Consider the following 54,647-nt stretch of genomic DNA (forward strand, 5'->3'; position numbering starts at 1 on the left):
GCAAAGCAACGAAAAACACAAAACATAACAGTATTAACAATGTGGTAAGTTATGCATAAGTATATTCATGAAAACCGAAGTCTGAGACCATGACAATTCCCACTCTCTCTTCACCTGACTCTATGCCTCCAGGATACTTTTCTGCTGGAGTCCACAAAAATAAAAGCCCTAAAGAAGCTTCCTCATGCTTTCGCCCAGTCTTCCCCTTTCGGCCCCAGGTTCTGAGAGGTGTTCCCAAGCCATGTAATTTTAACGTTTTTATTGCCACTTAATAGGCACATCACCTGATAGGCAAGTGCGCATCCCTAATCAACGTTGCATCCTCTTGAGGTAACTCACCACTGTATATGCTTTCACATTAATGCCTTCAACACGTTGTTTAGAGTACAATTACCCTAACATCTATCCACTTTCATATGATGCATTAACCAATAAAGCAAGTAGCTCCTAGACTTAACCCGTCTGCATGTATGTCTACAGTGGAATCTAGTCTCTCTCTCTTTAGCTCCGCTTCCTCCGTCTTGGTGTTTTCAAGCTCACCCAATACATGGTGTTTTCAAGCTCATCCATTATGCAGCTGGACCTTACTTCTAGTGAGAATTATGCACCCACCGAAGAGAAACATGACGATCTTTACCACTGCAGGTGCTGTAAGGAGTACCGTATGTGTGGACCAGACCAAATCTATCCCAACACCCCCTCCTGGTGTATCTGGATATTCACTCAATCTCTGGAATTCAGCCCATGCCTTTGGTTATCTCTGTTGTCACCTGAGGATATACACACTGTAACACATGGGTTCTTTCCTGACAACATCATTTGTGACATTTGACTAACCGCATCCCCTGTACTCCCGTTAGTCTCCCAGTTACCAGTTACCAATCCAAGTGGCATGAGTCCTCATAAACTGATATCCCAACAATGCTACTAAAGTGACCCCTGCTACTACGAACATGGCCCATGCCTATAATCTCCTTCAATTGCGATCCCTTCGGCAACTGCCATGAGAATAACTACTGCCTGTAATCTATCAAGTGTTTGCCGGCTGTTAGAAATTGGGAAAGAGATGAATGAGTTGGAAGAATACATATCCATACATAATACAGAACCTACATATCATTCCATCTAACCCATAACATGTTAGTCACTACTCCTAATGCACTACTACAGTTATAAACATACTAATACATTCTCAAATCATTAAGTCAATATACATCAATCCCTCCTCTGGAACAATGATCACTCTCATGTTCCACAAAACCTTAAAACACATTGACTTGAAAAGAAAAGAGAAAAAAATGTAAATAAATATTTGTTTAATAACTTCCCACTACTCTTACTGCAACTAAAACTGGGGGAAAAACGTCCATCCGTTACGTTCTATGTCCATGTTATGTTGGTCTTCATGCCGTCTCCTTCATCTCCATCATTGGGTGTTATTACGAAACACAGACTATAAATCTTATATGCAATTACTTGTATTCTATCACCCAGACATCTCTATTTATCAATAGATTGTAACATTCAAATTATAATGACATAATAAAACAAAAGAAACAAACCTTTATGTTAACCCAAGCTATCATCCAGTAAGTTCTAACAATTTAGAGATAAAGTTTCCAGAGCTTCCCAAGGCCTAATACATTTAAACAGTGCCAATAACCCTCACCTGTTCAAAAGCAACTTTCTCTTGCTTTATCCAAATCATAACGAAAACATTTTATAAATGATCCAGCCCAAATTCAGAATAACAGTCCTTAGTGCTTACTTTAACTCAAATTCAAACTTCTATATTTAGCACACATCATCCCCATTAAAATGTACATTTATAAAATAAAAAATACAACTTTTAGTACAAGTAATAACTATTCTCATTACAGCCCCCTTTGTCCCTGTTTTCCTGTCATGAGTGGCCTGGTAATGAAAGATCAGTAACTCAATGCATACTTTAGTCCAAACTGTTGGCAGTGTGTAGACTCAGAAGTGCTAAAAGTCATTGTCGTATTGCACGCCCTTGTCGCTCTTTCTCCAGCCGGTTAGGGAGGGCTTTGAGGTGTACACACACTGTTTGTGGTCAAATTATTCCTACCATGCATTAAGACACAATCTGACGGCACCTTCCATGATAACTCCTTTATTCTACTGGCCACCTCTCAGAAGAGTTACCAGATCATGAAGTTATCGCCCTAACCCCTCCTAGAATCCCATACTCCATAAATCCCAATCTGGTGAAATTTGTATCGAAACAAAATCAAAAAATGAAATCATCAATACATATATCACAATCCATTTGGAGTAACTGTCACCCCTTGTTAACATATATTCTCCTTTCTATATGCAGACTGAACAGAGTACATTTGTATATTTACCCAAAGACCATGACCCCAGGGAACTGGTAATTTTCCCTCTGAACACGTGATTCAGTAACAACACGTTAAAAAATAAACATATTCGAATAACTAATCAGCTTATTTATTTATTTATTTTATTTTATTTTACCGTTATTTTACCAGGTAAGTTGACTGAGAACACGTTCTCATTTGCAGCAACGACCTGGGGAATATTTACAGGGGAGAGGAGGGGGATGAATGAGCCAATTGTAAACTGGGGATTATTAGGTGACCATGATGGTTTGAGTGCCAGATTGGGAATTTAGCCAGGACACCGGGGTTAACACCCCTACTCTTACGACAAGTGCCATGGGATCTTTAATGACCTCAGAGAGTCAGGACACCCGTTTAACGTCCCATCCGAAAGACGGCACCCTATACAGGACAGTGTCCCCAATCACTGCCCTGGGGCATTGGGATATTTTTTAGACCAGAGGAAAGAGTGCCTCCTACTGGCCCTCCAACACCACTTCCAGCAGCATCTGGTCTCCCATCCAGGGACTGACCAGGACCAACCCTGCTTAGCTTCAGAAGCAAGCCAGCAGTACAACTCTTTATAATTTCCTAACAAAATAATAGAATTTCAAAGTAATGGTACGATTTGAATAGAGACTGGTGTTTTTTATTAATTTTATAATTGAATCCCACCTGTTTCGATCATTTCTAATGAGATTGATCAGGTCTCGTAGGAAAGTAATCGACACCATTAAAATATTTCCTTTCCCTTTTCTTTCCCCGACCCTCCTGAAACCATTTAAAAACCTTTCAAAAACATTCCCATCCTTCTGCATACACAATTTGAAACTGAATTGAAAAGACCCCATGCAAAATAAATCCCACAGTGTCAACACCACTAACCCATATTCATAACCAGTAAATGGTATGTATGTGCTGGTGTATGTGTGTGTTAAACCATATGTCCAGAATCAACAGAAATGGCCAGGCCTTCCCATGCTTTATTTAGCATGCACTACCCTTAGTCACAATACACACCCATATGATATTATATGATTGGTCTCTGGGTGGCGCATTCCGTGTGGCGCAGTGGTCTAGGGCTCTGCATCGCAGTGCTAGCTGCGCCACCAGAGTCTCTGGGTTCGCGCCCAGGCTCTGTCGCAGCCGGCCGCAACCGGGAGGTCCGTGGGGCGACGCACAATTGGCATAGCGTCGTCCGGGTTAGGGAGGGTTTGGCCGGTAGGGATATCCTTGTCTCAGTATTTAAAAATGTAATAAAAATGAATGCACTCTACTGTAAGTCGCTCTTATCCAGAGCGTCTGCTAAATGACTAAAATGTAAAAAAAAAATGTAAATGTTATGTCTCTCACTATCATAATCATGTACAAATATTCTGGTATTGTTAATAGACCAATTTCCAATCAACACATTTAATATCTGTTTCATCTTAGATTGTTCCTGTTAACCATTCTAAATGTAATACTTTTTCCTGTTGCAAATGTAGTCAATTTCTCAGCTGAAGAAAATCTGTGATATTTGATCCTAGGCATCAAATAACAAGTTGTTTTAGACATGGTCTCCTATGTCTCCCTTAAGTAACATACATACTGTATTGGACTTCCATTTTTCCTGGAAGCAAGAATTCTATTCAGGACCCATCAGATAATACAGTGTTCCATTAAGTGGAATTGACCCCATTTTAAAATAAACAATCCCAGAGCCCCTTTCCAGTAATCCTATCAGTTTAACCTGTTGCATTAGTTTAGTAAAATACAAAACTGTTGTTTAACAAATGTAGAACCTTCAAAAAGTTAGTGATGTCTTATCAGCTTGGCAGTCAATACTTATTTAATTCTGCTTGTATTACTGGACAGTGCTCCACGTAATGGAAACAGATTATAATTTTATAATACATTAGCTTCCTGCTCAAATTCACTCGAGTTACCTAACTATAAGTCCAGATCGTAGAATATGCATATAATTTACAGATTAGGATAGAAAACACTCCAAAGTTTCCAAAACTGTCAAAATATTGTCTGTGAGTATAGCAAAACTGATTCTGCAGGCGAAAACCTGAGAAAATCTAACCCGGAAGTGATTTTTAAAAAAGAAAAAAAGATCTGTGTTTCCTGGCCCGTCTTTCTTCCATTTGAAGGGGTATCAACCAGATTCCTTCTCCAATTGCTTCCTCAGGCTGTGACCAGGCTTTAGACATAGTTTCAGGCTTTTATTTTGAAAGATGAGCGAGACTAGTCAGGTGTCCTCTGATTAGTTCCTTCGCGCTAGAGGGGTAGCTCTCCATTTTCTTTTTCTCTCTTATTGAATAGGTTACGGTCCGGTTGAAATATTATCGATTATGTTTGTTAAAAACAACCTGAGGATTGATTATAAAAAACATTTGACATGTTTCTACGACCATTACGGGTACTTTTTGGAATTTTCGTTGAACGGAACGAGGCTTGGTTTTCTGAACATAACGCGCAACCCAAATGTCGTTTTTTTGTTATAAAAGTAATATTTATTGAACAAAAAGGACATTTATTGTGTAACTGGGGGTCTCGTGAGTGCAAACATCCAAAGATGATCAAAGGTAAGTGATTAATTTTATTGCTTTTCTGACTTTCGTGACCATGCTAATTTGGGGCTAGCTGTTGTAGCATTGATTGATACACTCACAAAAGCTTGGATTGCTTTCGCTGCAAAGCATATTTTCAAAATCTGACACGATAGGTGGATTAACAACAAGCTAAGCTCTGTTTTGGTATATTTCACTTGTGATTGCATGATTTATAAATATTTGTAGTAATATTTTGCGCCCTGCAATTCTAGCGGTTGTTTAAGGAAAATTATCCCGTAAAAGGGATCCGTAGCACAGAGAAGTTAAACCATGTGAAGGGATGATTAAGGGGGAACCAATTATCTCTTGGCTCAAAAATGTCTGTGCACAAGTCACTCCTCTTAGTGAGCTTGTCCAGGAGTGGGGAGAAGAGGGGGTGTATTTGAGATGGGTGTATCTAGAGTTGACAATTGATATATGCCATTGGATGAGGTAATGTTTTGGTATCAAGAACGAGATTAGAACCTTGTTTTAGAGACCAAACTGAACGATAATTTGTAGCTAATGCTATCTGGCTATGGGATACTCCTCTCTCAAGTAAAAGTCTTTCTTTGTGAACTGTTCCTAAGATCTGTGGTTCGTCATGTAAGTTGAGAGGGGTGTATCTTGGCTATAAAAGATACTGGTATTATTTTGTAGGCACTATTCATTTATAGACACTGAATTGATCTGAGAATCAAAAGGCTATGGTGAAGCTCATATAATTAAAGATGAAGTTTAAGTATTCCTCTGACTGGTGTGTGGTTTGTAAACTCTCCTCATTTAGTAATACAGGAAATTACCACGACAGAATCCTATAGTTTTAGCATATTTGCCAGACATAGGGAGATGAGAGGCATAATTTGGATTTATACATGTGTAAGTGGCTCCAGTATCTATCATCATGGGTGTGCCTCTGTTCTCTATTTGAACCTGCAGCATAGGTTCTTGATCAGCTCTCGTGGATATCATTGGAAACGGACCCTCCCTGTAGGATTCTCCAGGCATCCCTAGTATCCCTGATTAGGCCCCACCCATGGGTTCACAGGGCCCTGTGGTTGTCTCTGATTGTTTTGCCAACCATCACAATGTTCATAAACTAACTAAAACATTTTAAAGTTCATTTTAGGTTTAGTAATCTCTTTGCTAATTATTTTATTTTACCCGTCCCTTCTATAATCCACTCCTTTTAACTATTTTCCAAGGTAGGGCTATCCACTTTCCAGGACAATAATTAATTGGTCACGGAACTTAATACCTTGTATTAGAATCTATACTATAATGTCTGCAAATGTATTACTGGATAATACAGATGACTTAATGTCTTATTCCAGTATAGCGTCTCAAATATCACTATTATTTATAACCCACGTTACCAAAACCATTCACACTTGTCTTCCTATTTCCACATAATATTTCATAACAGTTCAACTTTTCTGGGTTCCTTCCTGCACCTTGCTCTGTCTCCCCTGTCCTTTCCAGTTCCTTTTCTTTTACCTAAGAGGGTGTCGTGGATAATCGTTTCAAAATATAACACTTACAAGAACTTGTGAATTCAATATAGGCTTTTAATACAATTATATTAGAAGACGGGATGGTCCGCGGAACACACACTTTCCCAGAGCACTGGCTCTGTATTTATACACACACAGCATATGAGTCCATTCCACATGTTATTGAAGTTACTTCCCTCAGGTCATCTGCCACCATTATCTTTCAGTTCAGACTTCCTGCTTGTTCATGCCCTATAACGCCTGTATCCTCTCTTGATTAGATTACAATGGTGGCAGGACCCTTTCGTGTCCTAAGAATGATATATGTATTATGCCTATAGTCCATCTGTTGGTCATTTGGCTGGCACCCTCCTTTGCGTGTCCCTCTGACCTCGGTATGTCCAGCTGTCCTATGCACTCATGGTCTTGCTTTGGTTTCCTGTCCTCTACAATAGACAATGCACTTTAAGTGTCGCCTCTTCCTCTTTACCCTAAGCCATTATGTCTGTTATATCTTGGTTTCCTGTTCCCTCCAGCCTGTGGCCATTCACTCATGTCTGCTATTCTTTTCTTGTGGTCTAATGTACCTGTCTTTGCTCAATAGTGTCATATCTGTCTCTATATGTAACAATAACTACTACAAGGGCAACGAGAGAGTCTCCTTATCATCTTTCACCTCTATTTCCACAACTCCAAACACCAGGGGGTATCACCCCATACAGAGAAACTATAATTTCTAAAACTTCTGTCCTCCACGATCAAAAATCGCTGGAAATCGGTGGCAATCATTTTAGCCAATGCAATATCAATTTGGTCTTGTTTTGCTACAGACATAGACTTTGGCATAAACTGGTCCATAGAAGACTGCGTTGCTGTTGATCGTGGAATAGGCCTACTTGACTGGGTGGATACATCTCCACGTGTGGAGGTGCTGGCTCCACCACTATCACTAGCAGGCCCGCTAGTTTCTTAAAGCTCCTCTACAGCTAGCTTCACAGTTGGGTGCACAGTTCGCATATGCCGATGTAGGTTGTGCGTATAACCAGATTTCTATGATATTTTGTTTTGGCAAGTTCTACACTATAACATGCTACTGTGCTTCCGACTCATTTTCCAGCTGTTGTCTTCACAGTTGTCCTTCCTCTTTCCTCGGCTGCTAAGTGTGTGACTGTGAGTGAGTTGGCTCAGCCCTCCCTCAGCTCTTTGGTTGACACTGCGTGTCTGTGTTGATAATGGGATATGGAGAAGGGTGAGCCGGTCAAGGATCGATTCAGACTAGGTGGTAAATTGTATGACAAGCGACAGTTTATTCAGAGTAAAGATATCTGGTACAAGCGTGCACGGACTCGTTCATTCAGTTCATAAGGAACCTCCAGACAGAGCCCAGATAACAGAGTGCATAAACATTATATACAGTAAAGAAAGTAGGTTGAGTCTAGTAGTTCTGGTCTTCTGATTGGTCCTGTCGATCTGGGTGTCGTCCTTCTGGGCCTGGTAGCAGAGTTCTGTGTTTTGAAATGTTCAGCTAAAACAGGAGATTTGGTGTGTGCGTAGATGTTCCTGTTTTATCAGTGTTTATGAAAGGTTTGCCTCAGCCCTCTGTCCTTGGGTGTGTGTGTGTCTCAGTATCTCGTGAAATGCAGACCCAAGCACCCTTTTGATCAAGGCCTTTCCTGTCTTATCAGTGTTTGTGTGGGGTTTGTGTCAGCCATCTGTCTCTGGGTGTGTGTGTGTCTTGAAATGTGTGCTTATGAGTTTGTGAAAAACCCTGCTTTGAAAGAAGTTAGTTATAACAACGTAATAGCAATATGCTTGTGTTATTTTAAATGGTATTTATTACAAATCCCCCTCTTCACGTCTCCAAAGAGACGTGACATAAACTAGGTAAAAGTAAGAAAAGAAAAAGTAAACAACCAGGGAAACTTTCTCAGAGAGAAAGTTTTAATTCCCCCTCTTCACGTCTCACAAGAGACGTGACATAAAAAAGCTAGAATTCATCATAAAGAAGATCTGGATCTGGTTCGTCTGCCACAAGAAAAGGGAAAATAAGGATGAGCAAGGACCAAAAGGAGACCACTCCAAGTGCTACAACTGGTGTGGCCAATCACACATTAGTAACCAAAAAAGCGAGAACATGTTAAACCCTCAGGTCCATCCCTCTATACAACCTGTACCAGGTGGGCTCATCGCCACCCGGGAACTTCAAACCTTCACAACAGGGAGGACAAACATCACTTTTTATTCATTCGACAACATCAACTACAGCGAACCAAGGGTCTTCCTCTGTCAGGCCCACTCTCCTGCGAAAGCTTGATTTCGTATCAGCCTCTCCAACTGGAGCATCAAACAACGGCATCATACCAGGCCCTTTCCACATCTGTAACAGACTTCTTCAAACAAGGGATGATACAGGCATTACGGCACATGAGCATACGAAAACCAACAACTTAGGGTCAGAAATCCAGTAATCATCATTGCAGTGTACTTACCAAACCAACCACCCAGCCAGGGGAACAGTCCACTCTCCTCCACACCTGCAAGACCCCTCATCTCCACCGATAACCTTGCCAACCCACTCAGAGCTTTTGAAATGCTCCCATCCGGACTAGTATTGTTAGGGACAAACGTCTAACACTGTTCTCCAAACATTTTACATACACCTCCCTGGTCGTCCAGAATCATGTCCAGTGCTAGTCTATTTTGTCTACTGGTTTGAGAGGTAGCATCTAATTGTTCAGCCATCCCCGTAAGTGCTGTGTGGGTGTATTTAACAAATCATTATTAATTATAGTAGATATAATTGATCCAGGCATTTTGTTTAGCATCAACAATAGCTGGGCCAATGATGGGCATCAGATGCCACAGGCCATCATTCCTGTTTAATGTCTGGAATTCGTGGGGGACCCCTATTGGGACCCCCAACAGGTTGGTGTGGATGTTATCTGTACTCTCGGAGCTGTAACCTCAATAATAGGCAATGGTGTTTATCAGACTGGCCAAAGCACATGTGCCCTGACAATCTCCTTTCAAAATGTGGTCAACCGCCTGGCAGGTCCACACATCCACCATACATCAGCAACACCTCTAGTTAATAGTGACATTAGTGATGCAGGCAGTAGTAGGGAACCTCCCATAGTCTATACCTCTACCTATACCAGTGTTACAGCTGTAATATCCCCCTCTTGCCTTAACTCCCCACGGTGCCTTCTGGGGAGGGACTTCTGGGAACACAAGACTCAGAGTTTTACACAGGGTTGAATTTGGCTTAAACTTTCCAATATGCACATCCAACCTTCCCCCTTACTTAGGGCAAATGGGTGAGCAGCCAGAATAGGTCTGGCATGTCCCCATACAACACAGTCCTTTCTATTAAGTGTTTTTTTAGGCCAACCACATATTCTCCCTTCCCTCATAACCAGTTTCAGTGCCCAGTTGGTCACTATCTGAGATGTCTTTTACATTTATTACCTGTACCAGATTGGAGAGCTTAGGTGATGGCGTGGGACTTGGTCTTGAAGTGGTGGAGGAGGGTGGCTGAACCCTGGTCCGTTGAAACTGGTGGTGGTTCTGGCAGTACTGTGATGGTAACATCCCCATCGTATCCTAAACAGACAGCTCAGGACTACAAGCAGTCCTGTAAAGCCCCATCCTCTCCCAGAGAACACATCATCAGCCAGAGATCAAGCAACACTTTCACTTCTATGAACAAACACAGGGATGGAATGACGGGAAAAGGAAATCTTCATCCGAGAGATGGCCCCCAGAATTCTGTTAATTCCAGTTCTCCTCTCGGACACTGTGCTTGTTCGACAGTGTCAATGTGTCTCACCCTCCCGCAGTGCGATATGAATCCGGGTAGCTATTTCAGCTAGCTGTTACCAGGAGTCCTTGGTATGGTCCCCCCAACAGGCCTCAGGGACTGGATTGAGTGAGTTCACCTGCAATTCACCTGTAGTGCATAAAATCTTGGACATACAGGTTTGGTTAACAAACAGTTTGTCATTTGTTCTATCTGATTATTTATTTAACTTCTATGCCTATTTATTAGCTTGAATTTTGTTTTTGTTTTTGTTATCCAATAGGCCTCATCCTATCCTAGACCACAATGTTTATTATCCAATAGGCCCCATCCTATCCTAGACCACAATGTACCCCTCCCCCGTTTGATACCTGGCTCTAAATAATGACTTAGTACATTATAATATAGAAACGTCCCTTTCATTCGCAGCATATCCAATTCTCCCTTGGGCGTACATTCATATCTATTCTTTTCCAATTCTCTGTCAAGTGACTTATCTACTTTAAAATGTATCTGTGCTGCTTATATATGTTAAACCCTTTCTCTCCTATCTTATTTCACAGCCTACCTTGCTCATTTCCTGGTCCACCCTCCCCACTCTACTCTCAAACCTTCAAGGTCTCAACAGTGCGGGGTAGACCCCTCTGTCTGCCCTTTTTTAATAATAGTCAATAACAACTATGTGTTCCTTTGCAATATTAACTAAGTGTCTCACTGTTTTGACTTTATCTGAAATCATGGATTTAAAAATAACAACATGTCTTATAGTGTCAATCTCTAAAGTCCTTACATAACCTTAATAAACCTATCTCTATCTTCTAATGGCCAAAACAAATGCTAACCTTATGGTCAAGAGTTATAAACTCAATTATAATCAATTTACCTCAAAACTAGTATCCCAAATGACACAAATTCATTATTCTCACTACATTCCCCCGTGAGTGATCAAGTCACCGGAAAATGCAATGAAAATAGGTCAAAAAGGTTACACCTACATTCGTGTTCCATACCATATCTAGACATACCAAAAGAACCCTTTATCTTCTCAAAGTCCCTTGCCTAAATAAAACTCAGAAAGTAAAACTCCTATTCCAATATGAGTGTATTCTTTTAAGATATCTTGTCTCTGGGAACACGGAAAACCCCTTAACACAAACGTTTACCACAAAAACAAAACCTAATAATTATGATAATACCCTTAAATCATGCGTTTTAAATTTCCCCGATGTTTCATGTGACACAACTGTGATAAACGTGTACTGTCCCTTTAAAAACTCCCTGCCAGCCATACCAGGTTGCGAGTCGTTCATTGTTCCCCATAATGAAAACAGATCACGTTTAGAATACGTTTACTTATTGTTCGAATTCTCTGGTGTTACCTAAACCAAAACCAATAACTTTCAGCAACTTTTGAAAAGTATCTCAAAGCTATAATGTACACATTTTCCCTCTAAATGACACAACCAATTTTCTCTAGCATAATTTAATACGGCCACACCCGGTGGGGAAAGTACAAATTGTATCCCGTTCCTCCTATAATACCCAATGCTAAATTCAAAGTTGTGGTTAAATATATGGATTTGCCAATCATTATCAAATGTTAAATATACAGGTTTAGTACTTTTATCAAATAGATTAGTATAGTCCAAATAAAGATATGCGTTTACTAGCGCTCAACCTGTGTTCAGAACGCAGCAACTAGCCAATATAATACCAAAAATGACTGTCTTATTCATGCCTCTAGGCAAAACATCTAGTTACTCCAACTGAGTTTAGCAGCAAAACTATCGTATAAGTAAAATCAACTTCTCAACTTTCTCCATTCCAAAGTGTAAACTTACCATATACTTCGCTAAATTTATATCGCATGTCAGCCAATCCATAACAATAATATCATTAGTCTGTAAATTTAACCTAAAGAAGTTATTAAATGTATTCTCTCTACTCCGAATTGGTTTGAAGTTTTTCTCTGTCATCAGCATACAAACATGTCTCTATCTTTCCCTCGTCTTAAACATGTGTGTCTTGTTCCTCTCTGTCTCACTTGCTCTTGCTTTCTCCACTGCGTCCTCTAGCCCTTTCTGCATAGATTGGAGTTTCCCCCCTCTAAAGTAACCTGCTTGTGTCCATTTCAGCTTCACTCCCTCCCAAACCTTCTTTACCGTCTTGTATTGTTCCTTTCCCCCTGCTCTATCTTGTATCTTCTGATCTAGAAAATCGTTAAATTTAAGCTTTGGAGTATTGGGGGTCGTCATTTTGTCATATATCGTATATTTTATGCTTATTTATATTTTATTTTATTAGCTTAATAAAAAGAAATACCTTAATTAGACTATCTGAATATACTTAGCCCGTCACCGGTTAATACCAGCGATGTATTCCTGGAGACATGTACTCTGTCTTATCTCAGAGCTCCTCCCTCGTACACTCAGAATTTTTAAATGTCATGTATATTATTAATTTATCCGGCGTTGTGGAATGCGCAACCAACAATTTACACTATACCCTCCCCAATATCAATTCAGCACATTTCCCAAATAGTCATTTAATGTTTTAATATTCACCACGTTTCAATCAAAATAAATTCAACTCACACATGCAACATTAATATTTAACAAATAAATTCAACTCACACATGTAACATTAACATTTAACACTTAAACCTTCAGTTCTTGTAACGGTGTTCCTCCTCCTCTTCAACCGAAGAGGAGGAGTAGTGATTCGACCAAGGCGCAGCGGGTTGTGAATACATAATGATTTAATTACAAGACGAACTAAACACACGAAGAACACTTGATGTATTACAAAACAACAAAACGAATGTAGACAAACCTGAACATACGAACTTACATAAAACACGCAGAACGCACAACAGGAAAAATGACTACATAAAACGGAGAACGCACGAAACAGTCCCGTATGGTGTAACATAGACACAGACACAGGAGACAACCACCCACAACGAACACTGTGAAACAACCTACCTAAATATGACTCTCAATTAGAGGAAAACGCCAAACACCTGCCTCTAATTAAGAGCCATACCAGGCAACCCTTAAACCAACATAGAAACAGAAAACATAGAATGCCCACCCAAACTCACGTCCTGACCAACTAACACAAACAACAAACTAACAGAAATAGGTCAGGAACGTGACATAACCCCCCCCTTAAGGTGCGAATTCCGGGCGCACCAGCACAAAGTCTAGGGGAGGGTCTGGGTGGGCATCTGACCACGGTGGTGGCTCAGGCTCAGGGCGAGGTCCCCACCCCACCATAGTCAATCCCAGCTTACATCTCCCCCTACAAATGACCACCCTCATATTACACCCCCTTAATCTTTTGGGTAACATCGAGACAAGGGGCAGCACCGGGATAGAGGGATAGCTCAGGACAGAGGGATAGCTCAGGACAGAGGGATAGCTCAGGATAGAGAGGTAGCTCAGGATAGAGAGGCAACTCCGGACTGAAAGGCAGCTCCGGACAGAGAGACAGCTCTGGACTGAGGGGCATTTCTGGATAAATAGCCGCTCTGGGCTGAGGGACAGCTCATGACTGGCTGACGGCTCTGGACGCTCATGGCTGGCTGACGGCTCTGGACGCTCATGGCTGGCTGACGGCTCTGGACGCTCATGGCTGGCTGACGGCTCTGGACGCTCATGGCTGGCTGACGGCTCTGGACGCTCATGGCTCACTGACGGCTCTGGACGCTCATGGCTCACTGACGGCTCTGGACGCTCATGGCTCACTGACGGCTCTGGCAGATCCTGTCTGGTTGGCGGCTCTGGCAGATCCTGTCTGGTTGGCGGCTCTGGCAGATCCTGTCTGGTTGGCGGCTCTGGCAGATCCTGTCTGGTTGGCGGCTCTGGCAGATCCTGTCTGGTTGGCGGCCCTCGCAGATCCTGTCTGGTTGGCGGCCCTGGCAGATCCTGTCTGGTTGGCGACTCTGGCAGATCCTGTCTGGTTGGCGACTCTGGCAGATCCTGACTGACGAATGGCTCTAGCGGCTCCTGACTGACTAACGGCTCGGGACAGACGGGCGGCTCTAATGGCTCGGGACAGACGGATGGCTCAGACGGCGCTGGGGAGACGGATGGCTCAGACGGCGCTGGGGAGACGGATGGCTCAGACGGCGCTGGGGAGACGGATGGCTCAGACGGCGCTGGGGAGACGGATGGCTCAGACGGCGCTGGGGAGACGGATGGCTCAGACGGCGCTGGGGAGACGGATGGCTCAGACGGCGCTGAGGAGACGGATGGCTCAGGTGGCGCTGAGGAGACGGATGGCTCAGACTGATCCTGTCTAGCGGAAGGCTTTGGCTGCTCTTGTCTGGTGGAAGGCTCTAGCGGCTCCTGTCTGGCGGAAGACTCTAGCGGCTCCTGTCTGGCGGAAGGCTCTGTAGGCTCATGGCAGACGGGCGGCTTTGCAGGCTCATGGCAGACGGGCGGCTTTGAAGGCTCAATACAGACGAGCAGTTCATGCAGCGCTTGGCAGACGGACAGTTCAGGCGCCGTTGGGCAGACGGCAGACTCTGGCCGGCTGAGACGCACTGTAGGCCTGGTGCGTGGTGCCGGAACTGGAGGCACCGGACTGGAGACACGCACTCCAAGCCTAGTGCGGGGAGCAGGGACAGGGCACACTGGACTCTCAAAGCGTACTATTTGTCTGGTGCGTGGTACCGGCACTGTTGGCACCGGGCTGAGTGCACGCACATCAGGACGAGTACGGGGAGAAGGAACAGTGTGTACAGGGCTCTGGAGACGCACAGGTGGCTCAGTGCGTGGTGCCGGAACTGGAGGCACTGGGCTGGAGACACGCACCATAGAGAGAGTGCGTGGAGGAGGAACAGGGCTCTGAAAACGCACTGGAAGCCTGGTGCGTGGTGTAGGCACTGGTGGTACTGGGCTGGGGCGGGGAGGTAGTGCCGGAAATACCGGACCGTGCAAGCGTACTGGCTCCCTTGAACACTGAGCCTGCCCAACCTTACCTGGTTGAATGCTCCCCGTCGCCCGCCCAGTGCGGAGAGGTGGAATAACCCGCACCGGGCAATGTAGGCGAACCGGGGACACCATGCGTAAAGCTGGTGCCATGTAAGCCGGCCCAAAGAGACGTACTGGTGGCCAGATATGTAGAGCCGGCTTCATGGCACTTGGCTCAATGCTCAATCTAGCCCTACCAGTGCGGGGAGGTGGAATAACCCGCACTGGGCTATGCACACGTACAGGAGACACCGTGCGCTCTACTGCGTAACACGGTGTCTGCCCGTACTCCCGTTCTCCACGGTTAGCCTGGTAAGTGGGCGCAGGTCTCCTACCTGCCCTTGGCCCACTATCTCTTAGCCACCCCCCAAGAAATTTTTGGGTAGTACTCACGGGCTTCCGTGCTAGACGCTTCCCCTCATATCTGCAGTTTTGGGCTTGATTCACCAGTTTCCAGCCACGTCTCTTTGCTGCCTCCTCATACCATCGCTCCTGGGCTCGCGCTGCTTCCATCTCCTCACGAGCGCGGCGATATTCCCCAATGTGCGCCCAAGGACCTTTTCCATCCAGCTCGTCCTCCCAAGTCCAGTAGTCCTGTGTATTATCCTGCTCGAACTTCCGCTGCTTGGTTCTGGATGTTTGGTGGGTGGTTCTGTCACGGTGTTCCTCCTCCTCTTCAACCAAAGAGGAGGAGTAGTGATTCGACCAAGGCGCAGCGGGTTGTGAATACATAATGATTTAATTACAAGACGAACTAAACACACGAAGAACACTTGATATATTACAAAACAACAAAACGAATGTAGACAAACCTGAACATACGAACTTACATAAAACACGCAGAACGCACAACAGGAAAAATGACTACATAAAACGGAGAACGCACGAAACAGTCCCGTATGGTGTAACATAGACACAGACACAGGAGACAACCACCCACAACGAACACTGTGAAACAACCTACCTAAATATGACTCTCAATTAGAGGAAAACGCCAAACACCTGCCTCTAATTAAGAGCCATACCAGGCAACCCTTAAACCAACATAGAAACAGAAAACATAGAATGCCCACCCAAACTCATGTCCTGACCAACTAACACATACAACAAACTAACAGAAATAGGTCAGGAACGTGACAGTTCTTTAAATATTTCACAAAATTACTCACCGTGCATATCCTATCATCACATTGGCTAGTGCCAAACTATCAAACAAGCCTTCATCACACACCCATACTTTAAGTCTATTCCTTACCGGTCTCCGCCGGACTATTGAATAAGTATAGCACAAATAAGCTTATTCCTTACCGGTCTCAGCCGGACTATTGAATAAGTATAGCACAAATAAGCTTATTCCTTACCGGTCTCAGCCGGACTATTGAATAAGTATAGCACAAATAAGTTTATTCGTTACCGTTCTCAGCCGGACTATTGAATAAATACAGCACAAATAAGCCTATTCCTTACCGGTCTCAGCCGGACTATTGAATAAGTACAGCACAAATAAGCTTATTCCTTACCGGTCTCAGCCGGACTATTGAATAAGTACAGCACAAAATAAGCTTATTCCTTACCGGTTTCAGCCGGACTATTGAATAAGTACAGCACAAATAAGCTTATTCCTTACCGGTCTCAGCCGGACTATTGAATAAGTACAGCCCAAATAAGCTTATTCCTTACCGGTCTCAGCCGGACTAATGAATAAGTACAGCACAAAATAAGCTTATTCCTTACCGGTCTCAGCCGGACTATTGAATAAGTACAGCACAAATAAGCTTATTCCTTACCGGTCTCAGCCGGACTATTGAATAAGTACAGCACAAAATAAGCTTATTCCTTACCGGTCTCAGCCGGACTATTGAATAAGTACAGCACAAATAAGCTTATTCCTTACCGGTCTCAGCCGGACTATTGAATAAGTCTTATCACAAATTATTCCCACATATGTTTACTTCACTGCCGTTCAGTTTTGTCATCTGTATATAAATTTAATCAAGAATTCATACTCACACTCGGTGATACTGATCAAAATTTGGATAAACTAATACGACAATATGCAAAGTTTGATTTAACAGGTTTTGCTTACCTTGTTTATGGTCGACCTTGAGATCAGTTTCCCGAGCTGAGCAGAATTGTTGTCCTCCCCCCAAAAGATTTCACCTGTCCTCCGTGAACCGTCCTTCCACCAACTCGCCCCCTCGCATCAACATCAACCACTCTGGACCGGGTATCTAGACAACCATCCTCTGCTTACCAAGTTTCTGTTGATAATGGGATATGGAGAAGGGTGAGCCGGTCAAGGATCGATTCAGACTAGGTGGTAAATTGTATGACAAGCGACAGTTTATTCAGAGTAAAGATATCTGGTACAAGCGTGCACGGACTCGTTCATTCAGTTCACAAGGAACCTCCAGACAGAGCCCAGATAACAGAGTGCATAAACATTATATACAGTAAAGAAAGTAGGTTGAGTCTAGTAGTTCTGGTCTTCTGATTGGTCCTGTCGATCTGGGTGTCGTCCTTCTGGGCCTGGTAGCAGAGTTCTGTGTTTTGAAATGTTCAGCTAAAACAGGAGATTTGGTGTGTGCGTAGATGTTCCTGTTTTATCAGTGTTTATGAAAGGTTTGCCTCAGCCCTCTGTCCTTGGGTGTGTGTGTGTCTCAGTATCTCGTGAAATGCAGACCCAAGCACCCTTTTGATCAAGGCCTTTCCTGTCTTATCAGTGTTTGTGTGGGGTTTGTGTCAGCCATCTGTCTCTGGGTGTGTGTGTGTCTTGAAATGTGTGCTTATGAGTTTGTGAGAAACCCTGCTTTGAAAGAAGTTAGTTATAACAACGTAATAGCAATATGCTTGTGTTATTTTAAATGGTATTTATTACATCTGATTGACAGGAACAACAGGTGAGGCTGTTAGACTGATCAGACAGTCAGAACGAATGTGTGCTTGAGCATTTAGGCCTATATTATTTCCTTTTTCGTTCTTTTAATTAGTTCATTCTACTCATTTAAATCTTTTGATTGTTAATATCTTAATGTTTTTATATTTTTATAAAAAGATTCGGCTCTTCTGATATGCGAGCCAGCTCTTATAGCCGACTCATCACTATTAACTAGATACATTTAACCAAATACTGTATATTACAGTACATCTTTACTCTAGCTTCGCATTCTCCACTCTGTCTGCAGTGCACACATCTATCCATCGTAGGAGAACACACCGGGGGTAACGTTACCACCCACTGCCCAGTTTGCAAGCGTCTTCCAAACCATCATGGCGCCATCGTAGGAGAGCACACCGGGGTAACGTTACCATCCACTACCCTGTTTGCAAGCGTCTTCCAATTAATCATGGCGGTGGGGGTAGTAATAGTTAGTTAGCCTGCACATCCTGGTGCTTTTACTTCGACCAAAGAGTATGCATGGGAAATTGGACAAAGCTAACGTTATATACTACCTGCGTTTAAAACAAAAAGGTCTAAGAACTGCAGCATGTTGAAATAAATAGGCTAAAGCGGAACACTGTGACATACCCCCCCTTGCCTTGGTTGCTAAAGCTAACGTCCACTTAGCTAGCTGACTGGCTAAAACGAACGTTCATTTAGCTAGCTGACTGGGCTAACGTCGTTCGCGGAAGTGGACAGTGGATGTTTTTGCGGGAAGCTTCAGGTGAGAAAATACATGTTTTTTGCAACACAATTTGGTTAACCGAAGAAATGTAGTTATTCAACCATAGTTAGCTAGACATGTAGCTAGCTATACTACTTTATAGTTACCAGTAAGACATTTGGATTAACTAGCATAGTACTAGTAAATAGCTACTAACGCTAGCTAAATATCGAGTTGAGTTTAAATCTGCTAAGCTAGCTAGCGTTACTGTCGCATTAGATCCGCCAACGTCAATCTGATTAATCAGGCAAGATACGGTAGCGTTTGTATATTTAATCAGTCTGTAATACACAATTCACGTTAATTGGTATACAAAAAATAGCTTATTACACAGCCTGCTTAATCAGACTACGCTAACGTTAGCTCGCTAACGTTAGCTCATAACAATCACTTTCTTCGCCGTCGTTGTGCAGTTCAGATCTTTACAGTAAAATAGGAAATAGTTTGTTAATAGCTTACACTTAATACCTATTTGAACTAATGAAAGGCGTTGTGGTGTTTTATCAACAACTGTGTAACAGTTCATGCGCCAAATGTGTTGATTTGTTGGGCACGCGCATATGCCATTGACGATCTGTTGTTTAGTCAAATCGCTCAATGTTTACATTACAACGCCAATTTAATATCTAAACAAATAATGAAAACATTTAACTGCAGGCCATGCTATGAGCTCTTAGAAAAGTGGAAGGAAATTGTCAATGTTTTGTCAACAGGACCAGAGCACAGACCTACTGTTGAAAACCTGAGAGCACCCATTAGAAAGAAGGTGTCACAGTCTCCCAAGTGATGGAGAGTGGGGATGATGAGATGGAGATGACCGTGGGGGAGCTTCAGGGCTGGATACAGGAGGAGGTGGAGAATCAAGACTTGGTGAAACTCAGGAGGACCCAGCTGGCCCAGATGCAGAACCTAGTGCAGCGGAAGGAGAAGCAGGCCCTCTGCACCCGCACCCTTTTCAACACTGCCTGCGAGTGAGTGTTTTTCAGCCTGTTGGCTTAAGTGTTTAGCCTGGTCCCAGATCTGCTGTGGCTTGACCGTGAGACGTGGCATTGGTAAGAGCACAAACGGATCTGGGATCAGCCTATAAGTGTTGTTTTCTTGGTCTGCAATGCTTGCATCTTATTTTTATTGCAGCTTATTGGATGACTGTCATTCATATTCCATTAACCCAGCTCAATGTAACATTGAAAGGTTTAGGCTACTAGATGATACTCTAGTTTTCCCTATACCCATCATGAGGTTGCTACAACCTAGCCTACGAATGACAGTTTATAACGTAGGTGCACAGGTCAGAGAGAGAGAGACAAATTGGAGTAATCAAGGCGACAGACAGTGACATTCAATACCGCCATGCACACTCTTTCCTACATCTAGCTGATCTAGGGTGTAATCATTAGTCCAAACAGTTGCAAACGAGAGTTTCTATTGGAAAAATTCAGGTAGGTCTAAAAAAAATAATCTGCAGATTGAATACTAGGGGTGTGCCGAGTACTCGGACAAAACAAGTATTGTAACGGTGTTGTAATTATCCGTGATGAGAATAATTCATTCACTCGCATTCAGTCACTCGTTACGTGGCACAAGTCTCCCCTTCTCCCCTGCGAATTAGCCAAGCTTCATCTAAATCTGTGTCGAATAAATTCAGGCAGTAGTAGACAGCAGTGCATTAGGGTATTTATTAGCCTATTTCATTGCTAATTGAATAGGACTAAGTTAATAGCCTAATGTGCCGTTTCACCTGCCAGGGTCGTTTACCTTTGAACAATGTGTGTGAATGAGTGAAGGAACATAACGATGTGCTCTGAGTGATAGCGCACTTGAGGTATAGGCTTTAACGGCATTTCAAAGCGCACTTCCAGGTTTTCCGATCACAAGTAGATCCAATTACAAGTACCAACTGTGATAAAACTGATATGAGTGTGACGATCGGCACTGGATTCGAACCGACGATCGGTTCGAATCCAGGCTGTATCACATCCGGCTGTGATTGGAAGTCCCATAGGGTGGCGCACAATTGGCCCAGTGTCGCCCGCGTTTGGCCGAGGTAGGCCGTCATTGTAAATAAGAATTTGTTCTTAACTGACTTGCCTAGTTAAATCAAGGTTAAATATATATATATATTTTTAAAGGTTCCACTTTCTTAAAGCATTGAACAAACAAGAACAGGTTCTCACCAGTTCTCACAGTCTATGGGTCTAAGGGGAGTGATAAGATCTTTAGAGCCTCAACAGATGGAACAAGAATTCAGCCTGGCTGGGTCTTTAAGGAGCCAGTAATAAATCACTCCTTTGTGCGATGTGTGAGGAGGGTACTGGACAGTTGTGGAAAATTACCAGTGACCTAGTACTATAAAACCAAAAGCTTACCTTGACTCAGAAGAGTTTGTGTTGGATAGCCTTAGCCAGCTAGCCAACATAAATATCATTCCTCTCTGTTTGAGTAGGCTAAATTAGCTAGCTGCATTAGCTAGTAAGTGAAAGAAAATATTAAATAAATGATTTTGTTAAAACCTGTTAAACTATTGGCTAGTCAACTACTCACCACATGTTATGCAGTGCTAGCTAGCTGTAGCGTAAGCTTTCAGTACAAGGTTCATTCTCTGATCCTTTGATTGGGTGGACAACATATCAGTTCGTGCTGCAAGAGCTCCAATAGGTTGGAGGATGTCCTTCGGAAGTCGTTGTCATAATTACTGTGTAAGTCTATGGAAGAACCATGAGCATTGACTTCTATTGAAGTCAATGTACTCAGAGGAGGATGGACAATAGTTTTCCTGCAGCTACCCCAGAGAGGGCTGTTAAGGCCCAATTTCCTGCATTCCAATTGGTAGTTCACAGTCTAGTCCCATCGCTGCAACTCCCGTACAGACTCGGGAGAGGGAAAGGTCGAGAGCCGTGCGTCCTTCGAAACACAACCCAGCCAAGCTGCACTGCTTCTTGACGCAATGCCCGCTAAACCCGGAAGCCAATCGCACCAATGTGTCAGAGGAAACACTGTACACCTGGTGACCGTGTCAACGTGCATTGCGCCCGCCACAGGAGTTGCTAGTGCGCGATGACACAAGAACCTCCCTGCTGGCCAAACCCTCCCCTAATCTGGACGATGCTGGGCCAATTGTGGGCCACCCCATGGGTCTCCCGGTCGCGGCCGGCTGCGACAGAGCCTGGACTCGAACCGGGATCTCTAGTGGCACACTGTGATGCAGTGCCTTAGACCACTGTGCCACTTGGGAGATAAGTGTTTCAATCAGTTATTTGATGACGTGAATATATTTAGTATGCTCTAAAAAGGATACCTTTTTAATTTGTCGCTTTTAATTTTTCAGAAATTCATTGAGTAGGATGATCCCCCTTTACTCCCCTGAGGAGCCTCCACTGCAGCATATACATGTGAGACTGTTGTCTGCAGCAGTGCTATTGGACTCGTGGCTGTGGATTTGTTGTGCACTGATTTGACTGTTGACATTCCAAAGGCTGCGGTTCCCGATAGCTAAAGATCCGAAGCTTCTGTGCATGTGTAGGATTCTCTACTTTATGCACAGTCTCTGCTCTACTCGTTCGGCTGCCCAGAGAACTGGCTACTCTGACAATTACATTACAAATCACAAGATCACATAATGATCGATTCTACACAGAACCGACTATAATAGCATAGTATAACGTTACTGTAAGACAAAAACAACCTCACTTCTCTCATGCGGACAACTCAACAGCACTAAGCACTAGGCAAAATATGTGCTTTGGTTGAAACAATACAGGGATGCTACAGTTTGTTAAAACCCTCTGCTCTAAAATTAGCTCACTGTACATAATAATTCTAAACAATACTGTACTTCAAAACAACACTACATAACTCAGGAAGATCTAAGTGCATATTCCCATGAAACTGATTTCAGATCAAATGGTTGGCATGCAGATGCTGCGTGGATGTTTCACCAGTAAAACTTTAAGAATCAAAATTCATGATTGGGTGAGAAATGTGAAGGCAGGGTGACCATAACAATATGTGCGTAGAGGTAAAGAAACGTGGGGAAGAAGCTTCCAGGGAGGGCGGGAAGAGGGCTGTTACCTTCGGGACCGCAACCTTTGCCTTGACTGTTTCTCCACAGGTCTGTGGTGGAGTGTGAGACCGTTATGAAGGCGCTGTACAGCAAACTGGGCATGGAGTACAGAGACACAGACTCTGAAGATGAAGGAGTGGGCCAGCAAAGCGTCATTGAGATCGATGATGGGGACGCTGACAGAAACGACAACACCATGGCCACAGACGGAGGTAAGGGATTGAGGGAGATGTTGTTTCAATGGGACACAGAGGGGATGGGATGTGATGTGATCCTCAATCCCAATACGTTATGCTTTGTTTAATCTCCGTTCTATCGTTTTCTCAGTTGCTGCTTCCGATTCGGCTCCTGGAGAAGTCCCAGCTACAGACAGTGACACAGAAAATGTGAGAACTTAGCCAGATAGGATGTAAATGCACACACACACACGCATGCACACACTTCTGCATGTGTGGTCTCGGCCATGCTCCTGACATGCTTTTCTCTAATTCTTCCTTAGTACAATGACATGGCAGATGACATGGAGAGCATGCCATCCTCTCCAGCTGTGACCACCCCTTTTGTGACTGTAACTGTTGCCCCAAATGAAGCCTCAAACTCTAATGATACCCCAGCAACCCCCCTTGCTGAATCAGAGTCTGAACCACCAAGTCCACAAGAAGACAGCGGCGATGAGTATACTCCATCAAAATCAAAAAAGATCTCATCAAAACGTCCAGAGTCCAGCAAACGTGGACGGCCGAGAAAAGGGGAAAGGAAGAGAAGAGAATCTGTCCGAACCAAGCATCAACTTGTGTCTTACAGGGAAGACTCGCTTCCTGCCCCAGCAAATCCTTCTGTGCCATCGAAACCACAAAAGCCCAGAGCAGGTGACTGCTCTGCGTCGACAAAACAGCAGAACTCAAGCAAAGGTAGCACAGCTTCCCCACCAAAATTACAGGAGGCCAGCAAAAGTGGTTCCACTGTCCCATTAAAACAACAAGAGACCAGAAAAGGTGACTTGTGCTTTGCATTTTGGACTTCAAATGTTTGACCTTGTTTTGCATTATTGGTCTTCTCTAAATTGCTTGCAACTTGATGTCAGTGCTATATCTTTAAGGAAAATCTTTAGTTCTCATGGTGGTCTTCTCGCTCTCTCTGACAGAAACGTCCACTCCATTTGTGGTGACCAGCGTGTCGCAAGCTCCGACCCATGCGCCGAACCCTGCCACTCAGCCGCCTCCCGGCCTCACAGAGGAGGAGATCAAGACTGATATGAAGGTCCTGGCTAGGAGGAGGACCAAGACCTGGCACTCAGGCAAGATTACAGAAATCAAACTATCAGGTAAGAACACACACACCCACTGATTTATTTCTATTCTCATTGTATTTGTTTGTAATGGTGTAGATTTGTCTATGCTTGATGTGTTTCAATGTATGCACAGAGCTGCAAAATAATATTTTATTTTTTCAAGTCACTTTGACATATCTAGTCATATATCTATGCTTTTATATCAGTTCATGTCGTTTACAGAATTCTTTGTTTTCTCAATGCTCTCTATATCTCAACCATTGACGCTCCACAGAGAGTGGAAGCAGGTATAAGGTGGACTTTAGCGAGAAGGGGAGAAGCATGCTGTCAGGACACCACATAGCCTTTGACCACACCGCTTCACTGGAGCGGCTGTACGTGGGCGTGCGCGTGGTGGCCAAGTTCAAGGACGCCGAGCAGTCCTGGTTCTACTCTGGCATTCTGGCTGAGCTCCCCAACCGAAAGAACCGCATGAGGTATGAGAGTGTGTGTGAGTAGGGCTGTGGCGTTCATTACATTTTGTCAGCCTTTCGATTGTCGTGCAAATAACTGCCGGTCTCATAGTAATTGAGCATTAATTAACATAAACACGTTTAGCACCTCATGGCTTACACCGTAACCTATAAGCCGCTGATGTGGACCTTTGGAACATAAATCCATTTAATATAGCCTACACCCCTCGAACTCAACTCTGGACCTCGAAGCCAGTTCCTCTGCATTTTTTAAAATTGTTCCCTTCTAATCACGGAATGTGTGCATTTATCAGGTAGAACAGCCAGCGTAGCAGCCATATCTGATAGTATTATGTGTGAATGGTTGGATGATGTTAAATGTAAACATCATGCTGAATGTGATCCATCAATGTCTTAGTAAAGCTCTGTGGCGCTCCTTGTGTTTCAGGTTCCTGGTCTTTTTTGACGACGGCACACCTTCCTATGTCGGTTTGCCGGATCTCCACATTGTTTGCAGACCACGTAAGAACAGCCTCGGGCTTAAAAAAAAAATGTCTCTCTTATATTTACTCAATACTTCTTGGCTCCAATCTTGTTTGATCCTCCTACCAAATGTAGGATGTTTTATTCAGATCCAGCTGTAGTTGGGTGAATCCACCTGTGCAACAAGATATACCAAAGTCATTTGAGTTATCCATTTTTCAATTAATTGTCTTGTACGGAGCAGCAGAACTTCTACTCGGGTTGTTGTCATGCTACAAGTTTAATCTGCAATGCAGGTGTTGGTGAGATTCTTGCAGAAAAGCACACCGACTCACACAAGCTAAGCCTCCTGTCTCTCTCTATCGACTGCAGTGCCGGAGGTGTGGGAGGACATAGAGGATGAGGCCAACAGGGAGTTCATCAAGGAATACATCAAGGTGTATCCCAACCCGCCCATGGCCCAGTATAGACCGGGACAGCCCATCAACGTGGAGTTTGAGGGGATCCAGAGGAGGACAGAAGTAGAGCAGATTGACTGCAGCTTGTTGTGCGTCCTCTTCAAGGTGAGAAGCTACAACTGCTTAATCCGTAACCTTGAATTACATTTGATAGTGATTGACTTGCAGTATATTGTGCCTGGTATTCTGGTTATGCTTACCTAACTAAAGTAAAATTATTCACTGACACACAAAATGCCATGCCTTTTTTCCCTGTATGTCTCACTGTGCGCTAAAGTGTGTCTGTGTGGTGTTCTCAGGATGACGAACATAAGGAATGGGTGTACCGAGGCTCTTTGCGTCTGGAGCACATGGCCAACATGAAGAAACGTGTTGAGGAGGCAAAGGATAAACCACCAGTGACACGGCCCAACAGTGGTAAGTGTCTGTCTTATCTCCTTTTTACTCTGTGCCCTGTGGATAAATAATGGACACATCGACAGCCTTGTGTTTGTTTATCTGAATGAATGATCTACATCAGCCGTCTGGACAATGCGTTTATTTAGCGAGCACACTCTTTGTCCGTCACCCAGGGGGAGCAGTTTCGACTACTACTACAATCCACCAGACTAGCACGGCTGCTGCCAACAAACCTCACGTCAGCCCCTCATCAACAGTAATACCAGCGCAGGTCACTTCAAACAATGTCAGCCAGGGCCAGCCAGCTGCTGGTAAACAGTCAGCATCCGTAGGGTGAGTAGAATTTATGTCTGTGTTTATACTGTTTCTGTACTCTTTTCAAAAGTGCGTCTTGCACGAATTTCTTGAGTATTTATTTCCTGCATACATTATTATTCAATTTTATTAGGGTGGAAGGTAGCCTAGCGGTTAGAGCAGGGGTGGGCAATTCCAGTCCTCGAGGGCCCGATTGCTGTCACAGTTTTACCCCAGCTAACACACCTGACTCCAATAATCACCTAATCATGATTTTCAGTTTAGAATGCAATTTGATTAATCAGCTGTGTTCGCTAGGGATGGAGAAAAAGTGTGCCACCAATCAGGTTCCCGAGGACTGGAGTTGCCCACCCCTGGGTTAGAGCGTTGGGCCAGTAACCCATTTGGTGGAAGAATCAGAATTAGTTGTGTAACATAGATAATTAAGATGTCTTATCTGCATAATATGTTTATGTGATATACTTGTTATTAGAATGTATCCCTTCGGACTCCCTTCGTGTTGGCAGTTGCACCTCTTCCCTCAGATGGGGCTTGTCACGAGAATTTTCACTCTCAATGATGATAACTAAACAATTATTTAAGCTTTGACCAATCCCTGAGGTTTGTAAGACCCTGGGTTTAATAATAATTAGGCTAAGACTAAGCTTCTTCAAAAGGTTTGTCAGCTTTATTGAGAGAACGTTCTAAAGTCAACCAAATTTGAACAGTCTTTTATAACCCCCTCTACGCACGCGCACACACACACACACACACACACACACACACACACACACACACACACACACACACACACACACACACACACACACACACACACACACACACACACACACACACACACACACACACACACAGAGTTTTATCACTTTTCTACCAGCCTTGGCAGTTTCTCGCCATTCTCTCCTCTCCTCCATAGATTAGAGAGGCCTTGGAAGGACCCTCCAGTTGTCAGCTTTTTCAGAGTTATCATGTGTAGTCTACCAGCCTCTGTTTTCTCAACCATACATTTCTCCCTCTTAACTTGTCCCACACATACATTATTGGAATATAGTCTTATAATTCTAATACATTTCACATAGTCTTATACGTGTCTGGGTGGAATTCTTTAGTCATTACTTTAAACATATACAACTTATCAGGCTCAGTCACCTGGGGCCCAGAGAGGGGAGAGGTCAGGCTTGTCTTTCACATGTCCCTGGTGCTATGCAGAATATCAGGAAGGGAAGAGGACAGAATGGAACATTGTCTTCATATGTGAATGTGTCCACCTATTCTTAAACCATGTGAAGGGATGGCGTGATTAATGGGGAACCAATTACTTGTCTCCACAATGTCTGTGCGCCAGTCACTCCCTCCTTTGGCATTGGGGGATGTGTGTGGTAGTGTCTGGAAACATTGTAAGTCATCTCTGATGTTGCACTTATCCTGGGTTAGCGTATGACCTAGAGGCTCACTCCCCTCAGTGAGCTTGTCCAGGAGTGGGGTCAAGAAGGGATTTTACTTGAGATGGGAGTATCTGGAGTTGACAATTGATTTATGCCATTGGATGAGTTGCTGTTTTTGTGCTATGAAGTACCAGGAACGAGATTGGAACCTAGTCTTATGGACCAAACTGAATGATAATTTATAGCGAATGCTATCTGGCTACGGGATACTCCTTTCTCATTTAAAACGTCTCACCTTGACCCGTTCAAAACATCTGTGGTTTATTTTTTATTTATTTATTTAGTTATTTCACCTTTATTTAACCAGGTAGGCAAATTGAGAACACGTTCTCATTTACAATTGCGACCTGGCCAAGATAAAGCAAAGCAGTTAGACACATACAACAACACATAGTTACACATGGAGTAGAACAAACATACAGTCAATAATACAGTGAAAAATAAGTCTATATACAATGTGAGCAAGTGAGGTGAGATAAGGGAGGTGAAGGCAAATAAAATATATTAATAAATAAAAATATAAAAAGGCCATGGTGGCGAAGTAAATACAATATAGCAAGTAAAAAAACACTGGAATGGTTGGTTTGCAGTGGAAGAAGGTGCAAAGTAGAGATAGAAATAATGGGGTGCAAAGGAGCAAAATAAATAAATACAGTAGGTAAAGAGGTAGTTGTTTGGGCTAAATTATAGATGGGCTATGTACAGGTGCAGTAATCTATGAGCTGCTCTGACAGCTGGTGCTTAAAGCTAGTGAGGGAGATAAGTGTTTCCAGTTTCAGAGATTTTTATAGTTTGTTCCAGTCATTGGCAGCAGAGAACTGGAAGGAGAGGCGGCCAAAGGAAGAATTGGTTTTGGGGGTGACCAGAGAGATATACCTGCTGGAGCGCGTGCTACGGGTGGGCGTTGCTATGGTGACCAGCGAGCTGAGATAAGGGGGGACTTTACCTAGCAGGGTCTTGTAGATGACCTGGAGCCAGTGGGTTTGGCGACGAGTGTGAAGCGAGGGCCAGCCAACGAGAGCGTACAGGTCGCAGTGGTGGGTAGTATATGGGGCTTTGGTGACAAAACGGATGGCACTGTGATAGACTGCATCCAATTTATTGAGTAGGGTTTTGGAGGCTATTTTGTAAATGACATCACCGAAGTCGAGGATTGGTAGGATGGTCAGTTTTACAAGGGTATGTTTGGCAGCATGAGTGAAGGATGCTTTGTTGCGGAATAGGAAGCCAATTCTAGATTTTAACTTTGGATTGGAGATGCTTGATGTGAGTTTGGAAGGAGAGTTTACAGTCTAACCAGACACCTAGGTATTTGTAGTTGTCCACCTATTCTAAGTCAGAGCCGTCCAGAGTAGTGATGTTGGACAGGCGGGCAGGTGCAGGCAGCGATCGGTTGAAGAGCATGCATTTAGTTTTACTTGTATTTAAGAGCAATTGGAGGCCACGGAAGGAGAGTTGTATGGCATTGAAGCTCGCCTGGAGGGTTGTTAACACAGTGTCAAAAGAAGGGCCAGAAGTATACAGAATAGTGTCGTCTGCGTAGAGGTGGATCAGAGACTCACCAGCAGCAAGAGCGACATCATTGATGTATACAGAGAAGAGAGTCGGTCCAAGAATTGAACCCTGTGGCACCCCCATAGAGACTGCCAGAGGTCCGGACAACAGACCCTCCGATTTGACACACTGAACTCGATCAGAGAAGTAGTTGGTGAACCAGGCGAGGCAATCATTAGAGAAACCAAGGCTGTCGAGTCTGCCGATGAGGATGTGGTGATTGACAGAGTCAAAAGCCTTGGTCAGGTCAATGAATATGGCTGCACAGTACTGTTTCCTATCGATAGCGGTTAAGATATCGTTTATGACCTTGATCGTGGCTGAGGTGCACCCATGACCAGCTCTGAAACCAGATTGCATAGCGGAGAAGGTATGGTGGGATTCGAGATGGTCGGTCATCTGTTTGTTGACTTGGCTTTCGAAGACCTTAAATGTGTCGACTAGGGGGTGTATCTTGACTATAAAAGACCTTTGTACTTTTGTCTCGCCGCTTTCAACGAATCATCAGAGACGGTGATTCGTCGACCAGACATCGCTATTGCAAAGCTCTCACTATTAAAGATTTAGTTGAAGTATGACTCTGACTCGTGTGAATAGTTTGTCTCTCCTCATTTGATAGTAAAGAAATGAACCACCACATCCAAAAGCTTGCTAGTTCGAATCCCCGAGCCAGCTAGGTGAACAATCTGTCGATCTGCCCTTGAGCAAGGCGACCAACTCTAATTGCTCCAGGGTCGCCGTCAATAATGGCTGATCCCTGACTGTGCACTCTCCAAGGGTGTCTCAGGGGGAGTGGGATATTCAAAAATCACATTTCCATTTCACACCACAAGCTTGTACTGGTTACAGACAGGGCCAATATGTAGGGCCAATATGTAGGGCCAATAAGTACCCCTTATTTAACCTTTGGATCCTTGTTTCAGGCTGTCAACCTTTCCTCCCTCGTTCATTCTCCCTCAAACCCATGCCATCTTCTCCCTGGTCATGTCAGGAGGCCCTTGGGCCAGGATCGTACGACCGACAAGGAGTCGTCTGTCATCACAGCTAAAGGTTCGGTCACCTTCACCCCCCACCGTTGCTGCCCCGCCTGCCTGAACTGCATCCGGTCAAAGGTCGAGGCTAAGCACCGTGGACGCAACCCGCTGCTCATCCCCCTGCTCTGCGAGTTCCGCCGCATGAAGGGCCGCCACCGGATCAATAACAAGGTGGGTGTAGGGTGAAGTTGCCCCTAGATGCTGATCATGGGTTAGTTGGGCATTTTCCCCTCTAATGGTTTAGGTTAGGATTGGGGGAGGTGAAGCTGATCCTAGGGGAAATTTCACCCGTGGTCAGTAACAAGGTGAGCACCTAGCTAACTGGACTGTCTGGAACATCATACTTCATGATACAGAACTCTGCCATTACCTATAGTGATTACTCAGCTCCAGGGGTGCTAGGTCATGCCTGATGCTGTGCTCTTCTTAACTGGAGAATTTGGAGCAGAGCAATTGATACATTTCCATAGCAACAGATGAAAAATAATGTATAATTCTGTTGTCATCCAAGATTCATACCTGTAGTAATTCAAAACTCTGTTATGTTTATGCTCTTTCTTTGGGTTTTCTTACCTCCTTCCTCCTCCGGCCCTCTGTCTCTCTCAGACGTATTTCCACATATTTTACCGGTCGCCGTGTGGCCTCAGCCTGAGCAACATGACTGCTGTGCAGGACTACCTTCAACAGACACGCTGTGACTTCCTCTTCCTGGACATGTTCTGCCTGGACCCCTTTGTGTCTGTGACCACCACCTACCAGCCCCGGCCCTACAAGATCAACATCCCAGACCTGACGCTGGGCAGAGAGAACCAGCCACTGTCCTGCATCAACGAGCTCAACAGCATCCGGCCACTCTCGGTGATCTACAACAAGCAGCGTGTCGCAGCCAGTGGGGTCTCCATCAACACCAGCTCAGACTTTCTGATGGGCTGCGACTGCACCGACGGCTGCAGGGATAGGTGTGTGTCACAGGGGTTAAAGTTCTCCGTCACTGCAATGTATTTCCTTAACCTTTTTTTAAAGGACTGGACAACCAGTTTAATAGATGTACAAAATATCCCTCTATCCCTAAAAGCATGATGGTCATTATGTTTTGTTTTACATGAAAGGGGAGGTTAACTTGGCCCCTCAGACAATCGATCTAAGATCAACTTAAGTTCCAGTCATGGTATTTGTTTGTGGTTGCTTTAACCCCTGGTGTGTCATCATGGTGCCATGTTTTTGATACTCCTTGATTTCTGTAATGCTAAGTATGTACCAAGAGGTAAAGGTAGTAGCCAATGAAGAGGTGTGTCATTTCCTACTGTGGCACATGTCAAATTACAGCTCATCTATATCCATTCACCCCAATGGCGATGTCTTAATCGGATTATATTCAGGGGTATTTTGGGTATGTAGAGGTTGTTTTGACATATGTATTTATGGACATGTATATTGTGTTGATGTAGGTCGGCATGCTCCTGTCACCAGCTGACCATCCAGGCCACAGCCCTGTTGCCAGCGGGCCCTGAGGACGTCAACGCTGGCTACACACACAAGAGGCTGGAGAAACGCCTCTCCACAGGGTGAGGCTGTTAATTGACAGATGGAAACGATCCATCAATCGCAATATCCATCTGACTGTTGGTCTCAGTTTTCTCCTTCCTCTCAGCTCTTTCTCTGCATTTGTTTTTTGTGACATGCTTTGAGAGCAATGTCTGAAAAGCCCTTATTATTATTATTATTATTATTATTATTATTGTTTCTATATCAACCACCTCCCTCTGTCTGCAGTATATATGAGTGCAACGCACTGTGCCGCTGTGACCCGCGGGTGTGCTCTAACCGGGTGGTTCAGCATGGCCTTCAGCTGCGGCTACAGCTCTTCATGACCATGGGGAAGAGCTGGGGAATCCGCTGCCTGGATGACATTGCCAAGGGCACCTTCGTCTGCACCTACACTGGTGAGTGAGCTAGGAATCTAATTTAACCCAACACAGACAGACTGCTGTTAAGTATGACTTCTGTTGATTACATACTAGAGCTGACCCCTTTATTCGACCGGTCAATTGTTTGGTCGATAGGCTGTTTGCTCGACTACAGAAATCTCGGTCGACTGTAGCAAAAAATGCGCTTTCTCCCTCATTGGATAGCGGCCGCTGTCCACGGTTCTGAAACACTTCAGCGCGCTGTTGAATTGGTGGCTTTTCCTATACTATGTTGCTATGTGCATAATTGTCACGAGAATTTTCAATCGCAATGATAATAACTAACAATCAATAAACTTTGACTTATCCCCGAGGTTCGTAAGACCCTGGGTTTAATAATAATTAGGCAAAGACTCATCTTATGCAAAAGGTCCGCACAGTTTATTCACGAGAACGTTCTGAAGTCCATAATACAAGGACATACATTTTATAACTTGCTCCCCACTTACGCACATACCTCCACACAAACAGTAGATATCTTACGCAAAGACAAAAAACACAAAGAACAATAGGTGAGTCGTATCCTTCCCCAGAGTTCTCACCACTGTTTATCACTACCCAGCCAACAGTTCCATTCCCCCGAGATTAGAGGAACCTTGAGAAGGACTCCCTGTCCTATCATAAGTTTCTCAGTTCTAGCCAAGTTGGGTCAAACACAGTTGAATTGTTCTCTGTATTTTCTTAGGCACACACATTTCTCTCCCTAACAGGTCTCTTCTGAACCTTGTTAGACTTACGTTGAATACTTTAATTATTCATTATACATGCTACATAAACTAATAATCACTAATTAGTTACATTTCAGGGTAGGGTTCATTAATCATTACCTTTAAGCATCTAATTCCCTTATCAATAATAGCAAAGTTAACCCGCATATTGGTGTTTTAGAACAATGCCGTGGAGACAGCAGCAGAATGAGGAGATGAGAAAACAGCCCTTGCCTTAATTGTCTTAAGTGAGGAGAGGAAACCGTTTTGCTGTAATAAAGAGTTTACACTTTTTTTTTGTTAGCACAGCCTCTCTGGTATTATTTATAATTAATTTAGTGTTTACACCAAATTGTCCCAAAAATAATATTTATAATAATAGCGCTCCTTTTTCTTGATCTCCTTGTTGCTATTATTATTATTATTATTATTATTATTATAATAGTAATAATGTCATTAACATTAGTAGGCTTAGTATTGCAACCTTGAATAACCACCATCGAGCTGTAGGCCTAAAAGCACATCCTGTTTAGAAAACAAAAACAGTAACTGATTCGATAAATTGAACAAAGTGCTGCGCATAAGGGATATATGAATCGCCTACAAGTAGCCTATCAACTTTCACAGTCAATGATTTTGTTTATATGTTTTGTGCGTATAAATTGAATATTGCCAAATGCATCATTGAGCATATTTAATGCAACCCTTGCTGTTAGATGGCAAAGCAGCAGCATACAACTGACCTAAACGTTTGGAAATGATAAGTTAACTTTCTCATCCATAGCCTTAAAATGCATCTCAAGTGCAATTGCACTGTTTAGCTGACTCTGAAGGCTTGAGGGCATTTAGGACGTACTGCAGATCACTAAAATATCCTAATGATTATGATCACACTTCATCAATTCAGATATTATGGCGACACTAAAGGAAATATGGTTTAGGAACCAAGCTCGAGTTATCAGTGTGGCCTAATCACCTGGACATGTTGAAATTCTGTATCTTCACGCCGAGAATAAAAACCTCCAGGTTTCCTTCATAACTGTCAATTTATTGGGAACAAAGAGAATTACTGGGGGCAGTTTGGGGGGAAAAAACAATCCCGTCCGAATCGTTATCTGGAATAACGGACATTCTAGTAATGCTAGTCCCGTGCGAATAGGTCTTTGGTCACGTGCATGCGATGCATACATGTGTCATCTGAAGAGAGCAAGAGTTGAGGGAATAGGTCATGTTTTTCCTAATAAAATGAGGGATTTTGGAACTTTTCAGTCAAACGTTTGTAATTATCGGACAGTGCGATAATGCACTTTCATGTTCTGTGGTGGTCGCTACAGCAGGGAGGAGAGAGACCACGGGTGCTAGTCAGTCACTCACTGTCTATTTTTTTTACACAGCGCATCAAGTCTGAGCCAGGCGGCACAATCAAATCAATTGCGGTCGGACTCCCTCTAGTAATTTGTGTCTTAATTATTTCATCAAACAGTTCGCCTAAAGCGTCAGACAAGCTCAGTGCATATAGTTGATTTGATTCAAACACATAGGTTGTCTATATGGAGAAAAACATGTTTATACATTTCTACCAATCAATTGGTCAAAAGAACAGGATTTGTTTTTGTCGGGAACAGCCCTATTACATACACTATTAGTCTTATTCTGCTATATATATATATATATATATATATATATATATCATTTTAGTGCTCAATACAAGCCCTCTAGTAGTGTTGCCCTCTTCTCTCCTTCTACTATTGCAATGTCATTCTTCCTGTTATATTCCACACAATGCTCACAACTTTTTCCTTTGCTATCTCTCCCCTTAGGGATAATCATGAACAAGAAGAGTTTGAGCACAGAGGGCAACATGTACATGGTCAACCTGAACCACATAGAAGGAGCTGAGAGCAAGGAGGGTTACGAGAGTGAGGCCCGCTGCTCCGACAATGAGTCAGGTACAGACATGCAGAGCCTGGCCTCACCTGCAGCCATAGCATCAGATCTACCCTATCTGTGTATTATGTTTATATGAATGTGAAAAAGATACACTGGTTTTGCATGTCAATTCATGAACTGTAAATGCACATACCCAGTGGGGGACACCGAGATCACGGAGTGCAAAGAGAAACAACAGAACTGATCATCTCTGTAATGTTGTGGCCTCTGTTCTACATTAGGTTCAGAAGAGCCCATAGAAGAAGACAAAAGTGAACATGATGATGACTGTGATGGTGGTGGTGATGAGGAAGAGGGAAACCACGACAAAGAGCCGCTACGTATGAAGAACTCGTATGATGAAGAAGAAGAACCCAGTGACTATGAGGACAATTATGAGGACAAGGATTATGATGTCAGTGAAGATGATGGCGGCTCTGATGATGACTTCAGGCACAACGTCTCCTCTATGGAGAGGAGCTACGTCACCCGCAGGCATGCCAAAATACTACAGGAGGGTAAGAGGAAACCGTATATACAGAAAAGTATACTCAGAGAAAAAACAAACATGGAGGGAAACTAAAAAGGTTACTGAGGTTCAGTAGAGGATTCATTCTTATTTGGTTTGATAAATGATGGTTTCTCAAAATACTGTAGGAAAGTAAAGCACAGACAAAAATTGACAGAAACATCTTTATGAATTCTCCACTATTTTTTGATTTATAAAAATGATATTTTTTTTGGTTCCCAGACTAATCAAATGACACTTCTCTCATAGACCCAGCGACGAAATCGGGCTCTGACGCCAAATCTTCTGACCAGCAGGACGGTACAGCAGAGGGAATTGACAAGGAGGCCTCAAACGCCACTAGGCATTTCTTTGATGGGGAGGAGTCATGCTACGTCATCGATGCAAAGCTAGAAGGGAATGTGGGTCGTTACCTCAATGTGAGTCATGAGGAGGAATATTCAGAGGATATCGTGTGTTGGATAGTATGCCCTGACAGTATTTTATCTATATCCATACTTCTCAGAGATCCGCCAACTATACATCTGATAAGGGAATTTATATGTTTAAAGTCTAAAGAAGACTAAAGAATTCCACCCTGAAATGTAATTATTAGACTATGTAAAATGTATTAGAATAATTAGACTAAAATCCAATAAGGTTTGGTTGAGACAAGTTAAGCGTGAGAAATGTGTGACTGAGAAAATAGAGGACAATTGAACTATACATGACCTGACCTGGTTGGAACTCTGAAAAACTTACGTCAGGAAAGAGGCCCTGTCAAGGTCCCTCTAATCTAGGGAGGAAGGAAACGGCATGGAACTGCCAGCTTGGTAGAATAGTGATAAACGAGGAATGTGCACACCGTGGGGAAAGATGCAGCCCACCTACTGTTTGTGTGTGTGTGCGTGTAAGTAGGTGGAGGTGGGAGTTATAAAATTATTGTCTTTGCATTTTTGACTTAAGAACGTTCTCTGAATAAAGCTTACGAACCTTTTGAAGAAGCTTAGTCTTTGCCTAATTATTATTAAACCCAGGGTCTTACAAACCTCGGGGATTGGTCAAAGCTTAGATAATTGTCAAGTTATCATCATTGGGATTGAAAATTCTCGTGACAACACCTTCTCCTTTTTTTCTCTCTACAGCATAGCTGCCAACCAAACCTGTTTGCGCAGAATGTTTTTGTGGACACACATGACCTTCGATTTCCCTGGGTGGCGTTCTTTGCCAGCAAGTTAGTGACCTTCTGTTATGATATCTATTGCTTGGTCTTTTGAGAGTCCAAGCCAGGATTAATATGGGGTCTGCTCATGCCTTTGGCTCTATAATAAATGCCCATGCCCATGTGGACTAAATGTGTATTATAATATGCACTTCAGTATATTCATCATATTGTCTTTTTATTTTTCAGGCGCATTAGAGCTGGTACAGAGCTGGCGTGGGATTATAAATGTGAGCTTGGTGTGAAAAGGTCGTCAAGAGTCCTTAATTGTCGCTGTGATCCAGAGTGCAGGGAAAAGTTATGAAAGCCCATACTACTACTTCCAGCTTCACCGCCTCAGTAAATGTATGAATATACTGTAATAGGTATTCTTAACCTTTTTTCAATAAAAAATGAACTTTTTTGTATTTTAATCATGCACTGAGTTTTTTTTGTTCATATTACAGTTCTTAAATTGTGCTTTAATGAATTAATTCAAGTATTTAAATGTTCTTTATAGCATTCCTAATTTATTCTGCAAATGTGTTCTGCCAGAATATATTAGTAAACTATATTCACAAATGTTGAAGTTATTTCTTAAGAACTTTTAAGGTATTAAACATATGTAAAGGCACTAGCTCGCACCTGAAGAAGGATCTGTGGTCTGGCTGCGGCTGGAAGAGTGTTTTAATTAGGGGTTGTTTACTTGTGGGGAGCAATGCTCGTAGCTTCGAACCATCCTGTTCTCTCGAGCTTACGTTCTGTTTCCCTAAAGCGAAACAGTGTAAACTCGCGATATCAGGATGGTTTGTACGAGGTTAGTGCGCTAGCTAGCTGAACTGATAGTGCGAAGTGAAAACTAGGAATTGAAGCGCAAACACGGATTTCCTGTGGGATAAACATACAGGCCTGGCTGATATAACGGTAAAATAATATGGAAATACACGTGTGCACTACATTGTATTCGGGTTTCAATGATATGTTGATCCACGCGAGTCCAATTATAGTCAGCTAACGAACGCGAGTAGCTAGGTAAAATGGCGGTCAAATTAGCTAGCTAGCCAATGTTATGCTAGCATTAGGGAGCTAGCTAGCCAGCTGATCTAAATAACTAATAGCAAACGTTAGGTAAATATCAGAAATAGTTAACCAAACATATATATTTGAACAAAATTACAATTTATGCAATTCTTCACGAAAGCAATTCGTGTGCCTGCATTTCTGCGAAATATCATGGCGTCGGCTAGCTAGTAACACCTTACGTTAGCCAGCCAATTCGACTGAATGTCGTAGCTAGTAGTGTGCTAGCTAGTCTGAGTCAACAAATTGCCATTTATCAAGATATTTAGTTTACTAGTTGTCGAACTGCACATTTTTGGTAATCCCATGTCTTTAGCTATCACACTTAGCTAAACTGGCACAGTGATTAACTCACGTCATTACTTAGCTAACGTTTGCATTTAGCCAGGCGACATCAACTAACTAGGTACAGTACGTTAGTTGGCTTGCTAGGTAACGTTAGTTATAAGGCCATCCCCAACTTAACAGTGCCTTCAACTATTCACACCCCTTGAATTTTTCCACATTTTGTTGTTACACAGCCTGAATTTAAAGTTCAATTTAGATTTTTACCCAATCATGTCAAAGTGGAATTATGTTTCTTGAAATTTGTACTAATTAATTAAAAATGAAAAGCTTAAATGTCTTGTTTTAACAAGTTAACGTTACATCCGTTGCATGGCCTCACTCTGTGAAATAAGTGTTTACTAGTGGTGTAAAAATATTTTTAGGTACTTTTATCTGTACTTTTATATTTTTGACCACTTACTACATTCCTAAAGAAAATATTGTACTTACACCATACATTTTCCCCTCACAACAAAAAGTATTTTGAATACTTAGTAGAACAGGAAAATGGTGCAATTCACACAACTTATCAAGAACATCCCTACTTTCACTGATCTGGCGGACTCATTAAACACACGCTTCGTATGTAAATGATGTTGGAGTGTGCCCCTGGTTATCCGTAAAAAGGAAAATGGTGCTGTCTGGTTCTCTTAATATAAGGAATTTTAAATGATTTATACTTTTACTTTTGATACTTAAGTATATTTTAGCAGTTGCATTTACTTTTGATACTTAAGTACATTTAAAACCAAATAGTTTTAGACTTTTACTCATGTAGTATTTTACTGGGTGACTCACTTTTACTTGAGTAATTTTCTACTAAGCTGTTGTACTTTTTCCACAACTGGTGTTTACCGTGATTAAATGAGTACCTCATTTTGGTGCGTACTCAGCACCCTCATGTGCTCCTTGTTGACCCATAACCTCCAACTCAGTTATCAAGTGTGCAGACGACACAACAGTGGTAGAACCTGATTACCAACAATGACAAGACAGCCTACAGGGAGGAGGTGAAGGACCTGGCAGAGTGGTGCCAGGAAAATAACTTCTCTGTCAACAAAACGAAGCTGATCGTGGACTTCAGGAGACAGCAGAGGGAGTACGTCCCTATCCACATCGACAGGACTGCAATGGGGAAGGTGAAAAGCTTAAAGTTCCTTAGCGTACACGTCACTGACAATCTGAAATGCACCCACACAGACAGTGTGGTAAAGAAGGCACAATAGCGCCTCTTTAACCTCAGGAGGCTGAAGAAATTCGGCTTGGCACGAAGACCCTCACAAACTTTTACAGATGCACAATTGATAGCATCCTATCAGGCTGAAAGCATCCTGCTACAGCAACTGAAATGCCTTCAACCACAGGGCTCTCCAGAGGGTGGTGCTGTCTGCTCAATGCATCACCGGGGGCACACTGCCTGTCCTCCAGGACACCTACAGCACCCGATGTCACAGGAAGGCCAAAAAGATCATCAAGGTCATCAACCACCCAAGCCACGGCCTGTTCACCCCTCTATCATCCAGAAGGTGAGGTCAGTACAGGTGCATCAAAGCTGGGACCGAGAGACTGAAAAACAGCTTCTATCTCAAGGCCATCAGACTGTTAAATAGCCATCACTAGCCGGCTACCACCCAGTTACTCAACCCTGCACCTTAGAGGCTGCTGCCCTGTGTACATAGACATGGAATCACTGGTCACTTAAATAATGGAACACTAGTCACTTTAATGTTTACATACTGTTTTACTCAATTCATATGTATATATGGATTATACTGTATTTTAGTCAATGCCACTCCAACATTGCTTGTCCCAATATTTATATATTTCTTAATTCCATTTAACTTTTAGATTTCTGTGTATTGTTGTGAATTGTTAGATACTACTGCACTGTTGGAGCTAGGGACACAAGCATTTTGCTACATCTGCTAAATATGTGTATGTGACCAATCAAATTTGATTTGATCTCTGTACCCCACACATACAATGATCTTTAAGGTCCCTCAGTCAAGCAAATGAAACACCGATTCAACCACAAAGACCAGGGAGATTTTCCAATGCTTCGCAAAGAAGGGCACCTGTTGGTAGATAGGTAAAAATAAAAAAGCAGACATTGAATATCCCTTTGAGCATGGTGAAGTTATTAATTACACTTTGGATGGTGTATCAATACACCCAGTCACTACAAAGATACAGGCGTCCTTCCTAACTCCGTTTTTGGAGAGGAAAGAAACCGCTCAGTGATTTCCCCATGAGGCCAATGGTGACTTTAAAACAGTTCCAGAGTTTAATGGCTTGATGGGAGAGCTGAGGATGGATCCTCACCTGGTTTTCTTTGACTAGATTTCTTCCTTTCCCCCCACCATGCAGCTTTTCTGTATCCCTTCCTTACTGAGTGCAATCCAACCCCTCACCAACGGCAATGAAATACCAAGTAACATGTCTTGTCACAGATGCCACACTCGAGACGGTACCCGTCCTCAGAAAGGGCCAGCCGGAGCAGCTATCAAGACCGGGACAGAGACAGAGGACGCAAGCAGAGGCACCGCAGATCGCCCTCTTTTTCCTCTAGCAGTGACCGGGAGAGGGATCGGGACAGAAGGGGACGGGGAAACCGACAGGAGGGAAGCTACGCTCGCTCCAGGAGGTCTGTTTGTATGGCTGTGTTATATTTATGTACTTGCAAACTAAATAATTGGTATGTAAGCTTTTATACCTTAGGATAGTTTCTGGTATAAATGTTTTTTAAACTCAATAGGTTCATGTACCAGTATCAAAGGGCTCTGATGGCATTCATTGAATAACGTGTAACCTGAGTTGGTAGTCAGAGACACCACTGCTCTAACCCATTGTGTTGGGCGCCTCTTTTGCAGCTACGATAATCGCTCGGCAGACCGCAGGCCATACGACCGGCGCTACTGTGAGGGCTACCGGCGCCTGGACCAGAGCCGCGAACGAGACCGCGGAAACCGGGAAAGGGAACATGGAGGTGCACCAGCAGCAGTAGCCGACGGCGGTTACTACGCACGTGACTTCTCACCGAGCATGTGCGACTACCGGAGAGGGCGCGAGAGGGAACGGGAGGAGTCGTACCGAAGGAAGGGCAGCAGGCGTAAGCACAAACGAAGGCGGCGTAGAACCAGGTCCTATAGCCCATCCTCCTCGGTGAGTACAGCCCGGCCCGAGCTTGTCCTTTAACCCTCCCGCTCCTTTCTATCTTTCTCTTCTCATGTCTTTCTGTCTCTCTACTTCTCTATTACCTTCTCTTGTCCACAGCTCCTGGACTTGGTAAGTAGTACAATCTTTTGTTTTGTTTTTGTCAGCAGGATTTGAGTAGCTGTGTTGTCTTAAATCCAGATTTACCTTCTACAGTCTTCTCATAAAATGAGTTGTGTAGTCAGACATTGACTGTTTTTGGACCCACGTGGATAAAGCATCATCCACATTCTCGCCTTCTGCGTTAAGTAGACATAAATGAGAGAGAGGACCATAGGCTGGCATGTATTGATGTATCACTGATGATTTTAATCTTTAACTATTTTTTGCTTGATTGCCTTATCATCCTCTCATTTTATTTGTTTTCTTGGGAAGTACTCTGCTTCGTTTTAAGTGGGCAATATCATAGTTTGATGTAGATATTTTTGGTATTTTCTGAATTGGCTTTTTGTTCATGAATGGATATGCAGGTTGCTTCCTTATTTGTAATAGCACGGGTTAAAAGGTAGAGGGGGAGAGAAGCAGAGGACAAAATGTGATCTTTGACTTGTTCCCTTGCACTATATCCCTATCGTTATATATTTCCTCACGTGGTGTCATACGAATCGCCCTATGACCACCACACCCACCTACAACCACTACGTCAACTACAACATCACCCTCCTCCTCCCTCCTCTACCTGTGCCGCCTTCCATCGCCGTGGCTACGGCTGCCCCCGAAAACCCCCTGTCCCCTGTCGGTCGTGTCGTGACCTGCTAATGCTGTGGGGGCTGCAAACAGCGGAGTGACAGCCGGACGCGGGCACTGAGTGTGAGGGACGACGAGGAAGGGCACCTGATCTGTCGGAGTGGGGACGTCCTGCAAGAGAGATGTACTCACTGCCACTACTCTATCGTAACCCTTCTCCATATGAGTATTTAAAACCATAGAGCATTCACTGACAGGGGAGTGCCTGATGATGATGCCATGGTAGAATGCTGTTCGCTCTAGCTCAAAAAGCAGGGTGGATAGCACACCAAAAAATGTTGGGGATATTGGTTTTTAGATAAATACAGCTCGTTGTGTTGAGGCTATCTAGCTGTGGTTTTATATTAGAGTTTTCCCCCAACACAACATTTCCTCAACTTCTTATTTGTCTCTTGCGTTTTAGTTTAAAGTCCAGGTCTAAAATAAATCATTTTTCTTGTAATACATAAAAGCAATTAGGAACGTTTATGTTTTGAATAGTTTTGCAACCCCTCATCTAGCCCTTTCCTTCAAAACTAACATGAGGCCTACCTAGTAAACACCCATAGGGCCTTAAGTTGTCTGCAGTGTTGCATTTTTGACCTTTGACAGTGTTGCATCTATTTAATGCTACACTTGATCGAAGTCTTTGTAGTGGTAAATTAAGAGCATGATTTGTATGCTTTAAAAAACCACAGTTATTATGATCCATGATCTCATAACACCCACTTAACATAGTTTTACCATTTCCAGCTCGTATCCCTGGCATGACCTGTATGTTCTTCCAGTTTGAAACCACATTCATTTGCTTAGTCTGCACATTTACTTATTTCAGAAGTTTTGCTTGAGTGGGTTTTTCAATTACATAGGTTAACCAGTAAAACCCAACACATTCCTCCCCCCCGACGCCCTTGCTCTAAAATAGGCACACCACCACAACATCTGTAGGAATATACTTTTGGTTTTCCTTCCTATAGGCTGCTGGGGGGCACTCAAAAATTGTCCCATAATTTGTTCTGGTAGTGTGTGGACCCCAATTATCATAGGTTATCTAGGACCGTGTAAAAGTAAAGATTCTTTTTGGCATCCCATTTGTCCACAACCTGAAAAGGGGGATGGGTGCTAGTATTGAAACGCCTGTCACTTTTTTTTGCCTTGATGTCCCTGCTCCGGTGCACATGTCTAATTCTTCTCCTCCCTTCTTTCCCACTCTTTCCCCCCATCTCTTTGTCTGTCTTCCAGATGAGATTGTCAGCACTCTGGGGGAAGGCACCTTTGGGAGGGTGATGCAATGTATTGACCATCGTCGGTATGTATCCGTATGAAAACAACTGCTCTGACTGTTAGCTGGTGGCCCTTTTTATAAAGCCTCCGGAGTCCTATTTTTTTCTTAAAGTGTTCCCTCTACCTGCACTAGGTGTTTACTATTTACAAATAGTAGTTCTAGAGTTAGAGCCCTCCTCCTTTGGCTGATCCTGTTATTTCCATCATGCCGTGGCCGTTTGCTATGGGTGTATTAGCGCATGCACTTAGGCTCACTATAGACGTCTGTGTGCTTCTCTATGGGCCCTGAGTTTAGCGGGCAGGGCAATGATACCCCATGCAAATTTGTTCCATGCTAATGTCCCTGCCTCTGCCCCCTGAAGCACAATACAAGTTTGAACTTGAACGCGATAAAGCCAAACTTATTTTTGGGAACATAACATGTTGCATAATCAACATGCAAGGACAAGGGAATAGAATGTACTCATCACAATACAGTTTGCTTGTATGAAATAAGGTGGAATTTCATGGCTCAACAAGTTTGGACAAATGTATCATGTTAAAGAGACTGAAAAATCTGTTTTCAAAAGCTATCCTTAGGGTATCCATTTTATTTTAGCTACCAAACCTGTGACACCGGGTTCCCAAGCAACAGCACTAACTCGGGTTATGTAGATGGACCTAATTTAGGGAATCACAGCTTTGCACCGCAAGGTATTCCCTCGTGTTTTGTGTCTATATTCATCATGTGGTGTGGTTAGTTACGTCTTTGTCATTCATACTGTATGTGTCTTACAGGGGAGGGGCCGCTGTTGCTCTGAAGATCATAAAAAATGTGGAGAAATACAAGGAAGCAGCTCGTCTGGAGATCAATGTGCTGGAGAGAATCAATGAGAAAGATCCGGAAAACAAACAGTGAGTAGCCTACTACTGACTCCGACCACTACGGTGTATTGTTCATTACCAGGGATTTTTCTCCAATTTTTCTCCAATTTAAATACTTTCTCCAAACAGTGTAATTACATTCATTTTCGGGAATGGAAAAACACTTACAGTGTAAACTTAAATGACTAAAATCAGGTATGAAGTATGTAGAAAAGATAATGGACCTATATATTTTGAAATAATATAAACTTTGAGAACTAACAATCACCAAAATAAAAGCTAGATAATCAAGGAGACTTGAAAATTCCAAAAACAATGAATTTAGCAGTATTGATTTTATTAGGTTTAACACGTTGAGCTTTAAAACTACACAAATTTTCTCTCAGCTCCATGGCCAACTGTGTAGAATTGCAGGAAATTTGCTTTTAAACTGCAAAAGTATCTCTCGGCTCCATGGAGAAATCTGTAGATTTGCATGAAGTTGGCTTTAATAAATGCAAACCTTTCTCTACATCACTGAGATGGGGTGGCCTCAGAAATTCAGCCTGGCTTTACCACGCCCATTGCCACACCCACCACCTAAGCCCCCTTTTTTGATCCTGAAGAAATTACACAGGACCCTGTGTCGTTTAGTTTTCATTGACCTATGTTTACTTTGTTAGTTATGTAACCCCTCTCATCTTTCCTCCCAGCCTGTGTGTGCAGATGTACGACTGGTTCGACTACCACGGCCACATGTGTATCTCCTTCGAGCTGCTGGCCCTCAGCACCTTCGACTTCCTCAAGGAGAACAATTACCTGCCCTATTCCATCGCCCAGGTCCGACACATGGCCTATCAGCTATGCCTGTCCGTCAAGTGTAAGTTTATATATTTACTTGTATATAAAAAATATATTGCCTTTTGTTTAACCGGGTAAGTAATTGAGAACACATTTTCTTTCACAATAACGGCCCGACATAAGTGCAGAAACTAGCAGTCAACTAGTCATAATTGTCACTCCACAGCCTGGCTGTCAAGTGTAAGTGCACACCGATATTACGCTACTATCTTGTATTTATTGCCTTTGTTTAACCAGATGAATTATCAAGAGCACATTCTCTTTAACAATTCGAACAGTCTCACTCCAACAACCAATGCCCAACATAGACCCCTATCACTACCGTGACACAATCCTTCATTCATTCCTTTTTGTTGATTTAGCCACCCCCTTCCTTTACTCACCTAGAGAGGTTGGAATTGGAATATAAAGCCACCATTGTTTGCAATGAGAAGCCTTTAGCCACATGAGGGCATCGTTGGTTCAAACACACCTATCAGAAGAGTGTTCTTTTCATTGACCCCCATTGAATGTGAATGGCTGTTGGGATTTTAACTGGTATTTTTCCCTCACAGTTCTCCATGATACCAAGTTGACGCACACAGACCTGAAGCCAGAAAACATTCTGTTTGTCAATTCCGACTTCACGATGACCTATAACGTAGAGAAGGTGAGACGAGGAGTCGTGTTAAGTTCATGTTTTAAGTATCCCTATATTTCTGTTATTACGGGGCTATCACTCAGTCAAGAGTGCGCATGCGCAGGAAGTCTAGTCGTTGATGGGCCTGGCCTTGAGTGTAATGGCTACTTGTAGTATGTTCATATAGTAGAGTAAACTTTGTTAAACTGGAACCTTGTCATTGTGTCATTTCGAGTTAACAGTCGGGCCTCGGGATAATAGGCGTTCTGCAGAGCCTGTTTTGCTTTCAGAGGCTACATCCCAAATGGTACCATATTCCCTAATAGTGCACTACTTTTATCCAGGGCCTGTTCAAATGTAGTGCTCTATATAGGGAAACGGGTGCCATTTGGGACACATGCTGAGTGTCATCGCAAATGCAGTCAGCTATTGCCTGAAGTGCAAATGACGATTAGGCCTAAATGTACCAAAACAAATGGGAATCATTTTGTTTGGATACAGGTATGGTTTAATGTCAGAAGCATGAAAATAGATCATGTCAATGTTACTAGATAGAGTTTACAATTGGCTCATTCATCCCCCTCCTCTCCCCTGTAACTATTCCCCAGGTCGTTGCTGCAAATGAGAACGTGTTCTCAGTCAACTTACCTGGTAAAATAACGGTAAAATAAATAAATAAAATAAATATCAGGAATGGACTAATCAAGATGTCATTCACTGGCCAATTGTCTTAAAAGTTTAGCTTTACACGTTTCACGAGGTTTGGGGGAAAAAGTAGCGTTCTGCCTTTTTTTATTTTTAACAAAACTAAGGTTCTAAGCCATGTCCTTTTTCACTTTCCTCCCTACAGAAGCGCGACGAGCGGACAGTGAAGAGCACGGACGTACGGGTGGTGGACTTTGGTAGCGCCACATTTGACCACGAGCACCACAGCACCATCGTCTCCACACGGCACTACCGCTCCCCGGAAGTCATACTAGGTGAGTGACGTTCCAGAGTTAGCCCTATCTTCCTTCAGGCCAGTTAGCTAAACAATTTGGATGAGGACTAATCAAAACTAAGGGTGGTGTAGCCACTACATTGACAATTGACTGCTATAGTCTGTCTGGTTGGGTTATGTCTGGGCTATTCTAAAACACAGGGGGTGTTCCTTGGCAGTGGCCTTGAACTGCCATAATCTGCCAGTTCGTTTCCAGTCAGGTAGACACTGAACAGCAACCCACAGTCAGACACTTAGCACAGTTGACTGGCTTTGTGCTCACTTTGCAGTACATGAGACAATTAGTCGAGTGTGCTTGCTCAGAGTTGAGTTGATTGTCTTTTCACATACTTTCAAAGCTCAATGTGTAAGCTTACCCCATGGTCTGTTATGTGGCCTGTATGAGTCCTTGTTCTATTTAAAGAAACTAAATCTTCACCCTCTTGATCTATGATGCTAGTTGTGAAGTCACAACCAATGTGGAGGCAGAAAAGCTGCTGCCGCCGAAACTTTGGTTGTTGCTTTTGATAAGGCGAAGCACTGGAGCGAGCGTGTGAGCCTAGGGTCTTACATTGAGCCTTTTTCACCGTTTTGTTAGTTTCCACCAGCCTACACAGCACCAATTCAGATGGAGAATCCCAATTGACAATACTTTTAGTCCAGTATTAGGCTTAATGTGTGTCAGGGAAACCACCCCCAAAAACATTCACCCATTCGGTGTTTTGTCCTGTAGAGCTGGGCTGGAGCCAGCCGTGTGATGTGTGGAGCATCGGTTGCATCCTGTTCGAGTACTACCTGGGCTTCACCTTGTTCCAGGTAAAACCCCACTTCCCTTCCCAATCCCATGCTGTCTGTGGCGACAGCTGCCTTCCACGATTACTCTCCGTGTCTGGTCGATTCAGGTTTGACAGGAAGGACTGAACGAAGCCCAGAATGGCTTTTGCGCACACATAAGCAAACACACAGACACACACACCGAGTCAGAGAGAGCAGCAGAGAGGCACCACTGCTAATCCAATTATGATCAACCCTTTGTTGACGTTGTCCTCCGTGTTCTGAGTTCTGCCTGGCTATGCTAACACCATAGGTGATGGCACTCTCATACTATTCCGCTCATTCTAGTCAAAGCTCTCAGCATTTATGGCCACATTTTACTCTGTGCTATCAGTCAAATTGTTGCGATAGATGAGGCCCTTGATAATGGTGTGTGTGTTGGCATCGATCTTGTTGCCGATATCCACTATCTACATTTATGGCCATTTATACTCTGAAACCGATTTACCTTTTGCTGTCTTGTTTGTTCATCCCTCCCTCAGACTCATGATAACAGGGAGCATCTGGCCATGATGGAGAGAATACTGGGGCCGGTGCCCTCCAGGATGATACGCAAGACGAGGTCAGAGCTCACACCATACACACGCGGCCAGGTGCATCTGTGTAGTTGCAGGTCAAACAGTCATCCATCACACACACGCCCATAGTGTTGCTTTGTCTAGTTGTTGACGCAGAGCATCAGAGTGAAGTTGTGTGTTTATGCCACATCAAAGGGCCTGTTGGTGATCTTTGTATGTGGGTATTGAACCCTATGGCAACTCTTCCATGCTGCTGCCCCTGCGCACACACTGTTTTTATCTATATATGCCGCTCTTCCTCAATCTTTGTAATCTTTTCTCTCTCCCCTTTAACTCAGGAAGCAGAAATATTTTTACCGCGGACGTCTGGACTGGGACGAGAGCTCGTCAGCTGGGAGATACGTGAGGGAGAACTGCAAACCCTTACGGGTAAGAGAGCAGCTCCTTTTCCCTCCTTGTGTAGCACCCCACTACTTATCTTCCTTCCCATTCAACCCCTCATGTCGGATTAACTAGGGATTTCTGATATCAACCTCTATTTAGACATTATTGAAGTGAACCCTAACCCCAAATAGAGTATTCACATTTTCCTGATTTTCATTATGTTGATCACATCTCTGTATGTTCTCAGAGGTACCTGTTGTCGGAAGCCGAGGAGCACCATCGGTTGTTTGACCTGATTGAGAGCATGCTGGAATACGAGCCCGCTAAGCGCCTGGCCCTGGCAGACTCCCTCAGACACCCTTTCTTCGAATCGGGGACAGCAGGCGATGCGGTGGGGGGGAAGACCTGGGAGGGCAACCGCGACATCAGCCGGTGACCCGGGACCTCCACAGACTCTTAACGATAGAGCGATTTATTTATTTTCAGGTGGAGCAGACCGATACGACCACTTAAGGCAGTACGGCCAAATTCGATGGACCTTACCAGTCGGTCTGAAATCCTTTGGCCATTCATCACAGCATGGACCCGTTTCCTCCTGCTTACTGTACGGCCCCCACAGTTAGGAGAGAGGCTCATGCTGGCAGCTAGAAAACCAGAAGGACTTCAGAAAAAGACAGCCCTCCTTTTTGTCCTCTCGGCTTCTGCTCCGACAGAAGGCAAATGACCAAGAGAGGAGTTTGTAGCCCAACCTTAGATTACCCAGACCCAGCTCCAGTCTTCCGCATGTAAAGGAAAGGACCGGCCTCGTGTAGTGGAACACTAGTGAGAGCAAGAGAAGCCTTGCTCTGAAAGCCAATATCGTGACCGCTTCATTTGAGGTGAAACGCTTGGGGAAGAGGGGGCACTGTCTTGTATTTATTTGGAAACTTGTCAATGCCACAGCAATCGATCTTGGCTAATGTTAGCCAATCGAATGGCACGTTTCGTCGATGAGTGATTGCCACTCCACATGTATTGCTTATATAGGCCTCTCCTATTGATATAATATATCTACTGTATCTCTGTTACGTATGCAATGCTTTTGAGGAGAGGGATTGATGCCATATTAATGTAATAATAGTACTCACAACTGGACATGTTTTCTCATCTGTTCTTCATCTAGTCTGGGGAAATGACAGACACTCACAACAATCAGACCCCCATACAACACAATCTGCAAACTGCCTTTTTACATGTGTGATAGTATCAGGCCTGTGGTCTGAGATGAAGCACACACAGGGTCATAATAGTAACGTATGGCATCCCCGATGCCACAGGCACACAGCAGCACCCGGTTTACAGTATTTATTATTATTATCTCCTCCCTGTACATTCATATTTTTTTTGTATAAGATTTAAATGTATAAAACGATGTATGATTCTGTCAAATTAAAGTTAAGTCCTCCTTTGCCAAGGCTTGTAGCGCCGTTGGTTGAGTTATGGGGAGGCGTTTTTGTCTTAAGTACTCGACTGTGTCTTTGAACCCTGATTTTATTTAATGACTGTAGTGTGTTCGTGGCCAACGATACAGAAGGCTGTCAGGAAACCCTTGACTGACCCTGGCCTATTGCTCTATTTAGTAGTGTTGTACCATCAACTCTGCTGCTACCTAAATAGTCTGTAGATGAGTAGTGTTAGGACATGGGCTCTCTCAAATTACCTTCTCAACCCTATTTAGAGGAGAAGGACCAAGGTCCCTCCCCTCGGATGTGTTTTGAAGAGGAGTAGAAAAGGGTTTCCAAGGAAATATGAATTGAGATTCACCCATGGCCACTTCTCTGTAAAGTCTGCCGTGTCACCCACAGGAAGGGGCCAAGGACAGGAGGATCAGCTCTGGCAGCCATGCAGGTGTACCTACTGTCATGGGTCCTCATCCATCTTTCAGAAAACTCATCTTGCCACTACCTTTGTCTGTTTGCCTCCCTGGCCTGCTTTCCCTCGCTCCCTCTCTTTTCCCCCATCTGCTACCATGAAAACCAGAGCAAAGCCTATACAGAATCTGTAGATGTGTGCCAGTAAACTAAGGTTAAGTTCACTGGGTGAACTGAACAATTAACCTTTAATAAACGTCTAGCTATAGAAACAAAATTTACATTTACATTTAAGTCATTTAGCAGACGCTCTTATCCAGAGCGACTTACAAATTGGTGCATTCACCTAATGACATCCAGTGGAACAGCCACTTTACGATAGTGCATCTAAATCTTTTAAGGGGGGGGGGGGCAGAAGGATTGCTTTATCCTAGGTATTCCTTGAAGAGGTGGGGTTTCAGGTGTCTCCGGAAGGTGGTGATTGACTCCGCTGTCCTGGCGTCGTGAGGGAGTTTGTTCCACCATTGGGGTGCCAGAGCAAAATAACCCAGAAGATACATTTCATTGGATTTTGTACAGTTTATTTCCATCAGTCAAAATGTATAGACATGATCAAGGGTGGTGGGGATTGAGTGACTTTTGTGCTATTTGGGTACAAAGTAGTGGACGGCTGATGGCTCAAGGTTGCGTCAATGAGTCACTGTCAACTTCAAAATGGCAGCTATTCTAAAGAAAAGCGGATATCCCCTTGCTGACATTGAAAACAACCGTGATTCATGCCTCAATGCGGTCTTCCTCCAGACTGGTTTCTATCTGCCCCCTCTCACTCTTTACTTATGGTCAGAACTAACAGAAATATCACCTGGCAACACAGGCCTATAACTATACCTACACTGACAGTTCATTCCATGTCATCATTGAAAACTACATGACATGATGCTTGTTTCTCTCCTACACTGGTTTGTTTGCGTCCCTGTAGGTTCTAATGAGATGAGTGCTTATGTCTTCAGCTAATTTGCCTGAGAAGCAGGGAGGGTTGTCTGTGAAATCCCAATAAGAGGAGACAAGGCACTTTACCCGGACAAATGCGCAGAAGTCCATCAACCGGAGTACCTCAAAGCAATACTGTTTTGCCACTGAGGAATGTGGATTACCTGCCTTCTTTGGTTACAGCAAATAGACTATTTACAGGTATGTGTCAAAAAATTATAATGCGGGTCACACTTGAAATAGCCTTGCATTGATTTTTGTTATGGCTTTATTATCAGTATGGTTGGCTGTATTGTAAATAATGTAGTTTACATTCTGTCATGATAATGACACTTTTGTCATGACAGACACTTTTCTAAGACTGTTCATATCAACTTGCAATCAGAGACAGTGCATGTATTAAGTTGTGTAGTTTCCCTCCATTGTACTAGCCTTGTGCAGAAAACATCTTCCCAACCTAATCATTTTATCTTTGCCGTTGACAGGTTTGAGCAAACAGGCCATGAGTTGAGTTCCTCCAGCTCAGAGTGAGAGATACTGAGTTCCTCCAGCTCAGAGTGAGAGATACTGAAACTCTACTGTAGCGCTCAAAGCAGCGCAGACACACTAGAGATGGATTTTAAGTCCCTGGGTGATCCCATCAAGCAGTTCAGCAATTGTGTCAGGGACAAAACCAGACAACAAAATACGCACAAAAAAGTGCATGGGGGCTCAACGGAAGAGCGTAGTTGTAGTCCGGAGGCACAGCATAGTCAGAAGGAAGAGTGTCCCTTGCACCAAATCTTGCAGAGAGCTGTACCACTCTTGGCTCAGAGCATACCAGGCTGACATTCAAAGAGAAAGGTAGGGATGGTTGGCCATTGTTTTTAGTAGATATCAAATAATTAAAGGCCAGTTTCCCAGACAGAAATTATGCCTAATCCTGGACTAAAAAGCACTTTCACTGGAGATTATTAATTTAACAGGCTTTTTAGTCCAGGCCTAAGCTAAATCTTGTGTCTGGGAAACTGTCCCTTAGAGCTTATTTAGATAAGTATCAGCATTTAAGTGCATTTGGAAAGTATTCAGACCCCTTTACCTTTTTCTGCATTTTGTTACGTTACAGCCTTATTCTACAATGGATTGAATACATTTTTTTCCGTCATCAATCTACACACAATAGCCCACAATGTATTACTGCAAATGTATAAAAAAACAAATACCTTTTGCTATGAGACTCAAAATTGAGCTCTGGTGCATCCTGTTTCCATTGATCATCCTTGATGTTTCCACAAAAATTGATTGGACATGATTTGGAAAAGCACACATCTGTCTATATAAGGTCCCACATTTGACACTGCGTGTCAGAGCAAAAAACAATCTGAGGTCTAAGGAATTGTCTGTAGAGCTCCAAGAGAGGATTGTGACGAGGCATACATCTGGGGAAGGGTACCAAATCATTTCTGCAGCATTGAAGGTCCCCAAGAACACAGTAGCCTCCGTCATTGTTAAATGGAAGAAGTTTGGAAACACCAAGACTCTTCCTAGAGCTGGCCGCCCATCCAAACTGAGCAATCAGGGGAGAAGGGTCTTGGTCAGGGAGGTGACCAAGAACCTGATGGTTCCTCTGTGGAGATGTGTTATGAATTTTATGAATAATGACTAAATGATGTATACATTTAACTATAACTAATTGTATTCTACCCTGTTTTTCTGTATTGATAAATAATGTTAGTTCATATGAAAGAGGTTATGTAGCATGTACATGGGAAGAGAGGAAGGTATGTGTGTGCCTAAAGAAAACAAAGTGGATCATTAAACTATGTTTGAACCGACCTGGCTATAACTCTGGGGAGATAAGATAAGACATGGAGAGCCCCTCCAGATTTCCCGTATCTGGAGGGGACTGGAACTGTCCGCTGTGTGGTGAGACTCCAGGAGAAGAGAGAATCCAAAGTTTAGTGTGTATGTATGTGCGTAGGTTAAGAGAAGGAATTAAAGGAACGTTTTTGTATATACACTTCAGAGCTCTCTAAATAAACATTACTGACAATTGTAGCTGGGCCTCCGCTTGATTCATTTCAACCAGTTTCTTACAAATTCTGGGTTTCAGGCTGAGTAACTAATTCAATTGGGTATTATGAACAACTGAGAACAAAATTCTTGTAACAAGATGGGAGAAACTTCAAGAAGGACAACTATCTCTGCAGCACTCCACCAATCAGGCCTTTATGGTAGAGTGGCCAGACGGAAGACACTCCTCAGTAAAAGGCACATAACAGCCCGCCTGGAGTTTGCCAAAAGGCACCTAAAGGACTCAGACCATGAGAAACAAGATTCATTGGTCTGATGAAACCAAGAGTCACGTCTGGAGGAAACCTGGCACCATTGCAACGGTGACAGCATCATGCTGTGGGGATGTTTTTCAGCGGCAGGGACTGGGAGACTAGTCAGGATCGAGGGAAACATGAACGGAGCAAAGTACAGAGAGGTCCTTGATGAAAACCTGTTCCAAAGCGCTCAGGACCTACGACTTGGGCGAAGGTTCAACTTCCAACAGGACAACAACCCTAAGCACACAGCCAAGACAATGCAGGAGTGGCTTCGGGAGAACTCTTTGAATGTCCTTGTGTGACCCAGCCAGAGCCCGGACTTGAACCCGATCGAACATCTCTGGAGAGAGCTGAAAATAGCTGTGCAGCGATGATCCCCATCCAACCTGGCAGAGCTTGAGAGGATCTGCAGAGGAATGGGAGAAACTCCCCAAATACAGGTGTGCCAAGCTTGTAGCGTCATACCCAAGAAGACTCAGGGCTGTAATAGCTGCCCAAAGATGCTTCAACAAAGTGCTGAGTAAATGGTGTGTGAACTTAAATATCACATTTACATAAGTATCCTAAAAACCTGTTTTTGCTTTGTCCTTTTGGGGTTGTGTGTGTGTGTGTGTGTGTATATATAGATCAGGGGGAACGTAGTACATTTTAGAATAAGACTAACGTAACAACGTGGAAAAAGTCAAGGGGTCTGCATACTTTCCGAATGCACTGTATATCTGCATGGGAGACTCTCCCAATGCCACTGAAGCATCTCTAATGTTTCTGTATTGTGTTACTGTAGGAAACAGAAGGATTGTAGAGAGGTCCGTCAGGAGGAGCCAGCACTGCCTCCCTAAGGTAATTCTGTGTGTGTGTACAAGAGACGGATCATTTAACCAGTATTTTTATCCCCATGTAGAGTAAGACCAATGCCAAGAGCAACCAGAAAGCTGCGAAGGACGATTAGTTGTTTGGCGCCTTCAAGGAGCTCAGTCTGAATGTGACAGGAGGCGCCCAGAGCTCTATGGCCTCTAGCGGGGACCAGTGTAAAGTCATGTGAGACAAAAGACAACTTGTATCACCTGGCCTCTGCTGCCAGGCTTCATTCATGTGCGTGAAAGCCTGGGCCGAAGCTACATATCTAACACTTTAATCTGGTCCACC

At 43.5% G+C, this 54,647-nt stretch overlaps 3 protein-coding genes across 5 annotated transcripts; 2 read left to right on the plus strand and 1 right to left on the minus strand.

Moving 5' to 3' along the window:
- Positions 1-7,718: 7,718 nt before the first annotated feature.
- On the minus strand, positions 7,719-18,395 carry LOC129819536 (uncharacterized). The gene is made up of 2 exons (XM_055875877.1): positions 12,076-18,395; positions 7,719-10,400 (listed from the first exon to the last, which is right to left on the minus strand). Exon 1 carries the CDS (start codon positions 15,943-15,945, stop codon positions 13,405-13,407), a length of 2,541 nt encoding a protein of 846 aa, XP_055731852.1. The 5' UTR covers positions 15,946-18,395; the 3' UTR covers positions 7,719-10,400; positions 12,076-13,404.
- A 94-nt stretch (positions 18,396-18,489) lies between these two features.
- LOC129819535 (histone-lysine N-methyltransferase SETDB1-B-like) lies at positions 18,490-37,115 on the plus strand. The gene is made up of 20 exons (XM_055875876.1): positions 18,490-18,878; positions 19,592-19,849; positions 22,987-23,150; positions 23,266-23,324; positions 23,438-23,933; positions 24,083-24,262; positions 24,504-24,705; positions 25,130-25,203; positions 25,537-25,727; positions 25,922-26,039; positions 26,195-26,354; positions 30,327-30,540; positions 30,976-31,328; positions 31,818-31,934; positions 32,143-32,312; positions 34,864-34,992; positions 35,215-35,490; positions 35,751-35,920; positions 36,626-36,714; positions 36,892-37,115. The coding sequence occupies exons 2-20, from the start codon at positions 19,665-19,667 to the stop codon at positions 37,004-37,006; spliced, it is 3,462 nt and encodes a 1,153-aa protein (XP_055731851.1). The 5' UTR covers positions 18,490-18,878; positions 19,592-19,664; the 3' UTR covers positions 37,007-37,115.
- A 352-nt stretch (positions 37,116-37,467) lies between these two features.
- LOC129819539 (dual specificity protein kinase CLK2-like) lies at positions 37,468-49,853 on the plus strand. 3 transcript variants are annotated; one of them, XM_055875880.1, is made up of 15 exons: positions 37,612-39,227; positions 39,453-39,614; positions 40,539-40,732; positions 40,959-41,250; positions 42,082-42,172; positions 43,270-43,336; positions 44,089-44,205; positions 44,868-45,034; positions 45,570-45,664; positions 46,243-46,296; positions 46,485-46,614; positions 47,347-47,429; positions 47,930-48,009; positions 48,304-48,394; positions 48,597-49,853. In XM_055875880.1, the coding sequence occupies exons 1-15, from the start codon at positions 39,219-39,221 to the stop codon at positions 48,783-48,785; spliced, it is 1,821 nt and encodes a 606-aa protein (XP_055731855.1). In that variant the 5' UTR covers positions 37,612-39,218; the 3' UTR covers positions 48,786-49,853. The 3 variants fall into 3 exon arrangements, with proteins under 3 accessions (XP_055731857.1, XP_055731855.1, XP_055731856.1); XM_055875882.1 differs by lacking the exons at positions 37,612-39,227; positions 39,453-39,614 and adding an exon at positions 37,468-37,605; XM_055875881.1 differs by lacking the exons at positions 37,612-39,227; positions 39,453-39,614; positions 46,243-46,296.
- Positions 49,854-54,647: the final 4,794 nt, after the last annotated feature.

The sequence above is a fragment of the Salvelinus fontinalis genome, chromosome 22 (assembly GCF_029448725.1).
Source record: "Salvelinus fontinalis isolate EN_2023a chromosome 22, ASM2944872v1, whole genome shotgun sequence".
NCBI lineage: Eukaryota > Metazoa > Chordata > Actinopteri > Salmoniformes > Salmonidae > Salvelinus > Salvelinus fontinalis.

Coding starts and splice junctions, on each gene's coding strand:
- LOC129819536 (XM_055875877.1), bottom strand. CDS start 15,945: ATGTATTCACAACCCGCTGCGCCTTGGTCGAATCACTACTCCTCCTCT.
- LOC129819539 (XM_055875880.1), top strand. Junction 42,173..43,269: donor GGACGTCCTGCAAGAGAGAT/GTACTCACTGCC, acceptor TCTGTCTTCCAG/ATGAGATTGTCAGCACTCTG. Junction 48,010..48,303: donor AGGATGATACGCAAGACGAG/GTCAGAGCTCAC, acceptor CCTTTAACTCAG/GAAGCAGAAATATTTTTACC.
- LOC129819535 (XM_055875876.1), top strand. CDS start 19,665: ATGGAGAGTGGGGATGATGAGATGGAGATGACCGTGGGGGAGCTTCAG. Junction 23,325..23,437: donor CAGACAGTGACACAGAAAAT/GTGAGAACTTAG, acceptor ATTCTTCCTTAG/TACAATGACATGGCAGATGA. Junction 35,491..35,750: donor TGCCAAAATACTACAGGAGG/GTAAGAGGAAAC, acceptor CTTCTCTCATAG/ACCCAGCGACGAAATCGGGC.